The 71,589-nt window shown below is 49.1% G+C and overlaps 1 protein-coding gene across 3 annotated transcripts; it reads right to left on the bottom strand.

The window, feature by feature from the left end:
- Positions 1-29,359: 29,359 nt before the first annotated feature.
- si (sucrase-isomaltase) lies at positions 29,360-67,482 on the bottom strand. 3 transcript variants are annotated; one of them, XM_072701663.1, is made up of 48 exons: positions 67,464-67,482; positions 62,391-62,520; positions 61,751-61,833; positions 61,516-61,636; positions 61,101-61,210; positions 60,066-60,217; positions 59,024-59,195; positions 58,632-58,731; positions 58,270-58,382; positions 57,281-57,406; positions 56,495-56,626; positions 56,093-56,209; positions 52,670-52,783; positions 52,218-52,302; positions 52,010-52,127; positions 51,444-51,615; positions 50,739-50,855; positions 50,073-50,227; positions 49,888-49,972; positions 46,915-46,971; positions 45,649-45,773; positions 44,276-44,364; positions 43,451-43,500; positions 43,119-43,292; positions 42,847-42,993; positions 42,185-42,388; positions 41,882-42,036; positions 41,586-41,754; positions 40,683-40,779; positions 40,369-40,481; positions 39,935-40,060; positions 39,703-39,831; positions 39,350-39,457; positions 39,210-39,272; positions 38,998-39,114; positions 38,635-38,725; positions 37,927-38,065; positions 37,019-37,152; positions 36,778-36,812; positions 36,566-36,682; positions 34,020-34,168; positions 33,327-33,411; positions 33,125-33,181; positions 32,873-32,997; positions 32,104-32,192; positions 31,716-31,765; positions 31,147-31,323; positions 29,360-29,698 (listed from the first exon to the last, which is right to left on the bottom strand). In XM_072701663.1, the coding sequence occupies exons 2-48, from the start codon at positions 62,518-62,520 to the stop codon at positions 29,621-29,623; spliced, it is 5,451 nt and encodes a 1,816-aa protein (XP_072557764.1). In that variant the 5' UTR covers positions 67,464-67,482; the 3' UTR covers positions 29,360-29,620. The 3 variants fall into 3 exon arrangements, with proteins under 3 accessions (XP_072557764.1, XP_023648458.2, XP_023648457.2); XM_023792690.2 differs by lacking the exon at positions 67,464-67,482 and adding an exon at positions 67,085-67,385; XM_023792689.2 differs by lacking the exon at positions 67,464-67,482 and adding an exon at positions 63,947-64,073.
- Positions 67,483-71,589: the final 4,107 nt, after the last annotated feature.

Genomic DNA, 71,589 nt, shown 5'->3' with positions numbered 1-71,589 from the left:
CCGACACGTGGGGAGGGGGCAGCATGGAGGGAAATGGGGAAGCAGGGATCCTTCTCGCAGATCAGAACCCGAATGCCAGGAACCTCACCATTTCTGCTCCCGTAGGTGTATCTGAAGATGTTTGTGAAGCCTCAGCCCCTGAAGAGCTTCTTCTGCCTCACTCCTGCTGAGGAACATCCCCCCACCCCCAACCCCCTTCTCCGTCGCCATGGACATGAGATGTGGTCTGCTGTGGATCTGTTGCTAGGAGCACGACAGAAGGATAGATTTAAGGGGCTGTTTCAGAACTGACCTTACATTCCCTCATCCTGGCTGCTGCAATTCAGCTGTTGGCCAGCAGGGTGAAACATGCACCATGAAACGCTGTGGTGGTTAACTCAGGGGCTTTTTGGCTGAATCAGATCCAAAGTGACTCTGTCCTCATCATTAACTGCATATCTGCCCCCGGCGAGATGCCTCTCCCCTGACTAAAGTGAGAATAAAAAAAAGAATGAGAAAATGGCGAGTCTTGAAAAAGACCCACGACCTGAGCGGCTGAGGAGGGCAGGGGTGACGTTTTGACCTGAGAGCCCTCGTCCATTGCAGTGTTTAGCCTTCGCATGAAATTTCCCGCAATTCACTTCATATGAGTTTTTCCAGTTTAAGAGGGTAAATCGGGATGGGGGGAGGGGGGGGGGGCAAAGTAAGCAGTAAGCTGGAACATACCTCTATTATTACATAATTGTTTCTTTTAGAAAACTGTAACCTGAAATGTGAGAGACTAACGGAACGTTCACAGAAGTTCACACGGGGTAGGCGACCCATGGGCCAGCAAAACGCCGCGAGCAGAGATCAGTGCTCACACTGGGCCAGTCTGGGAGGGGTGCAGTCACGGGTTTGTCCCATCTGCAGCTCATTGTCATTAATCTAAGCAGCTGCTCTTTCCTGCTATGGGGGATAACAAAGAGAGGGACACGCACACACGCTAAGGACATGCATGTTGTCACTTCCACCACATCACAGTGAAGGCTCTGGCTCAGGAATTCCAGCCCCCCTCCAAGGAGCATCACCTAGGCTTGCCCCCCCCCCCCCCCTCCCCAAAGCAAACTGTGATGCCCAATTTCACTTTAACACAGATGCATACATGCCAACTTGCAGTGATACCAGGGGAGAATACTCCCTGGGAAACTGTATATCTTGTCCTTATCAGGATCCACGCCTGAGTCACCAAACTGGGCCATTGGTGGAATTACTGGTGGATGACTGGTCTGACCACATGATGGCGCTATAAGTGACCGGCCGCGGAGATGAAACCATAGCGACAGGGAGCAGCACACATAGGAATACTGAAGCTTAGAAATGAAACCGAAGCGACTGATGATCCCTCCTGTTTCTCCTCCCGTCCTCAAAGGAAGAGGCACCCCGGCCTTCATAAATCAGCCCTGCGCACAACGGCTGTCAGGACTCCCCGTTCACACCTGGGAAACAGCCTCCCTGCTTCGGCGACCCACTGCAGACAGGTTTCTGCCGCCAACATTAATTGCAAGATCTTTCCAGGCTGATTTCATGGACACGTCATACGTCTTACGGGCCACGACGTGTGAGCTTCCTGTGCACGGCGCTTTTGGACGCTGACGTGTAAGTCACTGATTCCACACAGTCTTGTGTGAGCTGCATGACCAGGAGCCCGTACAAACAGGCTTGCAGAAGCATCATCTGGGGCCAGATCTTTGCAGATTGGGCTTTGAAAGGTGATCCAGACCATCAGCCCTGGAACGGAATAGCAAGAGGAAGATCAGGGTGCATTTTCAGACTTTGCAGAATACGGACAGTACTGATTACACCCCAGGAGATGTCAGTTCATACACACAAAGAAGTTTATTCTTCAGTAACCAAGATGGAAGATAGATATTTGCTAAATAAAAACATAATGCATAATTTATGAAGAGTGGTAAGAGGCAGCAGTCCTGCATGTTGGGGAGTTTATTAGGTGACAGATTAGCGTGAGCATGCTCCTCCCAGAAGCTGCCTTCAGTAACACATGGGCACATTAAGGCTGTCAGCAGTGTCAAAGGAAATCAAATCAAGGTCGTCTCTTCTCCTGCAGGACTCAGACAAATGTAAACAGGGGGGCTGCTTTGCTGATTAATTAAACTCTCTGCATAGACTTACTGCATATTGACTCAACGAGGGTGTGGAAGAAAGACCCCACCCTCCCAGAGACAGACTGGAGACTCTCCCTGAATCCCAGTGGCATCAGCTGTTACCCTGTCCTTTCTGTTTGTGCTCACCGTCTTGGGTCATTTCGCCCTTACAGATGCTGTGATATTGGCCGTCCTGAGCCTCCCTGCCGATCCCCCCCCCCCCCCCATTGTCCCCCCATCTCTGAAAGACAAGCCACAAAGGGGGGACTCCAGTTGACAAACTGGCCCACCTCCTCTGGCAGATGGCACGACACCTGCCCGCATCTAGGAACAACAGGTACAATTACCCATACTGTCACCTGCCCCGCCCACGTTCCCACGCCCCCGCTGGGCGGTGCTGGGATCCAGGGTCCTGCTGTTCGGGGGAGGGGGTTGGCTAATTAGGCCCCCCATTACCGTTTCTGTTTGTAGTCCAGACGTGCCTTGCTGCTTATCCATAGGGCTAAGCTGCTCTCCATGTAAGACACTGTCTCTCTTTGAATAATTAAATAGAGCCGCAAGGACAGAGCCTGATGAAAGGTGAGCTCATTTCCAAATCCAAGATAAACATTCCCACATTAATTGTGTTGTAGCACATTAGATAATAATCTGTGTATGGGTCCAGACATGCTCCACGTGCGCGTGTGCGCGTGTGCGTGTGCGCGTGCGCGTGCGCGTGTGCGCGTGTCTGGTCAGCCCCGTCCTCGCAGAGATGCCGTAAGAAGTTGCTTACGGAGGATAAGATGGATGAAGGAAGTTTCCTGCTTTTCAGCACATCCTTGGGAAAAGGTCAGAGTGGATAATATTAAAAAAACGGAAGATCCTGCCTAACAGTGAGTCTGCAGAAAAGGGAGACGTTCCTTAGCTCTTTAAATACGAGCCCGTTTGCGGCATATACTGCCAGCAAATTACTGCTCCCAGAGGGACTCTCCCGATATATCGACTGTGAAGAAATGACGCCTCGTGGCAGACGGAATGGATGGTTCGGTGAGAATAAAGACATTCCGAATCACCAGCCATCAGTCAGTCCCGAAGCCGAGCCGGAACGTGGGCTGCGGAATGCGGGCGCGTGACAGAAGGCTCCGGAAGCAGAGAACACCCTTAAACATGCAGATGGACGGCACAGGAGAAGCCGACCGCGGCGCCTAGTAACGGGCAAACATTCCGTGGCGTTCCCATCACCATGGAAACAGTAATAAGGCAAGGAGGCTCGGAGAAAAACAAACCTTTTATATCCCTGAGCTGCAGATGGGGGGGATTTGGACTTGCAATGTAGGGCCAAACAGCATCGAGTGAAACTTACCATCATTCCCTAATTCACATCATTTTGTAGCAGGTTCTCCTGGAGGGAACTGCAAGGCAGAATTCTGTGGTGACCAGGGGTGGATGAGCTTCTCCGGGGACCCTCAGGCTGTCACTTGAGCTGTTTCTTTTGGAGCCAGGAGAGAAACAAGAGAGTATTTATAATGATACCATGTCGTGTTCACTGATCAGCGGTAAAATTTACCGAGCGAGGGAGGGCGGGGAGACTCCTGTTTCTTTGAATGGGGGCCCTAGTTTTGCCAGGGCCCTAGGCTGTAACCTGGAATGGTCTGTGCATTAATCCACTGCTGGCTTTCCATGACAGTGACCGTAACAGCCCCCTCATGCAGGCAGGGGGGCCGATGCGGGTCTCACTGGGCAGCGGCGACTCAGTCTGCCTGTCTCCCCGCAGCATCATTCCTGCTTCTTTATCTCCTCGCTAAATCGGCGACGTGCCTCTTTCTCCCTCAGACAGCACCCCCACTACCGGCCACACCCTGAAAGCGGCGCTTCCACACATGGGCCTCATTTTTTTTCCGCAGTTTGCTCACAGAGGTGAAACTTGGGGTGGGGGGTGTGGGGGGGGGGGGGTGGCAAAGATACCAGCAGGACTCTGACACATCAAACTCCCAGAAGATCCCAGCTGTGCCGACAGGCTCTAGCTGGGGGGAAAAACCAATTATCACCCCAAGTACATGGAAGAATTTTCTGTCTGCCCAACCAGTACACGTGAAGCGTGGATCATGGTGGTAGGGGGGGCGCACAAGCCAAAAGTGCCCCCCCCCCTTCCCCCATCTTCAGCAGTCGTAACAGTTGGTAGTTGTTTGCAGTTGAGCTGCTCTCATTTTCACGGCGGATCGACTGTGTGCATGGCAGCTGAGTACACAGGCACGGAGAGCCCCCTCTAGGCTCCACACGTGGGGCCTGCATGCTCCACCTTCCACAGAGCTCCAGGAAAGGCGTGGATGAAGTAGCTGAGATCAGGATCCTGGTGAGGAACAGGGCCAGCATTCACCTTCACCTTCAAAACAGCAAGAGTCCATCTTGGCATTAAGTCCTTAAATAAGTTTTGTGGGATATTAGTTAATTATATCCTCCTGAGACCCCACATATTCATTTATGTCCATTGTAGTGGACATTTTGTTTTTGCATCTATCTTTTCACTGATGTAAGGAAACATATTTATTCCTGTTGTACACTAAAGAGGACATGCTGTGAAATTAAAAACAAAAATAAATTTGAAAAAATCTAAATTGTAAGATGTCTTATTTCCTCCAAAGACAAAAAAACCTAAAATTCTTAAAAACACTTTCTTCCTTGGGTCTCAGGAGGATATAAAAAGGTTAAACCTATGTGGTCCGTGAGGGATGAAAGTGGTGGACATGTTCATATCTAGTGAAATCATTCCACAGTGTTTATAGACATTGCCATCTTGGAATATGGCACTCGTGCAGTGGCCGTGAATCCAAGTGGTTTCTGAATGACAACCTGCCACAGTTACAACCATCACAACATTCAGTGTTTGTTAAAAATGGATTAAGAAAGTGCTGATGGAGTCCTGTCATCATTTTTGAGGATTGACTGGATTGTTTTCCCACTTACTCAGTCCTTGTGACCACTGATCCTCTGCCGATTCACTTTGCCACATGCTGTTACGGTTTTTGAGACTGTTCACCTTGACACGTAAAATAATTCTGCATATTTTGTGACCTGTGCCTGAAACTCAGCTACTTGGCCGCTTTGTGTCTCTTCATCGTCCCGCAGGGCTGCTGGTCTGATCCCTTCCATAACTGACACGCATGCTGCTAACTGGCATTCAGACTCACCTCTGTAGCTGAGTTTATAATTATGATTGAGTCACTTCAAAGTTAAAGTCCTTTGTCATGTGATGTGTCTGTTATTCTGTCCACCTCCTGCCTCGCTTATTTATTACCATTACAGCCTAAATGAATGAAAACATGACGGATGTACACCGCATTTCAAGCGTAGCGCATTTTGCTTGCTAAAGGCAAGGTGATTTCCCTTTGTAAAGAGAATGAAAGGCATTTGTATTGTCATTGTGTTGCCCGTTCAGTTCAGTGCATGTTCTTTTTTTGCAGCAAATGTTCAGCAATACCAAATTCCAGTGTACATTTAAGGTGCTCAAATCATGACGATCCTCCATAAGATCTTCTTCTACATTGAACTGAAATGGAGCAGAAATCCATCCAAAATTTCCTAAGATGTGTGTCCAGTCGAAAACTCACAGAGGATGTCTTTGAATATTTTCTTAGTTGACAGCTTGCTTCCATATTGGTTTTGAAACCCAATTTTGTTCATCACTGGCTCCCAGGTACTCCCAGAATTCCCTGCTCTGTTTTGAAAGAGATGCACCATGGTCATGTGACCCCCAAGCTTTACTCATTTTCCCAATATGTTCCGTCTGGATCTTCTCATCCTTCACATCCCATAAAACTTGGTGCTGATATTACCCCCAGCCAAAGAGGCACAGAGACTGGTCTATAAAGGGACATATTTAAAGCGTGACATTTCATTTTAAGGCCTATTTCACATCCTACCTTCAGCCCTGTGGCCAAATATTGATTAGGACCGTTCACACAAACAGTTAGGCCTTCTCGCTGCTTGGCAGTGAATGCGCTGAAATCTTATCAGGTATCGACGCAGAACAGCTGTTAGTTATGAAACTGTCTCCTCAATTCAGGTTTGGCCTTCAATATATTTAATGTAAAAGGCATTTATCATATTGGTGTTTCGGCAGACCAAAGCACAGTCTGTGTTTCCTCACCCCCCCAGTCTGTGTCTGTGTTTCCTCACCCCCCCAGTCTGTGTCTCCTCATCCCCCCAGCCTGTGTCTGTGTTTCCTCACCCCCCCAGTCTGTGTCTCCTCATCCCCCTAGTCTGTGTCTGTGTTTCCTCACCCCCCCAGTCTGTGTCTGTGTTTCCTCACCCCCCCAGTCTGTGTCTCCTCATCCCCCCAGCCTGTGTCTGTGTTTCCTCACCCCCCCAGTCTGTGTCTCCTCATCCCCCCAGTCTGTGTCTGTGTTTCCTCACCCCCCCCAGTCTGTGTCTGTGTTTCCTCACCCCCCCAGTCTGTGTCTCCTCATCCCCCCAGCCTGTGTCTGTGTTTCCTCACCCCCCCAGTCTGTGTCTCCTCATCCCCCCAGTCTGTGTCTGTGTTTCCTCACCCCCCCCCAGTCTGTGTCTGTGTTTCCTCACCCCCCCAGTCTGTGTCTCCTCATCCCCCCAGCCTGTGTCTGTGTTTTCTTGAGTTACTGAAATTCTGTGCTGTTCAGTGACTTATTTGTGTATTAAATATTCTAAGTGCATTCTGTAAAGTCTCCATGTCTCGCGCTTAAAAAAGCTCACGCATTCATAATACTGCAAATGAAAAGGGAAAAAAACAGGCACAATCAGATTCCGCCACCTTATCAGCATAGGGCAATTGCTCCAGCTGATATAATGTCGATTATTATCATCATTATATCAATATTATTTATTGCTACTCAGGACTTGTAAAGGCTAATAATGTACTGAAAACCAATGAACATCCGGTCAGTTTGACAATCGTGGGTCTTGTTCTAGCGGGGCACAGCGGTTGGGAGCCTCTGATTATCCAGTCAATGTGGAAGTCGTGGGTCTTGTCAGTGCAGACGACAGGTTTGATGTTAAAGTCCCTACTTGTCGCTCTCTTTCATGCGGAGTGGGCACGGCTCTCAAAGCCCCTCACGGGCATTTTATCATGTTTCCAGCAGATCCCCCATGCAGTCCTGGCAGCAGGATACCCCCCCTGCCCCCAACCTTACAAACCACGCTGCCACTGGGAAGGAGGTGGCACGACCCTCCCCTTCATGGAAGTGTGGAAATATCCAGACTCTGGGAGCTTGTTGGGAGGAATGAGAGAATTAATTACTGCAGTTTTACATGGACGAGCAAACAACATTTCAGGGCTCTCTGTGGTCATCTTAGGGGGCAGGCGGGACCCCGTGGGTGGGGAGACAGAAAAGAGAGAAAATGGAGGGAGAGAGAGAGAAAGTAAGAGAGAGTGTGTGTGTGTGAGAGAGAGAGAGAGGGAGAAACAATTTTTTAGTTTGCCGTGTGTATCTGCAGCTTGAGTAGGACACGCCACAGCCCCTTGAACTGTCTTATTCCCCCGGGCGTTGGGGGGGGGGGGGGCAGCCAGCAGGTCATGCTGTTTACGGCCTGTCAGTTGAGCCAATGGCAGCACACCACTGCAGCCGCGTCCTGTGCGACCTGCCAAGGTACCTGCTGCCTCTGGTAGTTGCTGCCCTCTGCCTGCTGGGGCAGGAATTGATGTAAAGTTCGCACCTTGGCAGCTGACGAGGTCCCAGGTCGTCTTGGTCTAATCTGGTAGTCAAAAATAATACATTTTCGGGGGGGAACACTATGGATAGGTTCCTCCTTGAAGATTTTGCTGACCAAGGGACGGTGGGAGCTGATTTTGGAGGGTTCAACCCCCCCCCCCGTGCACAGCTGCCTCTACTTTAATATGTCCAGGTCTCACCTGGTCTACAGAATAAAAAGTTAGAAAAACAGTTACCTATTAAACAGTCTGTGTGGCTGACCTGTACCGAAATAACTGGTCTCCAGCTTGGTTATTGTGGTTAATCGTGGTAACTTGTAGCCCTCGGCCTGGTGTGGAATCACTCTAAACAGTGTCATTGAAAAGCCGATTTCATTAAAGCTCTTCCTTTATTGTTCCCATTCTTCAATGTCTTAGATTATCTGCACAGTGCTTAATGCTGCTGGCCGCTCGCTGTCCCTCACGGTGTGGTTAGCAGTTAGCGGTTAGCCATGCCTGTTCCACTGGCATGTGAGTAACCCCAGGCTGTCAGCGTGTGGCTTAATGCTGCTGGCCGCTCGCTGTCCCTCTCGGTGCGGTTAGCAGTTAGCGGTTAGCCCTGCCTGTTCCATTGGCGTGTGGGTAACCCCAGGCTGTCAGCATGTGGCTTAATGCTGCTGGCCGCTCGCTGTCCCTCACGGTGCGGTTAGCAGTTAGCGGTTAGCCCTGCCTGTTCCACTGGCGTGTGGGTAAGCCCAGGCTGTCAGCGTGTGGCTTAATGCTGCTGGCCGCTCGCTGTCCCTCTCGGTGCGGTTAGCAGTTAGCGGTTAGCCATGCTGTTCCATTGGCGTGTGGGTAACTCCAGGCTGTCAGCGTGTGGCTTAATGCTGCTGGCCGCTCGCTGTCCCTCACGGTGCGGTTAGCAGTTAGCGGTTAGCCATGCCTGTTCCATTGGCGTGTGGGTAACCCCAGGCTGTCAGCGTGTGGCTTAATGCTGCTGGCCGCTCGCTGTCCCTCACGGTGCGGTTAGCCATGCCTGTTCCATTGGCGTGTGGGTAACCCCAGGCTGTCAGCGTGTGGCTTAATGCTGCTGGCCGCTCGCTGTCCCTCACGGTGCGGTTAGCAGTTAGCGGTTAGCCCTGCCTGTTCCATTGGCGTGTGGGTAACCCCAGGCTGTCAGCGTGTGGCTTAATGCTGCTGGCCGCACGCTGTCCCTCACGGTGCGGTTAGCAGTTAGCGGTTAGCCATGCCTGTTCCATTAGCGTGTGGCTTAATGCTGCTGGCCGCTCGCTGTCCCTCACCGTGCGGTTAGCAGTTAGCGGTTAGCCCTGCCTGTTCCACTGGCATGTGGGTAACCCCAGGCTGTCAGCGTGTGGCTTAATGCTGCTGGCCGCTCGCTACCCCTCACGGTGCGGTTAGCAGTTAGCGGTTAGCCCTGCCTGTTCCACTGGCATGTGGGTAACCCCAGGCTGTCAGCGTGTGGCTTAATGCTGCTGGCCGCTCGCTACCCCTCACGGTGCGGTTAGCAGTTAGCGGTTAGCCCTGCCTGTTCCATTGGCGTGTGGGTAACCCCAGGCTGTCAGCGTGTGGCTTAATGCTGCTGGCCGCTCGCTGTCCCTCACGGTGCGGTTAGCAGTTAGCGGTTAGCCCTGCCTGTTCCACTGGCGTGTGGGTAACCCCAGGCTGTCAGCGTGTGGCTTAATGCTGCTGGCCGCTCGCTGTCCCTCACGGTGCGGTTAGCAGTTAGCGGTTAGCCATGCCTGTTCCATTGGCGTGTGGGTAACCCCAGGCTGTCTGCGTGTGGCTTAATGCTGCTGGCCGCTCGCTGTCCCTCACGGTGCGGTTAGCAGTTAGCGGTTAGCCATGCCTGTTCCATTGGCATGTGGGTAACCCCAGGCTGTCAGCGTGTGGCTTAATGCTGCTGGCCGCTCGCTGTCCCTCACGGTGCGGTTAGCAGTTAGCGGTTAGCCATGCCTGTTCCATTGGCGTGTGGGTAACCCCAGGCTGTCAGCGTGTGACTTTCTAAGCCATCATCCTTAAGTTTGTCATTTATAACTGCATGTCAGGTCAATGACGATGGGGGGAGTCGAGCCACTGTAAACAACCCCCTGGTGTGACTCCCTTCACCCTTCCTGATAGCCGCCCTGAGCAGTGCTCATATCCCAGTATGTTCCTGGTGGAGCCACATCCATTACCACACGTATCACTCCCAAGGGTGTCACAGCGCCTCCCCACCTCCGCACGGGCCGTCCTCTGCCATGTCCTCTGCTTCCTCTAAGATGGCTGACACTGCCCCTGCGCCGCCCCCCCCGCCCCCCACCGAAGGAACCCACCTATGGCTTATGGGGGGTATCAATGTCACGCACAAAGGCCAGTAAGTATGCAAATAAATAAACAATGGCGTGAAATTGACTATCTGGAAAATGCCTCTTCTGGCTCCGAGCACTCGGAGAGTTCTGGCTGCTCTTTCTCTTCGATTTTCCTCCCTTCTGTGAATCCGAATGAGCAACATATTAAAAGTCTTCACCTGGAACAGAAAAAATGGCAGTGGGGGGGGGGGGGGGGGGGGTAGAATTGTGCCCTTCTTACTATAAATTAGAAACAAAAGCTAAAATAGGCAGGTCTTCTCCTTCCTGTCTGGAGCTGGGGGACCTTCTGGGGGGCTGCTACACTTTTAATTAAGTGTGCTTGGCGTTTTACGTTACGGCTGCATAATGTGAGCGCTTAGAGAGGACAACGCACAGATTGTCCCTCCTGGCTACTCTGAACGAGTGACAGCAGCCTGCAGTCTTAGATTGTTGGCCCTTCGTGCCGTTCTGGGTTCGGGCGCGGTATTTCCGCCAAGGATCTCCTTCTGCGTTCCCCTCCGTGGCTAACTAGGCAACTGTGACCCACAGCCCCTGCACAAACATCACCATTTAACTAAGAGGCAGAGATTAAGGATCTTTACTTCAACACACCATAAAAATCCTTCCTGGTTAGATATAATCTCAGTCTTATGCCGATCCATGTCTCTGTACCTATGGCTGGAATGCTGCCGGTTCGAATCCTGGTCTCAGCAGTGGAGTCACATGACCGCTGGGCCCTTGACCAGGGCCCCTAACCTCTCCCAAAACATGCTGCAGGGCTGCTGGGTGGATGGCTGTCCCTGCGCTCAGACCCCAAGCTTCTCTCTCACCTCCATACGTTTGTGAGTCTGAAACAGGAGAGCATTATGGGAAATGTGAAAATTAGCACATGCCAATAGACCTGTTTTCATAATTGTGCAAATAAAGCTTCCTTTCATTTTGGAAGCTATATCGGATTCCATTAGCGATGCTGTTTCCATAGTGAATTAGCGTAGCGCGCGGGCACTGGTGATTAGGGAGGAGGCATGCGGGTATCGTGATGCCACTATCTTCCACGCAGCTGCTACCTGGGCCCATATGCCACCACAGGCACCGTTTGCCGGGCAGCTCCCTGCTTACAGATACATGCCCGTGAGCTTCGGGGTCAAGCAGCCAGAGGTGGGGACACCTCCACCCCCCTCATCGCATCGGCAGCCGTCGGTGATGGTGCACACCTGCTACGAACTTGTGGCCCAGGCTCACCGATTGCAAAATGGCTTCCAGGTACCCCCCAAGCACCCATTAACCCCCCTCCCTCCAACACGCAGCTGCCAGACTGCCACTCCCCCAGGGGGACCAGAGGAACAGCTGGCCCATGGTATGGACCTGGTTATATGCCAGATAGTCTGCAGCTTCTCAGGTCCCCATACACCCCTGTGTAGGGCCGAACGTCTGAGTGAACCTGCGCCCCCTGCTGGTAAGAGCCGTATGAGCGCCGCCTGTTGGCGAAGCGTTGAATAAAATGTCATGCGGTCCCATTCAGATCTGGCTGCTCCAATCAAGCCTGTGGCGCTGCCAAGTGCTACAAATGCATTCGCTATTCGAGGCTGACATTGACGCGCGATCGCCTGAGTTTTAAAAAATTTGTTATTAATCTGCACTACACTTCTACACACTTCAAGTTCAAGTTCATTCATTCATTTAGATGCTCTGGAAAGATCTCCCCTGTAGAAGGACCTCCCTGTATGTGTGTGTGTGTGTGTGTGTGTGTGATTGGTTGTTCCTGGCACCCCCCTTCCCCACACACACACACCCCCTTGGACCGATTCTTGAAGGATGGGCCGCCTGAATTAACGCTGACATGGACGGTAGGTCTGGTTATGAATTTATGAATTTCTATACCTGAAAAGGGCAGACAGAAGTCAGGGAGGGGGCCAGTTGTGGGCAGCCCCCCCCCACCCCCAGCATCGTAACCATTATAATGGGACAGGAGGATTCCACCTGTAAAGCATAAAAATGTTACACGTATAATTAAAGTGCTTTTGTCTGACTGTCAGGCAATCTGTTTGTGGAGTGTAATTGCTCTGCGTCACTTGCGGACTTGGTAGGTTCAGGTTTCTCCTGCTCCCGTGGGTCTGTGCGCCTTTCAGCCACTGTGCAGGGCACCCCGACTGATCTCATATGCTGTTATTTACTCCCTCGCCCCCACCCCCACCCCAGAGCTGGCCGGCATTTTATCTCTGTTGACTGATCATGGGTTATAAATGCTGTCCTTTAATTATCGCTGTCATTTGTTTTTGTCGTTTTTTCCATTCAGCTCGCTGGATCCTTATCTCGGTGCCTGTCGCCACACGGTTGCTGGATGAGGCCAGAGTTCCGGAGTGGGGGGGTGGGGGGTGGGGGATGTGTTGCTGAGGGCATGTGACGCCCAGCTCTGACACCACCCTCCTCGTGCACGAGCCCCCACCTTCCTCAGATCCTCTAGCCTTTAGTTATCTTGCCAACAGGTTGTTTTCATCCCGGGACCCGTGGGCTGTTTGGGCGTCTCCCACGGATGCCAGCGTCTTCCAGCACCATTTGCATACGGAGGGGGTCCAAGCGACAGAAGCCAAGGGAGGCGGCTGCCGAGACTGCAATGCCTCAGCCATCTGCTAAACCCCCAAACAGTCGCCGTTTCCCAGAATACATCTCTTCGGCATTTAGCTGCTTAGCTGCCATCTTTACCCAAAGTGACTTACAGTGTTTTTCTCTGTTTACACAGCCGATCGGGGACTACAGAAGGTACCCTCCTGAAACCTGAAGACCTGGGATTAGAAGCCCAAATCCTTAGCCACCGCACCACCGGCTGGCAAGCAGAAAAACAAACATTTTTTTTGGACATGCGGGCAGACCTCGTGCTTCTTCTCTTCCCCTGTCTGCACCCTTTCAGTACTGTCTGTTCTTGCAGGTATTCAGATGCACAATGTTGAGTTTCCGGTTGGTGGGGCTGAAACTGGCGAGCGTGAATCTCACCGCCTCCCATTCGTACTGCAGGCTGCTCCCGAACCCTTCACATCACTCCCCCCCCCGGACGTGGAAACTGTGAGGCGGGGGCCGCAGTTCATACGTTGCCACTCCCTGGGTTAATGGCATGTTCCCGATGCCGGGCCGCACAGTTCTACCGCGCCGTCCCTGGTTCCGATTGACGCGACTGAAAAGAACGAGGGTGGGACCGGGGATAAGCCACAGAGTGAACAGAGCTCCAGGTCACCGTGGCAACAGTAATCCATTTAAACCTCCTTTGGATCCTTTACCTTTACACGGATGTCGCCATCAAGCGTGAATGCAAATGCGATTAATGGATGGCGAGCAGGAGAAACTGATTTACATGAGTGAGGTTCTGGCCCTTATCTCCCGTATAAGTTTAATCTGCTAATATTTCATTCTGATTCCGGCTGCCAAATTAGCTTATGAATTTGAATGATACATTGAAGTATCGTGTTAAAATAACATTCTGAAGAGCCACGCAAACACCGGGGGAAAAAAAACGGGAATAACGGCCACATTAGTGGGGGTGTTTGAGCTTCCAGCCCCCGGAAGCAGAGCGGTGCAGTCAGTTTGATTCGCCGGCGATAATTAGGGGGCTCGCCGTAGAGATCACACTCCGCCGCGCGGCCCGGTGGCAGCCCCGGTGTAGCCAATGGGAAACGGGACACGGAACTTTACCATTTCTCATGCCGCGCTGCTGTTTCTCGCGCAAATAGCTGCTGCCGCCCAAACAGGAGCCAGAGAAATTGGATTCTGACTGAATCTTGCTGCTGTTTAATGACCAGAGTTTTAGGGGGGAGTCTGAATGCAATGTGGACATGACAGTATGCATCCTACCCCCCCCCCCCCCCACACACACACCGCGTTATCAGTCATCATGCTGCTTTTCAAGGGATCCGCCACTTGAAGTCCATTCCAGCCGAATCAATTTCCCCTCATTTCTTTTGGGCCCCCTGGGGGCATCAGCTCGTCACAAATCTGCATCCTTTATGTGACAGATCATGTTCCTGAAACCTCCGATTAAATCTCAGCGTTGCCAGGGAAACCGCCCATGGCTGAGAAGTGGATGCCCAGTCTGCTGGTAATAGAATCCACACTTAGAGGGGAGGGGCCACTCTGGCATCCCAGGGCTGTGGTTCTGGTGGCAAGGGGGTGAAGTTTTCCCTGGATTATGCAACACTAGGTAACCCAAAGACAGTATTTCTGGCTATAAGCAGAAAGAATGACTGAACGAAAACCCGATGGTGATTTGGCCTGGGCTGGAGGATCCGGCTGTTTGAGAGGTCGGAGTTCTGAGGAAGCAGGCGGCCGGACGCTCCTGTGGAAACGGTAACCGGGAGTGACTGAGAGGCTTGGCAGCAGAGCAGAGAGAGCTGGAATAGGAACACACGACGGGAGAAAGGGATGGGGGGAAAGGAGAAGGAGACAGAGCAGCGTGATTAAAAGTCCATGCACACACAAGAGGTCCAGAGAGATTCCGGCTAAGGTGTGTTCCCCCAGAAAACAGCCCCAGGAAGCTGAGGAGTCCTCAAGGATACATGCTTTCCATGAAGAGGCTGTGGTCGCCGGAGCGGCTTATGTGACGACAGGAAAAGGAAGCCCATCCACGGAGCAGCAGCTGTCGGCACGCGTCAGACCGTGTGTCCGTGCTGCCGGCCCTGGTGGCGTTCTCCGCTCCTGCGCTGTGCTTATTTGTCTGTGTCCTTTCCGCCGAGCCGACTGCCGAAGGGCAGCTGGCACCGCGTCTTACCAGGGCATTATGCTGATAGCGCTCGAGTGGTTACCCACGATGCACTGTGCCGCACCACTCATGTGGGTTAGGGTAGTGGCTGCAGGGCCCATACGGCCCGTAAGACAGCCGTGATTAGAATATTATTCTGGGTCCCCGAAGCAGTGCTTTGTTACAGAACTGGAGGAAGAGGCCTCTGCTGTCAGCATGTGTGCGTATCGACCCGGGACTCCCGTCCGCCTTGATCCGACTCTCCAGACCATCTTCCCACCTCGGCGGCGCTCCTGGAACTTGCATCGTCAGCATCTCTGTGTCTAAGAGCCCGTTCCATCCCGGGATGTCCCGTTACTGCCGGCAGGAAGATGCTTTCCTGGAATCAGAGCTGCATTTATTACCGACAGAGGCATGTGTGATTTACCATCTGGAAGACCGCAACGTCGGGCTAATGGCACATTAAGTGTATGGGAATGCAGTCCTGCGGAGGGCGCTCACTGCGTATAGGGCTCTGTGGAGATGAAGGGGCGCTGCCTCTTCCGCTCCATGTGTTCGGCGTTTGCCCAAAGAGTGCTATTTAGCTGTTGTGCTGAGCCTGAAACTGAGGGCGGAGCACAGCACGGCGGGCCATTAGCCAATCAGGATGTTCTGGCTTTGTGATTGGTGCTTCCCTGGAGCTCACACCTTCCCCAGAATCCCAATTATGCAGGGCATATGAAAGGCCCAATTAAAATGGCTAACAAAGCCAAATTAGCACTGCACCCTCCCCTCCCCCATCACTGTCCCACCCGAATCTGACCTGGCTGTTAAACAGGCTAGATTATCACCCTAGTGGCTCCTCCAACTATACACAGGTCTGGGCATGAGAGAGAACCCCCCCATACGGCCTGGGCCAAGCTGGTGTCCAAGCAGATGTTAAAGCAGATGGGAAGAGGGGTGGGAGAGGGGGAAAAGAAGGAAGAGAGAGGAGGGAAGAGGAGTAGAGAGATAGGAGGAGGCAGAAGGGGGGAAAGAAGGAGGGGGATAGAGAAGAGGAGAGGGTAGGGTGGGTGAGAGAGGAGGAGGGAGAGGAGGGGAGGGGGCAGAGAGGGAGGGAGGAGGAGGAGAAGGAGAGAGAGTGGGGAGGGGGCAGAAATGGAGGGAGGGGGGAGAGGGAGGGAGAGGGGGAGAAAGGGAAAGAGAGTGGGGAGGGGGCAGAGATGCAGAGAGAGGGGGAGAGAAGAAGGTAGTGGATGAGATGGACAAATATTAAGAGAGAGGAGGGGAGAGGAAGAAAGAAAGAGATGGAAGAAGAGGAACAGAGACACAATGTGTGTGTGTGTGGTCATGTATATATTACATTGTGGGGACCAAATGTTATGCTGGCATTGTGGGGATCATTTTTTGGTCCTCACAAGGGAAAACTCAATCTTAAAACGATCTGTGAATGCAATCAAGAAAATGTTAGAAGTCTTGTATTTTGTTTCTTTACATATGGTTAACGTTAGGGCTGGGTAGGGGGTAGGATTGTCATTGTTGGGATTAGGGTTGTACTCTAATGAATATAGAGTTCCCACAGAGATGTAGATACCTAATCCGTGTGTGTGTGTGTGTCTGTGTTTGTGTGTGTATGTGTGTGAGGTGTCCACACCACAGGATCTCTGAGTTCCTTCACCACGTGGTACTGCAGCTCGAGGGCAGCAGAAAATAAAGAACATCCTGTCCAGGAGAAGCTCCGAGCGGCAGGAGTGCTGAGGCAGGTCCGCAATCTACCCCTCCGCACATGCAACCAGGGCCCGGAGGACAGGGCGAGAGACGGCTGCTCTCCCCACCACAGGCACTGATCTCCACACCCCCCCAGCCCGCATCCCCCCGCTCTGCCGGACAGCCTGTCAGCCGGGTCTCCCGCGGATGGGTCCCAGCCAAAGAAATAAACTTCCACAAAGAGAAGCCAGAGGTTAATACGTGCCAAAAAAGGATGCTTCTACAAGAAAATATTACAAAGCAAAAAGTAGCAAGAGGAACTCGAGAAGAAAGAGTGAAGCAGTAGGAGACAAAAGGGGAAGGAAGGGAGAGGATAAATCGCGGGCAGGGAGCGGTCGGTGGTTTCTTCGGAATGGGGGGGCGCTTCGCCGGCCTTTACGGAGCTCCGGAAATAATCAAATAAATAACTGTGATGCGACTACTTCAATGTCCCTCTTTATGAGAGTCATAAAAGTTACATAAAGCGTCGACAATGAATTTTGTATAACTCCACGCTGTCATCATTAGACTTAATATTTTATTTAAGCCGGGAAGAAAGTCACACTTACGATCCACACGCCGCTCTAATTATCTTTGCTAATTACTTTGGGGACGGGGGGCCGAAAATAAAACGCGTCGGCTGGCGAGAGAGAGGCGACTCCTCCGCGCCCTGGAAATCCGGCCCTGAAGATTTACGTCTGCCGTGAAAACATCGGCGACCGTGTGCATGCCGTTCATAACCCGCCTCTGCACAGAGTCACCCCTCAGTGGGGCGGCCTCCTGTCGTTGCCTCTCAACTCCATCATCTGTACATGCATCCGTTATATTATTAATTCATCCGATGGCCGTACACGGATTACCCCGGAAATATATGGTCCCTTTGTCGCCCTAATAAAGGCTCTGTAATCTGAGGACGCGCCTGACTCTGGAACTTTCCAAGACTTGGCTTCCACTTTACAGCTAATTCATTTGAGGGGCTTTTAGTCAGACAGGTCTTACCCATGGACGTATTCAGGGGCGGGGTCACCGGGGCACTGGTCCTAGCAGAAGGCTGATTGGCCCCTGGAGTGCCCTCTCCCCTGTCACTCATCGATACAAAATAAATCATTGGATAATGATAATGTTGGTCCCTCTCATGCCCACCACCTTAAATTTCTAGAATTGACACTGGTCTTAGTCCACTTGTGCTTGTTTTGCTTTTGGTGATACGATATTTTATTGTATTTTAATTTTTCTTGCAGTCTGTTGGGTTTCTGTTCAGGAGTATTATCATGTTTTATTATTATTATAGTGCTGGGAGATTGCAGAGGGGGAGTAATGACACTGAGGCCCTATCGATCCCACCATGGTCCAGGCCTGATCTCATCGCTAATGCTTTTCCCTCAGTGCCGCTCACAGGACTGCCCCGCTATGTGCGTCCGGGATCCCGGCCAGTGATTTTTGGGTCCGTTATCTCACCCCCATTCCCAGCCAGACCGCCGACCCCCTCGTTCCGGCAGGAAAGACCATGTTGGGATCTGATCTGGCTCCTCCCTCAGAGACGGCTGCCACCCCAACAGGCAACTGGGAATAGCGGCTCCCGCCTCCAGACTCTCCCCACTACCCCCCCCCCCCTCCCCTACCCACATCGTCCGCATCTGATCTGGGAGGCGAGGCAGAGACAGGCCTGAGCCCACATGGGAATCGCAGGTGCTGTAAGCTCAGGGGTCCCATATCACCGTGACCCTTCACCCTCACTGCCGCAGGGACGCTGCGTGTCTCATGGACAGCCTGATAGGATCCGTTTGATGTAATTTCATGACAGTGATGCATTTAGTGCCTCTGTTCTGTGTTTTTATAACTGCTTATTGAGGGATATTTCCCCATATGACGGATACACAGTAACTGGCTCATGGGTCCAACTACAGCCCCCAGTCATGCATCTGCTGCTGTTTCCTGCCTCCTTTATAAGGAAGGTATTTTATAAATAGCAGCCGTTAGACTTGTCATCATCTGGGAAGGGATAGGCAGAGGATCATGAAGCAGATGAAACATGCGGGTCATTGACATGCGATTCATTCAGGCTGGGATCGGATCCATTAGCGGCTCGGTCCGCTATCTGGGCAGCCTCTGCATCGGCAGCCACTACTGCCTGGTCTGCGTCAGCATGCGGCCTTCTGCGGCAGCATCTGCACGGGCAGATGTAAGGACCATCATCACGACAGGGACTGTTTGGGAAGGGGGATGAGGGCATCATCACAGCGTAGTGGGTTCACGACATTTGGCTACTGCTGCGTTTTTAGTGGTTTAGAATCGCCCGGCCAGCAACTGTGACCGTGAAGTCACACGCTGCTTTCCGAAAGCTAAGGTGATTCTTTAAAGCGTCCTGACATTTGGAGACGCGCCCAGTTTATTTTGGCTAACGAGCAGGGCTTCACGCTCCATGTGTTTTTCGGAGAGAGGGGCCTCTTCCAAAGCCCTACCCAGCCTCCGTGCGATTGGCCAGGAGACGTGGCTCTGATCATCCAACCGGCCGTCAGCTTCCGGCTGAGAGTGGCCAGAGTCGGTAGTGTGACACGGCTCGTGTGTGGCCCTCGTTACCGCGGATACTTCCTCATCTCCAGGCGTAGCCAAGGAGACGTGGCCACGTATGTAAGCACACTGCAGAGAATGCAGGTAGCAATCAGAGTCACTGCCGCATTTCCTGCATAAATACAGCAGGTCTGAGGCACATGAGAGGCACTTTAAAAATACTTTATCGGGTGACATTACCTGTGCACCACAAATTCACCTGTCGGCGGTTTATGCCGCTCTTTCAACCAACCCCCCCCCCCCGCCCCCCACCCCCCAACCCCCCACTGGTAACCACAAACGTACAGCAGCCAGAAGTGGCAGCTCCTTGGAAATGCTTCAAGGTGCATTTTTCAGAATGGGGGAGGAGGGAGGATTCTCACTTCATAATTTAATTCTGTGGAGTCTGGCTGTAAGGAGATAGGGGATGGGGGGGGGGGGGGGCTTCCGGAAAGCTCCCATTCACAAACATGACGCTGATATGTCCCAGAGGAGTGACCTTCTGCAGCGATTGGGTCAGGAAGAAGGACAGAGACGTCAGCCACCCGGCCTTATTCTCCTATGCGGGTCTGTCGTTCCTACGCTGTTATATCATAGGAAAGTGACACAGGGGGGCTTTTACATTTATATAGTGTAGTTTTCAGATGCTTGGAGACACACAATTGTGAAAGCATGATCCGACAGTCTCCGGAATGCCTGCGGGTTACGGGGACCAGTGGTGACATCACTCAGCTGACCCTGGGATTTAAACCCATGACCTTTCAGTCACAGGTGCAACGCCCTATCCTGCTGCGGCGCACACTTCTGCCCCAGTGCGTTGCTGCATCTGTCTGAAACCCCGGGAGAGCATCGGTGTCGGAATAGCAATCGCCGGTAATGGCGTCGCGCTTAAACAGCTTAGCGTCTCCCAACTTGTGCGTTAATAACCCCCCAGAGCAGATGACTCAGACACCAGACCAAAGGAATGGCACGAGTTACGAAGCCACTCCCCCAGCAAAACCCCGCCCCCCTCCCCCAGAGCTGTGTGTAAGTGATAATGTGTATGCGAGAGAACGAGCCCTTAATGTCTCACAAGCGGAGGCGCCCTCTCCTCCGGAGCAATACCGCTAGTTTTCCCACGCTGTGTAAATAATTCATCTTGCTATACCATCTGTCTGTCACCGCCGTTCCTCCTTACTGGCATCCATAGAGGGCGCCACACGTTCCACTGCACCCTGGTGTACTGAACCCCTACTTTAGAGGCGAGTTACACACTGTGTACCTGCCCTCATTACACAACAGCTCGTAATGGCAACTCTGCGATTCAGGGGTGACATTTAGGGAGATCCGGTTCCGAAGAAAGAGGCATAAAGAAGCTCGTTAAAGCCGCCATGTTCCCAACGACACCTGTATTTTAATTATACACCTAATTTCTATCAAAAGACTGCAAATGAATGGCAATTAATGGAAAAAGATAAAGATGAATTTGAAAACGTGGCATTAAAAGCAAATGATAATTAAGACTCGGTAATTAAATGCACCCGATGCATAAAACGATGCAGCAATGGGCAGCCTGGCCGGCATTCTCTCACCTTTGTGGCTGTGGAGGCCTCTGTCAATCAAACCGACCTACCCCCCCCCCCCCCCCCCCCCGCAGTGAGAGGAGGTAGTGGAAGAGGAGGCGGGAGGTGGAGGAAGTTACAGAAAGGACATGGTGGACGCAACCTGGGTGCCCTGCCATGCAAGAATAAAACAAATCTCTGTTCTATAGGGGGTCATCCCCCCCCCGCCCCACACACACACACACACGCACACACACACGTGGTAGCCAATGGATTGAGTCTGGGAGAATCGCGGGTAATATCCTCTGCGATTTCTGGAGGACATTTCAGTGGCTGGTTTAGAGCGCAGCCCGGTGGACTATCTGCTTGTCTCCCGCCAGGCCCCAGACACTGGTGCCCTCTGCATAAATGCATAAGCGACTTACGGGGCCCAGGGACCCGTGCCGGTGCTCGGAAGCAGAGGTGCAGCATGCTGGACAGTTATTCGGAACAAGGAATACTTGTCAGGAGAGATAATGTTAAACCCCCTACTGGTTATGCCGAGGGACTTACTAGTGAGGTATTGCCCCCCTCCCCTAAAAAAAAATAAAATAAATTCAAACATCAAGCAGCTGGCATTGATTTCTAATTCTGTTATTCAGGACTGGATGTCAGATAGAATGCTTCCTGAATAATTCAGCAAGCTGGAGAAAGATGGCCGCTGCCTCGTCACGGCGATTTCCGCTCCCCCTCCCTCTCTTTCCTCTCCACGGCGTTAATTATGCTCCCAGTTCACTCCTTGGTGATTTCCCGTGCTGGTGTAATCGTGCGATCCGGAGCTTGTGCGGTCACAGGCGATTAAAGCCGCGTGTTAAGCATAAACACACATATACGTGTCAGCGATAACCTCGCAGCCCTGATTTATTTATGATCCCCGAGGAACGAACAAGATGAATTATTATTCAGCTGCTCTGGGGGTGAAATATCCCAGGCATGGTCCACCAGGCCAGCGGCAGGCTTCCTCGGGGTCACATAGGATTGGGCTGCGTGACACGAAAGTAACGCCCCTTTGTGTATTACTCATGACTCCTCTGTGGACCGACTGGCCAATCAGAGCCAGTGGAGGGGGGGCTGAGGGAGCTGTTTCACATTTTATTAAGAGTTTTGGGGAAAGTGATACTGAAACGTCACCAGCCAGCTCTGGTGAAGGTCCCACTTTATCTGTTTGGTGACCTGAGCGCAGGGACAATGTGAGGTTCTGGCCGCCCCAGTATCGTCACGCGCCGAACGTCAGCAATCAGAACTTCCAGATGATGACCTACAAATGTTCATGGTTGTGCTTCTTTATCACTTGAAGTCAATGTCAGTTTCCTGCCCCTCCCCCCCCTCGCCGCAAGAGGCACAAAAGTTTCCGACTGTTTTCGGAATACACCTGCCCTTTAATTACACGCCTTCCATTTATTGGTTGCCAGTGATTAAGCAGAATGATTGACAGCAGTGACTGACCAACCACCTTCTGACTGAAGAAGTTTTTGTCCTACTGTACTGTAATTTTCTCTTGAGGGACAAAACATTAGTTAGATTCACCCCCCGTTGGTTTCTGCTCCTTATTTGCATAGACCCTGCATAATTAAGGTATTTAATTCTTTGATGCGTGTTTGCTTAAGAGGGAATCGGGGGGGGAAGCCATACACATTGAATAATGCAATAAGCTTCTGGGACTTTGCCTCATTGCTCAAAGTACAGAAGTAAGATTCCAAGTTTTGACAGTTACTTTTAATTGGTTAACCTTTGACCCCTTAACGATAAAAATTGTTTTCATTACTTGCAGATGTGAGTTGACATTTTTTATCACAAAATTAGTTTTATAGCTGTAAAAAAAAAAAAAAAACTCTGCAAAACTGTAGTGAATCTAAAATTGCCACGTTTAAAAGAAGCATTGAGAGTAAAATGTTGCATTAATATGTTAAATGGAAATTAATCCCAGATGCTACTGGCGCTTAGCATTAACATATGGGGATAGCGGGGATGTCGATGGAGGCACATTAGCCGTGTTAGCAACTGCTGCGCAGAAGTCTCCACTCAAACTTGTCTCTTAAAGTCCATATTTTCCTCAGCATACCTGACCTGCTAATTTGCTGCTTGTGGAGGGTTGCGGAGAAGCTTGTGGCCCCTGTGTTCTGTTGAGGTCAGCCATGACTGAGACCTTTCAGAGGTGCCACCGTGGAAGTTTGAGAGGAACAGAAACAGCGTGAGGTAGGTGAGGGAGTTCAGTCAGTCACGACATCATTATCACTGAGACCAGTGCTGCCCCGGCCGCATGCCATCTTCTCACCTGGCCCCTGCCCCCTCTCAAGACTTTCAGATGTACTTCATGACCTGCTCAGCAGAGCTGGAACATGTAAGCTTCTCAAGAGGTTTTAAGGTGCTACAAGGCAGCCCAAACCCTGGTGATTGAGCAGACCCAGCCTGGTCTGGAGGGCAGCCCAGAGCCCCACGTCATCCCTTTCCGGCTTCTAGAACATTCCCCCACCTTCCTCTTACACCAGCGGCATCCAGTTGTGTTTTCCCGCGTAACTCCAGCCTCACTTCCATGAAGCACATCTCCGAAGCTTTGCAGTGCTTCCCGTTCCACCGTTTCTTCACTCTGGTGACACAGCAGGGTCTCACTCCCATGCGGCGGAGCAGAAGGGCACCAAAAACATGCCCGACCGACCCGGCCAAGAGCGGCCCCTCCAAAAGAGGGTCACCGCCCAGCTGCCGTGTGAATCACAGCCACCTCGGTGCGGGTGGGGGCCGCCAGCGGGTCGGTACAGAGGCGTGGCGGGTATGGGGCGCCGTGAAGATCATGATGTCAAGTTTTAAATTTGTCCTAAGGTGAGAAATCTATTTGCCTGGTCATTAGTGATCCAGAGAGGTAGCGCACTGTTTTCTCAGTACATGAAGTAATTTAAAAGTGAAGACTGACTTCATCTGTTTATATTAGATGCACTTGTAATTGTCATCAGCATTCAGGGCTGAACGTTTACTTGGATTCATTCTCTCATTCCACAGTAATTTGAGAGACAGGGAAGCACATTACCAACAAAAGTCACGTCTCTTTGCATCAAGTAATGACTAATTCAAATGTTCACTTATAATATTTGCTTCCTTGAATGCATGAACTGTGAAGCTCGAGCTGATTTTTTTTATTATTATTATCATAATTTAGGCTGTTTGTATGGAAAAGCAACATAAAGAGAGCAAGATATTATCTGACACCTAAGACAAGACTGAATATTATGTCAAAATACATTCTATTAACAATTAAATGAGAAAATTGCTGGAAAATGTTTGTGTTTAAACATCTAAAGATGCTCTGGGTCAGACTGGATCCAGCATAACATGCAGGCAGCCATACAAAAACAGGCCCTAATTTCTTGTAAAGGTCTTTCATGTTTTTAATAGTTGTTAAAATCCTTGTCATTTTATATACTGAATCAAATACCCACAATCCATGTTTAGTTTTTAAATTTAGATTACTTTTATTATTGTTTCTTTTCCTTACATATTTATTGTCCAGGTTTACTTGTGTTATCCTCTGCTGCATGTTTCCCTCCGTCACACCGGGAAAAGCCTCCCCCAGCATCAGTAAATTTCTGTCTTATCTTTGCTTTTTTTGACCAAACGTGTAATGGCTCAGAGACAAAACAGCGACTGCAGAAATCCGGAGAGCTGACATTGCACATCAACCTTTTCCATCGGGATGTGTAAAGTGCCCCATAAATAGAAACTGAATATGAATATTCAGACGTGCATTTATTCTAATAACGGGGCAAGAGCTGCTGCTGAATGACAGACTGTCTTAGAGACGTTTGTGCTTCAGTTCACAGAGAGTTCTTCTGGGAATTACTAACGAGGGCCGGCTCGTGGCAGTGAGTAATCACAGCGGCTGTGTATCAGTAGCCTGGGTGAGGCCGGCATGCCCGCAGCGCGGCACGCTTACATCCTGGAGGAGGGACTCAGGCACAGACGCGGGAGGGAGCGCAAATCCACTGAGCCGCGGTTTACCACGTCGTTAATAAATTGGTGATTGCTGCCACTGACCTGTAATACGTAACGGCGAGCAGGCGAGTCCTCTCTAGCATTTGACTGGAAACACTCCCACTGGAGCCGTGTATAAGCAAGTAAATGGAAAAAGGCAAATACTGTAAGACTTACACTTGTTTGCTTGGGATGTGGCTATTGTGCCTGACCAAACCCTGTTTAATTGGGAGAGGATTTCCAGTTAGTGCAATTTTAACTGTGCTGGTCCCCCTCCCTGCCAGTCTGTAGTATGGTTTGAAGCAGCCCTCTCCCGGTTCACCGTCAGTGCAGAAGGACCCCCCCCCCCGACAATCCCAACAATTACGTGGCCATTTCCCCGCAGAGATGACAAAGGCTGAGTGATTACGGTCAGCCTGTCCTGGTGGTGCCTAGATCCTCCACCCCAATCCGCCCCGAGAGCGTGGGATCGAGCGTCCAGCCCCGCCCGTGTCTCAGCGGTCAGCCTCCTTTGTGGACAGTCACACAAACACAGATTTGTAATTGTATCTTTGTGGGGACTCTCTATTCATTTCTATGGGGAAAACTCTAATCACAACATGACGACCTTAACCCCTACCCAGCCCTAACCTTAAACACAAGTAACCAAACAAAATACAAGCATTTTGGTATTCTTGGTTTTATGATTCCATTCAATGATCGTTGTGGGGACCTGAAAAATGGTCGCCACAACATCAAAATAACAGGTTTTTATTGCATTGTGGGGAACATTTGGTCCCCACAATATAATATAGGCCTAAACATAATCTACACACACACACACAGACACACCCTTAAGATCTGTGTTAAAGACAGCTACTGCAGGGTGGTCAGACTCTTCCTCCAGCCGATGTTATGCCTCTCCGCTGGACAGCTGTAATCTCCTTTCAAAAGTTTGCAAAACTTATAAAACAAAATAAAATTAAAATAAAAAAAAAATAAAAAAACACAGGGAAAACAGCATTTAAGAAGGAGCCAAAATGCCATATTTCCGTGCTTAATGTCCCGTAAAACACAATTCAGTACCATTTGACCGGCACCGTTATCTGCGTCGTTATCATCAGGGGGTGGAGAACCATTAGTCCTGGTTAGGAAATTAACCAGCACAGCCAAAAACTAGCAGCCCGTGTCTCTGCGCATGTATTTAAATAAAATCAATCACAGCCGGTTTAAATGGCCGGCGACGTGCAGAATTTACGGTTTTCATGGACATGTCACATATCCGACGAGGTCCGGCAGTGCCGACGGATTAAGCGGAGCCGCCCCAGTACCGACTTCTCCGGACGCCTGCCCTGGGAGACCCTGCGCCCCGCTCACACAGCCGCCATCGCGATCGTCCCCCTCAATCCTGCGTGAATTATACATGAAACGGATCTGAACCCAAACGCATAGCGAGCAATTAACGAGGCGGCGGCTGGAGGACACCCCCCTTGCCTCGCATCCGCTTTATTCTCTTAATGGAGCCGCGACTCTCACATAAAAAGAGGATCAGCAGATCGACTGACCCGAAAATCGACTTCCTCAATTGCTTATTTAAATACCGGTTTACATCGGCCAGTTTTTAATGGATCAGCCTCTAAGCCCACCACTATGCAAGCAGAAATGTGATATTTTGGGAAGCTGTCACGTCATACAGACCTCCACAGATGTACTGGGACAGGGTATACTGGGTTTAATGGGAGCTGGTCATCCACAGGATACTGGCGTGAAAAGGCAGAAGTATTGAAATCTGGGAGGAAAAAAAACATGAATAAAGTTCCTGTTTGTGTTATGTGAATGCTATAGAATATGTAATAACTGATGGAAATTAACACATGTAGTGGAGTTGAAATTTAAAGGAGATTTTTGTATAATTTAGAAACATCCCCTTGCTGCTAAATATTGTGGAAAGAATCAGGGCTGAATAACATGATTACTGGTAGAAGAAGAACATAAAGCAGTTTAATGTACGCAACACGTCTGGGTGAGAAACTTAAAGACTTTCATGCATCCTTGTTCAGGATGCACCTTAATTAAACCAATTAAAATACTCCAACTGTAGATCCAGCTGTATGACTGACTACCATACAGACACAGCCATCTGTTATCTAGCTAAAAAAATAATTCAACAAATACCAAATAACTGATTTCACCAAAAGGAAAAAAAATGCAACAAATCATATTAGCAGATAGATGCCTGTGAATGTGTGTGTGTCACACAAGAGGCGGATTCTTGGTGAACTGTCTGCCCCCCCCCCCCCCCCCACCTGCATGTCACAGGTCACAGGTGAGGTGGGGGTGAAGAGGCGGGGTACAGCCACCCCAGATCCACGTGACGCCTTTTATTGTGGATCGAAATGCTCCTGACGTGAATGCCATTGGAATAGCAGTGTTTTCCTGGATGTTTAAACTCCCCCTTCAACTTCTCTGTTTTCAGGCTGCTTAACCCCCACCCCCCATTCCGACAGCGTTTCCTCAGAGTCTCCATTCTGATCCCAGAATAACTCAGCTGGGTGGTGGTCTGCACACTGCTCAGGGCACAGCCGTGGTGTCTCTGCACACACACACACACACAGACACACACACACACACACACACGCACCTCAATAAAAAGTTCAGGTACAAGTTAAAGATCGACTCATTCAGCATCTGAGAGGAGTGTCAGGTTTCGTTTTAGTAAAACTGCTTCCTAGAGGCTGTAAAAACAAACTTCTCTGAGACAAACACAAATGAATAAAAGAAAAAAACAAAACAAAAAAAACCTATGACTGGCCCAGATGGGTCCTGAGGTGTGAAATGAACAGGGCGCACTGTCAAGATAGAAAAGTCAGATTCTTCCAGAATGTTCTGGGTGAAGCTGCGTTTGGGTGTGGCGCGTTATCATGGCCTCGTTTTTGCTGTGAAGGGCGTCGCGGGCGATAAGCGAATTGCACAGGTGAGACCCAAGGTAATGCGATGGAATGCGGAGGACTGCGAGAAAGGCGATTATTTGCCCTGCATTCCTGTTGACATCACCAGAGAACTTCATTACCCTACAGCTGTCTCTCTCTCTCTCTCTCTCTCGCTCTCTCTCTCCTGCTTGCTTTTCTTTCTCTCCCTGGTAAGCTGTCTCATGGCAGTGTAAGCCTGCTGTGGTTTGATGAACACTGCTGCACAGACATGAACGTGTGCATGACAGAACATGACAGAGGGGTCCCTGTAAACGTCACCGCAGACTATAGGAATGGGAGGACTGCAAGGCCCTACTGTGTTACCTGCCGTGTTCACACCCCCGGTAGGGTATATGCCTGTTACAGGGCTCAAAAGGTACATACTGCTGTTATAGGTAGCGCAATCAGTACTTTACTGATGAAGAGAGTAGTAATGAAACACTTCCATGAGTACTTTACTGATATAAAACGTACTGGAATAGGGCTGCCATGATTACGTTTCTGATAGAGACAGTACTAATTTTGGGCTCCCATGAGTACTTTATTGATGAAGGAAGTACTGGTGTAGAGCTGTCATGAGTACTTCCCTAACAGAAGATTCTGATGTACAGCTGCCATGAGTACTTTACAAAAGCAGAATGTACTGCTGAATGTATTGCTGAGTACTGCATATCCCTGCCAGTGACAGCTAATTTTTCAGTTAAACTACGTTTAGCCTGCTCTGTGAGTACATGGCAGTAACTACCCAAGTGTAACTCTTGCCCCCCCCCACTCCGCTCGCAGTTGTTTGCTGTTACAAGCTCTGTGTCAAAGGTTTATAGCAGCTGTAAATTAGTACACTGAGCAGTGGCATGTTTCTGGACAGTAACATCTTCGCAGTCATCCTTACTCTGCCACTTCAGCACCGGGCACAGCGCCAGGCCGCTGGCGGGATGGTGTCCCAGGCGCATCTGCTGCGGTGCCGTGGCGCGGAGCACCTCGGCTGACCGAAATCGCAGTGCTATCTCTTTCCACGGATACTTCCGGAAGGTAATATAGACACACACCGATGACATGTAGATTTTCCCCTGTATGCATGAACCTTTTGGGAAAAAGGCTTAGAGAGGGTCTGTATTTTGGGATTATACGCTGGGGTTTATCTTAAACGTATTTTTCTGAGCACTGTATCACACCCTTTCAGATGTGCTTGACCTTTTCACCTATAAATATGCCTTGTGAATGGAGCAGTGACCCTTTACCAGACCTTATGTGCAGGGCAGCGACCCTTGACTTTTGACCTTAGGGGGGCATGACCTGTCTGTGAAGCGCACATCAGCAAGCTGTCACTGCGCTCAGGTGGATGTGAGAGTTACGTGGCCGTCACTGGATCTGCTGATAAAAAACCATCTGGAAGGGGGGGAGGGGAAGTACGGTCGCCCCCCTGAGACGCCGCACCTGCATTGCTCTGGGTGGACAACATAACAGCCATTAGCAGGACGAGTAACAAGGGGCCAAACCGCTGGCACTGACTCCCAGAGACATCACCTGGGGGGCCCCGGATCCGCGTTCTCATTAGCGCCTCACTGCAGTGTTTTCCACCACTGGCTCATCCCCCAACCAATGCCAATTAGAGCGGAAATCAATTAAATTCCCTATTGCTATAGTCGCGCCATTATAGTTACACCTGTATGAATAATTGGCAATTGCATCATTATGTTGGCATCTAATGGGGCAGGAATCTCACCCTTTGGACAAAGTGACAGACAGGTATTCATGTCCGATTCCTTGTCGTGGGACTGGAAAACAATGGTCCTGGTTTATTGTTCATTAGTTTGGTATTAATATATCATTAAAACATGCAACAGATACAAATACTCCAACATAATGTTTTCATCAAACTGATCATATCACATATACAAAATATCGTCAGCAAAATGGCCGCCGTTCATTAATCTGTCATGGAGAACATCTCTGAGCACTTTCTGAACATTTTTTTCCTTCTGTATGATTCACGCGGCTCGCCTGCAGGAGTCCCAGTTAAATAGCAGTTCTCCATGTGATGGACATCTCTTCGTCCACAAAGAAGGATCTGTCTGTCACATCGATCACGAGTTCCTGGAAAACAAAACCGAAGGAAGACTGAGAATGGACAGCGGGCTGTGGCTTTCAGAGGTCACTCAGAGACTTGGCTTCTCCCGCTTCCATGGCTCCCTGCTACCGCTGGCGGGAAGCTTTGTACTTCAGGTCCTGTAAACCGGACCAAATCCTGGCACATCAGTAACTTGATGCACATACTGTATATGAGGACATTGTCGATGACTGATGCCTAGAATTAAACGGCATAAAACGCTGTCACAGACATCATTGATATGTCCAGCTGTATCTGTGTGTTCCATATGATATATCCATCCATCCTGCTCAGGCTCACGGAGGGGTAAGGGCAGCCAAGGGCACGGGATACACAAACCGCCATACATGATGAGAAGTTTACACATAAATTACCTCAATAACAGTGACAATAATAACTTGCCTTAAGTGTTTCTCAGCCCAGTCGTAGGGGACCCCGAGACAGTTCGCATTTTTATTTGCTCCCAGCTCCCAGCCAATCAAGAACATGAGACAGGTGTCTCAGGAGCTGGGAGGGAGCAAAAATGTGGACTGTCTGGGTGACCCGGGGCCCGGGTCGAGGATCACCTCCTTAACACTAGAAAGACTGACTGGGTCAATTGACCCAAATCAAACAAAATCACTGCTATTTCTCATTGAAGTTCTTGCTACAAAAATCTGAAAAAAGTTAGCTTCAGTTAGCTTTCGTTTGACAGCTCATGCATATTTTGGCCAAGCATTTGCCGCAAACAGGACGCTTGCACGTGTCACAGGTAGTGACAGTTTTGTTGCGTTTACAAGTGACCGTGACTTGACAGCTGACTCTTCTCTCAAGTTGCCCTGTCGGTGATGGTGTTATGACTATTATGTTATTGTTATTATGACTTGGTTATCTAATTCATTTGCATGACATTACGTCAATTGACCCAGTCAGTCTTTCTAGGTATATACTGCTGTAAAATACTAATTTCACCAGCAACTTCATTTGTGTTACCATGTTCTGTTCAAGAATGATAAAAAAATAAAAGTCAGATTTTTTCAGATTTTTGTAGCAAGAACTTCAATGAGAAATAGCATTTTGTTTGATTTGGGTCAATTGACCCAGTCAGTCTTTCTAGTGTTAACTTCATGTGTTTGGACTGTCAATATTACTGCTCGTTAAATACCACCCTAAAACCAATCAGACGTCCTACAGCCTGGGGGGGTGGGGGGTGGGGCACGGGTCATGCTCTGGGGAGTGCCATTGATGGCTTTCGCATCTGTTGCACGCAGACTGCAGGAAATCACGGCCACCTGATTCCTTCTCATTAATGCTTGGGATTTTGGGACTTAGCCCCTGGGACATAGACCCTCGGCCTTCTTTTAAGATGGCCCCGCTCTGGTGTCACGTGACAGGACTAGCTAAACTCCTGGGTACCGTGCACCCCCTGCAGAAAGATCCAAGATGGCCTCCTCACCTCTGTATCCTGGACATGGCTGAAGCTTGTGTTGGGCAGATCTATAGGTTGCTCCATGCCACGCTGGACGGTGACCCCCGTAACCAGCTTCCCGACTCCCCACACCCTCAGCTTTCCCAGATGCAGGCGGTCCACGTCAGCCAGGCCGTTGTGTACCACAGTGTTCTCCAGCGTTTTCTAAAACGAGCAGATCCGGGGGGGGAGGGGGCACATCAGCCTGCGGTTTGACAGCCGCCCCCCCGTCGTCTCACTGGTGCGGTGGATGCACATGCAGATATTCACGGGGGAGGGTCAAGATGGTGCAGCAGAGCCAGACATGGGTGCCATATGTTTATTCTAGAAGGAATCCATCCATTTGTCGAATAAATAAATTAAAAACTGACAAACCGCATCACTGTGCGACAAACAGAGGGAGACGTCCCACTGGCAGCAGACAGGGTCCTGATTAATACCCCCATCCCAGGGAACCCCCCCCCCCCCCAGATGTTGGAAAACAAATAAATGGAAATAAACAGCCTTTCTTATTTCTTGCTGTTTGTGGAAAGTGATGTCAGCATGATGTAACCTACCTGGCTGGCAGTGAAATTCGTCAGCAGGTAGTTTCCGTTTTCGTAGGTGTCTGTCAGAGAGTCAGTGAGAGAGAGAGAGAGAAAGGGAGAGAGGGAGAGAGAAAGAGGGAGGGAGGGAGGGACGGAGCCAAAGTGAGAGAGAGAGACAGAGAGAGAGAGAAATGTGGACACCGGGGACTGAGTGACAAGATTCTTTCCACACGAAAAATGTTCCTTAAACAGTCGCCTCCTATTAATTCAATTGCGACCGGTATAAATATCGTTTTCAGAGGGAAGCACTTCTCTGGAAGTGGCCTTTTGAACTTTTCCACCTTTTGATGGCCCACAACGCTTTGCACTTCAAATTACTGCCCCCACCCCCCCATGCGGGGTGAGCTGGATGACTCACCGATGCCCTCCCCGTCATCCCAGAAGAACGATCCCTCAGCGGATCCGTTGTCGTCCAGAGCTACGATGAGACCAAGGGGGTTTTTGCGGCTGCAAGGGGGGGTGTGTGTGTGGAGGGGGGGTGACGAAGCAGAAGAGACACGGCACTTAAACACAGTGGGCACGCTTCTTGGAGGATTTCTACCTGTATAACAGACGGTGGGGGGGGGGGGGGGGGAGGGGGCTGTCGACTGACACGCCGAAACGGAGATGGAGGCTGAGGGGACGGACATTAATATGCATGGCGGGAAACGGGCACCAGGTCAAGCCCGCACTTCGGGAGATGGGTGACACAAAAATGAACACCTACCGCTCAGGTGTCTACCCGCCGCCCCGATAATGACACACGTACAGGTGGGCGGGCGGCGGGCGAGATAATCACCCACCACCCCGGTCTGTCTGCCGCCCACTGCAGAGCCGCGGGATCTGGCTAATTTCACCGGCAGACTTATGACAATGAGACTATCGGACTGATGTGAGGCTTCGGAGTGGCGGCGATCGCGCGGTGTAGATGCTGCTGCCGGGATGCCGGCAGGGGAACTTCCAGAAGAGGGCGCCATGTGACGGGCAGGTAGTGTAATGGAGTCAGGAAGAGCAGGGGGGTGCAGAGTTACCTGAATTGGGTGGGGGGGGTGCAGAGTTACCTGAACTGGGTGGGGGGGTGCAGAGTTACCTGAACTGGGTGGGGGGGTGCAGAGTTACCTGAACTGGGTGGGGGGGTGCAGAGTTACCTGAACTGGGTGTTCTTCGCTGCATCCTGCCAGGGAAGGATGTAGCCGCCTCGGACATGGAGGTTGATGTGGCCATTTGGGGTTTGCAAGGTTACATTTTTGCCTCGGTCCTCGATGGGCTTCGCCTTGGGGTGGCAGGGGGGGACAAAAGTAAACCCATTGCACACATCTCACCGCAGGGCCACGCCCACCTTCAGAAGACATGGGACCTGTCCCATTGGAAAGATCACTGGAAAAATGCTGGTCGCTCACCAAGTAAAAGTCGTACCAACGTGCGTCCGGTATGTAGCCAAGGACTTCAGTGACACCCTGGGGAGGAGAGAGAAGGAAAAAGTTCTTGGTTATTTCCTCGACCGCCCTGGTGCATCATGAGCCTCATAAGAAGAGCAGAAAGTGGGAAAATTTTTGAATGGGAGAAAGCGTCCATCATGAGTGGTGACGGCGCGATCCATACCGGCTCCATGGCGGGGGTGATGAGCAGCGCGGGGCCCCACAGGAACTGTCTATCAATGCTCCAGGTAGTCCTGTCTCTCACAAACCTGGGTGGAAGGCAACCCCATTGTCAGTGGTACGCCCCTCAGTTAAAAAGCACACGGACAACAGCACCACACAAGGCATGAGAAGTGACAGATCGCGGGGGGGGGGGGGGATGGGCTGGAGAGAGAGAGCTCAAGGAAGAATAGAAAGGAGACGAAGTATAACGTGAGCAGAATAAACCTGAGCAAAAAACAGAACAGAAAAGAAACAAAACCAGATTAAGGACATATAAAAAAAGTAATCGAAAGGGCAAAAGTGAAGAAGGGATAGACAGAGGATTAGTCGGAAGAAAAAGAAAGGAAGGAGAAAGCCACGGTAAGGGAAACATCCCAGATGGGACCGCTTACGGTTAGCACCTGCTAACCCATCAGTAAGTTAGCCCCCATAAACCAACACAGGGTCAGTACAGGTGGAATTATCTTGCTTACTCCCCCAGGTCCTAGAGAACTCCAGTTAAATGCTGAAGTTAAGCAGAACCCAAAAAAAGCGGCAAATCCTGTGGGTCTCTGGACCAGAGCAGCCCATCAAAGTCGTACCCCAATGTCGTCCTAAATTTCTGCAGGTCTGAGATGTTATCTCGGTGTTGGGCTGTGGTTTTGCACATACTCACTCGTGCAGTAGGGGCCGGATGACCGTGTTGCCCTGCCTGTGAGCCTCGAACATAAGCGTGTACAGATAGGGCAGAAGCGTGTAGCGGATCGTCAGGATGCGATGTGAGGACTCGGAAAAACTGGCATTCCAAGCCACTGGGTCCTGCCTCTGTAAATGACACAGACAGGCTCGGCGTCACCGTCACTGGCATTCCGTCACATTCACAGCCCTCGGCAACAGCAGTGACAAACGGTAAACTACAGTGTTTCCTCTGCCTTCCCTCACTAAGTACTATCACCCAGGAAACGTTTCTGTTGGCCACTTTTTCCCACAGCGAGCTATGGTTCCCTCAAAATCAGGAACAGGGCTTCAGTAGACATGCCACAGAGTAGCCACGGGACCAGACAGAGCAGCAAGCGTGCAAACGACACACCAAGCGATTAAAACATCACCTTTGCACTGCAATAAACAGCTAATCACCAAGAGCTTAAGTACACTGGCATTGTTTGTTCTTTGATATCTCCTGTTCTGCTCTGTATATGCACCAAGTATTATTATTTAAGCTATATTACGACATATTTTCTGATTAGCATTATTATTACTCACACTGTATAAACTTTGACATATAAACGATTTCCTCACTTCTTTGTTAAAAATAAAAAGCAAAGTTGAAAATTGTGCTAAGATCTTTCTGAGGTTTTTGTTCTCCTTTTTTATGTGTCTTTTTTATTCTTCATGGGCTCCAGCAGAGAAATCCCTTTTCACGCTCTTTGACTGGAGTCACGGAGACCTTTGAAAGCCTCCATCTGCCTTCAGATATCAATACTGCGCTGAAATTAACAGCGGTCCCAGCGATCGATGCTGGCCAGCAGGAATGAGGAAGTGTGTCAAAGACGGGGTGTGTGTGTGTGTCTGTGCGCGCGTGTGTGTGTGTGTGTGTGCGTATGCCTGTTCCACTTAACGCACCGCACTTTTAAAAGATGGGGTGCGCTTTGGAAAACTTAAAACGCCCCCAGACGCTGAGTCTGCGACCTGAATACACATCTCCCCAAACAATAGTCTCGAAAATGGTTCCGGAACATTCCCCAAGTTCCGGAGGAATACAGCGTTTCTGGTTCCGTGGCAGTGACCTCATTGTGATACTATTCAAGATTCAAAGGTTATACTGTGATTGTGTACCACACAGCAAGATTATGTTGGCGATTTCCAAAGTAGATGCAATTCAAACATGAAGTAAATACTATACAAAAGACATAAACAACTTTTATAGAAATAAGTTATAAAGAGACAAACTCTGTAAAAATAACGCTAAAGATTTTGGGCCCCATGACAGCATATCATATTGGGCCCCCAACCCAGATCAATCCAATTATGTTCCAAATTTCTGTCCTTCAATCATCCTAGCCTCCCTCTCCTTTACAGCGCCCCTGCAGGGCTGACAATTATCACAAGTTATTGCAATTGTGCCGTATGCGCAGATCTCTTCCAGAGCACCAGGCCAACACACCGCAGCCTACGCGAGCCCAGCCTCTCCGCCCTGTCCCCCCATATCCTCTCCCACACCCACCACCTCACTCCCGATCCCCCTTCGGGTCGTTTGGACTCTCCATGTCCCCGTACTAAACCAATCGTTCAGAGGAGCGGCCGCATCAGAACGCGAGCATGGGTGAAATGGCGGAACTTTGGCTCAGGGTGCTGAGGGTAAACAGAAATCAAAGGGCCTCGTTAATGAGTGGACACTGTCCCGGCCTCCGGCTCTGACCTCTAGCTTGTTCCCTCTGGGCCCCTCCCCTCTCTCGTCGCTCCTGGGCTAGTCGAACATGTCAGAAATAAACAGCGAGCGAGCCATGTTTGTAAGTGACCCCGAACCGCTCTCCTTCAGCCTCGGGCAACACTGCCGCCGTCTTACGGCTAAACATTCGCTTCATTTTCCTGCAGTTTAAACATCTATTTGCAAGCCATTATGGTTTTATTGGAAGCGAAAGGGGGGAGAGGTGTGTGGGGGGGTAACCTTGAGAATTCAATTTTGCATGCACCTCCCTTCAGCAATGTGGTCATGTCGTATTTCAACGAGGAAATTTAGTAACGCTGCATCGATCCCCGCTGTTGTGCTTATTGGATTTTAGATGTGTCCCGACAATCCGCAAAGGTCAAATTTTAAACAAATACCTGGCAACCAACAGGAGTGGAGTAGCAAGATTACTCTGCTTAAACTTGCTATAATCTCTCTCCTTCTTACATTTTATGCGTTTAGCAGGGGATTTTTATCGAAAGTGATGTATATTCGTTTGAGAAAACAGGGTCAGTCAGTCTCTGGAGAGACTGGGGGTTAAGGGCTTAGTTTAAGGGCCCAACGGTCAAACTGCACCGCCAACCCTGGGATTTGAACCAGCGACCTTCTGATTCACAGCGTTCTAACCCACAGAGCCAGACACTGACCTCACGGTCTGACCCACAAGCCATTGCACAGGGTTGAGTCATACGGTAGAAATGAAGACAAAGGGTAGCTGTATGTACGGGACAAGATTCACATGCCACCGGGAAGGCAGGGCTGTTAAAACTCACTCGGTTGCCCTTGCCGTTGTGGTTGCGAGAGTATGGGTAGAAAGCACCCAGCTCCATCCAGCGGAGACACATCTCATACTCGGCTTCCTTGAAGAAGCCACAGATGTCTGCTCCAGTCTACAAGAGCAGCCGTTTCATTTTATTAGTCACATGATTCAATGATGCACTGCAATTGGTTGATTGTTGGAGACAGTAATTGAAACAGAGCTTACATATGAGATGCCAAACAAACTGAACTCCAGCATGCCTGGGTGGTGGAAAAAAGGAGAAAAGCATCATGGGTAGGGGTACATGGGTAGGGGTATGTCTGAAAAAATAATGACAGTGCTTCAACATTCTGATTGCGAAACATTCTCTTTTTAAGTCAGTGGTGTAGCATGACGAAAATGAACGTGAACGGAAAACAAAAACGACATGGTCGGTGAGATGTCCCCATGTCACATCTCCACCTACCAATGACCGACTTGTAGAGCTGGTCCCAGCTAGCGGTGTTGTCTCCTAACCAGTGGCCCACCCATTTCCCACTGGAGGGATACGTGGACCGGGAGATCACCACCCCTCTCTTTTTTGTGATGTTCAACAAGGCACTGATGAGAGAAGAAAAAGTAAGATTTGGTTGATTATAAGCAAAAAACAGTAGTGATGAGAATTGCTCTAAGTACTCAAAACACTCGGTAGCGACAATTCTATGAATTAACAACGCTTGGAAGCGATAGCAATATATCCATGTATTCATAGATCTTGGTAGCAGTATCTTTTCGTATTAACAACAGTTGGTAACAATAGCGATAGCTTTGCGTACTCATAGCACTGGGTAGTCATACAGACAGCTCTACATAGCACTGGGTAGTCATACAGACAGCTCTACATAGCACTGGGAAGTCATACAGACAGCTCTACATAGCACTGGGTAGTCATACAGACAGCTCTACATAGCACTGGGTAGTCATACAGACAGCTCTACATAGCACTGGGAAGTCATACAGACAGCCCTACATAGCACTGGGAAGTCATACAGACAGCTCTACATAGCACTGGGAAGTCATACAGACAGCTCTACATAGCACTGGGTAGTCATACAGACAGCTCTACATAGCACTGGGTAGTCATACAGACAGCTCTACATAGCACTGGGAAGTCATACAGACAGCTCTACATAGCACTGGGTAGTCATACAGACAGCTCTACATAGCACTGGGAAGTCATACAGACAGCCCTACATAGCACTGGGAAGTCATACAGACAGCGCTACATAGCACTGGGAAGTCATACAGACAGCTCTACATAGCACTGGGAAGTCATACAGACAGCTCTACGTAGCACTGGGTAGAAATAACACTGTGTAATCAGCCTATACTCACTCATAAGTGGGTTTTGCCTGGGACCATCCATAGAGACTGTGAACATCATAGTGTTTGACAGGTGTGCCATCAGGCAGATGCTGCTCACTGTTCATGCACAGGGTCTTGTGGTTGAGGCCCATGTGTTTCGACTCCAGGGCTGAGAGATATGGCATGGAAGCGTGTCCTAAATTAGTTGTATGCCAGTGGATCGTACAAGTTTAAGCTTTTTTTCAAGTTGTAGCTATGCCTTGCTAGTTTGATGTCTCCCCAATAAAAACCAAAATCACAGGATCTGGGTATCTCACAGAAGGCATGTTGGATCTAAAAAATACATCTCTGCAGGCTCTTACATTTGTCTCATTTTAGCCAAACTATGAACACCTCAGGACAAGATTGGTCTCAGTAGGTAGCCTATCCTATGCCTTCAGCTAGCCTGCAAATATTTGACAAATTCAAAGGCGGAATATAAATAATGAATATTTTTATTAAGGTACTTTTTTATGAAACGTGGTTTAAATTCTTCCCACTCATCCCCTCCACTTGCTCTGGTCAGCAATAATTTTATGAAGCCCCCATTGAAACAGAGGTATTTCATATTACTAAGATAAAAATGAAATTTCCACTCCCCAGGAGAAATAAAACATCTTTTTGAGGAGCAAAATTTCCCAGCGAGCTGCAGAAACAAACGGCTGAAGGTGCGACACGGGTCCGAAAGCGTGTCCTTACCTGGCATGTAGGGCGGATCGTCGTACATCACAGGTCCTGGACATTTTCCATCCACTGTCCCGTGGACGAAGCTCACTGGCTCATTCATGTCCTTCAAAGGAAATGAAAGGTTGCTCTGTAATTTTGCTGGAATGTCAGCTTGAAGCTCATCCTATGACCTGGCATACAGTATGTGCCACTATGTTGTTCCCATAATCTTGTTCGTTATAGGCCACTGCTAACAATGTAATGAATGCACTGAGCTATTTTTGTCATCTTTGACTTGGAATTGTGTGCGTAAATAGATATTTCATTATAATTAAAAACATCCTTATGCACACAAATGAGGTACGTAGGCCAGGAACGAGCCCGAGGAACACCTACGATCCATAAGCCGTCGAACTTCAAAGTATTGTTGTAGTACTCATCGATCTCTCTGTACCACCATTCGATTGTTTGGTTGCGGAAGAAGTCTGGGAAGGCGGTGTACGCCCTGTACAGCTGCGGAGACAAACCGGGGCAAGATGCTTCTATTTCAGAAGACTCTGAAGCGAAAGGTGGATATTATGTATGATGGTAGAAGTGAGACACTGTACCTCCACTTGAGTATCCCAATTCAAAGACTCATTGACTGTGACATTGGGGAGGTCAGGCCACACCTAGAATGTAGTTTCCCTGGTTATTATTATTATTTATCATTTTATAAGTATGTCAATCATTTCTCGGTTGAGTTTACCTTTCCCCACATGATCTCGTCACTGTCAGGCCATTTGATGAAAACGTTTTCCTTTACTCCACGGGTGAAGGAGGGGTAGATCGTCTCATTGCCCGCAATGGCAGGGTCCTAAAGAAAACAAGCCATTTACGGATCTGGGAAATGGTCCAGTGACATGTTCAGGCCATAGAGGGTAGAGGGTGCTGCGATTCTCAGTTAGATAAACAGAATGGCTTGTGAGCAAATGATGGAAAGCCTGCAGCTTAACTATGATACGCCGTGAAGGAAAATACAAATGTGCGGAGGTTGACTGCTGTAGTTTCTTCCAGGCAATGGAAAATATCAATGCGTTCAAGGTAAGTCTGGGCACCTACCAGGATAGGGATGAACTTCATGCCATCTTTTCTCATGCGGTCCACGAGAGCAGGTAGATCCTTGAAGTCTTCACTCAGAGTGAAGTCCATTTGCCTCTCCATGTAGTCAATATCTGCATACTGGACATCCTGAAGGAGACAGCGGCCAAAGATCACGGATTGGTGAGTATCAGTCCTGGATATCCATTTACATTTAGTACCCAGTTACAGACATAAAGTGCCAGGTGCTTACGTAGGGAATGCCAGCATCCTGCATCTCATTGTATAGGTTCTCAATCTCAGTGGTATTTTCGTATCCATAGCGACAGAGCTGGAATCCAAGTGACCAATAGGCTGGCAGAACTGGACGGCCAATCAACTGTTGAAAAATGGAAAAAGACAAATGAGTCAGCCTGTGAGTCCATAGATCCATCCAGTCCAATGCTATCCAGGCCAGGACCCCAGAGATCCAACTTGTTGTGGGACCGGTCTCAGAATGCTTTGGAAAGAGCCATGCCATTAGGGTTTGACAGAGCTGAATCTCATCCATGTTTTGTCCTCTCTATAAATACTACAAAATACTAGCGCTGCAAATGGAGTGTCAAGGCTCGTCTTAGCATGACCTGGTTGACAGATAGCTTCCACACATGCACAGGCACACACACAAAGGTGAAAGTGGGTGCTTACTGCTGTGTACTGCTGCACCACCATCTCTGGTGCAGGACCGAAGACCATGAAGAAGTCCAGGATGCCACCGATGGTGCGATACGTTAGCGCGGGCGTCGGCTGAAGGGTGACATCTGACGTGAAGATACATGTGGACGAAAGGAACGCCTGTCAGGGCTAATTCGCATCAGTACAGACGTCAGCGTCAAATACGGTGCAGCTATAACATCATTCAGAATGATATGAGCCATGGAGATAGAAACAGCTTGCTTGTAGAAGTGCTTCTACAACTGCTAGAATGGAAGGAGAGCGGGGGGGATGGGGCAGGGGCTCACCCATAGCATTGCTGTTGAGCAGGAGAACCCCATGTGCATCGCCTGTGTTCTCCAACCCCATGTAGAATGGGTGCACGCCATAGGAGTTCACCTTGTACTGTAAGTTTGGGGAGAAGAAAGAAGGGAAAAACCATGGGGGAGTTGTGAGTGTGAGTGCTGTAGGTCTTCTCCGTTTTCTCCTGAAAAATGGAAGTGTTAACACATGAATTATGGTGGGGGGGGGGGGGTCCTTCTGGGGTGAGGAGCAGGCAAAAGGTCTTTGGGTTGGAAGAAGATGGTCAGGAGCTTGTGTACTGATGGGAGGTGACATCTACTGACAGTACACTTTGGATGGCACTCTTCAGGGAGCTTCACACTCCACATGAGGAGAAGCAGACCTTCCCAGGAACACTGTGGTTCAGGGCAGTTTAAAGTTCAACCTCCTCACATATGCCCCATTTCATTTTTTAAACTTTTTAATTGGAGGTCTTTAGAATTGTTTCCTATTTAACCATGTGTGTGTTTCTTTAACATAAAAATAGTTCTGTAAATGAGCATGGTCACATGGCCTGGTGAGACGACAGAGCAGAACCGGATTTAAGGCTCTCGAGGAACTGGTGAGGTGGGAGTGTAATGGGAGGATTATGGAAAGCAGACATGGGATTATGCGAAGACACAACAGAAAACGCTATTTGAGCTGTATAGTGTGTGACGTGAAGGCCCAGAGGGGAAAATGGGAAGAGGAGGGGGTCATGGTGAATGCCTCAAGGGACACATTATTCTGGAGGAGGAATGAAAGAAGTACCAGAGAGCAAGGAGGGAAACAGGAAGAAGAAGACTTCGGAGACCTGAAGGAATGATTTGAAGGATATAGGGTTTGAATGGATAAGAAGGAGTCAAAATGTAGGGTGAATAGAAGCATACCCCAGGTGGCTGGTCTTTGGAGAACATGCCCCAAGTGTTCCAGTTGAGGTCATGAAGGTAGCTGGTGTGTTCGGTCTCTCCAAAGCCATAGATATATTGGGAGGGAAGGCGTGTGGAGATCTGAATGAAGAGGTCAGAGAAGGTGAATCCAGGGAGACTGGAGTCCCATCTGTGAATGGGAAAATGGGACAGCAGATTAACCCAACCTTCTCAGTCGTTGGAAGCTGCTGGCCACCTCGCTTATTCACTCTCACTTGCTAATAGACATTGTGACAACCTGGTGTGTCACAACTCACATCACAGTTCCCGTGTTCTTCCGGGTGACCTTGATCCCGAAGGGTTGCTGTGCTACGCTCACTTCGTACAGTCTCTTGTTGGCATCCATCTCAGGTGTGGGCGGTATGTCAAGCGGAACCGGCACCTCAAAGCGCTTCTTAACAGGGTCATAGATCTATAGATGGATGATAAGAAGAGCTGGTTTCCTGAAGTCTAATGCAGCCATGAAGTTAACTATTAGCAAGCGTGCCTTTGCAATCAGAACTGAGGCACTAAGATGGTGTCTTGTGTATGTTTACTAGAAAACTATAGAAATACAAAACCTTAAATTGCAGCATGGCACCACTCAGGTAGTTAATCTCCACTCTAAGTTTGTCAATGTCGGGGGAATCTGGTCGCCGGCTTTGTAGCTTGGGGTCACGTTGGATGTCCACCTTCCAGCCAATGGTGTTGTTCTCAACTTTGAGCACAGCATAACCATAGTCCGTGGGGTAGAAGCACCAAGGAACACGAGTAGTGTCGGTTGGCTAAATATAAAGAGGATGTACTTTTTAAGTAACGTTGAGTAACCCAATGTACCCCAACATGGTATGGTCTTTGAGTAACATTGAGTAACCCAACGTACCCCAACATGGTATGGTCTTTGAGTAACATTGAGTAACCCAATGTACCCCAACATTGTATAGTCTTTGAGTAACATCGTGTAACCCAATGTACCCCAACATGGTATGGTCTTTGAGTAACATTGTGTAACCCAATGTACCCCAACATGGTATGGTCTTTGAGTAACATTGAGAAACCCAATGTACCCCAACATGATATGGTCTTTGAGTAACATTGAGAAACCTGGTCCACCCCAATTTGATGAACTCTTTGAGTAACACTGAGTAGCTTAATTCAGTGCTTGGGTGAAAAGACAGGTGCCTATGGCAAGGGTGGGTTTCCATGGTGAAGGTGGGTTTCCATGCTTTGGGTTCCCACTCACCTCCCAGATGCAGCCCCTGGCCTTACAGTTTGCCTCACTGACGTTGTCACCAGGGAGGCAGTCAAACCTCTCCACCAGAGGGAGTGTGTTCCACTTCACTGTGTAGTTTTGTCCCAGCTCCAGAGTGAGGTTTTTCACGTACAGCACCTGTGTGTGTGGGTTCAGTGTGTTGGGTATGCGTTTGAGTGCGACGGCACAGAAACAGAAGCAGAGACATTAGATTTGAGGAACTGGGGAGTAATTTCTTGGGGAGCTTGGTGGCAGATGCTTACACTCTTGACAGCATCATAACGAACGTTCTCAGCTGGCACTTTGTTGGTCGTGTCCCCGTGGGTCACCTCCAGGGTGCCGGGACTTTTCGTCACCCCCAAGACAGTGATGTTCTCAAACTTCAAGTTGTTGGGATCAGTGTATCCATTCCGTAGGACCGTCATGGTCAACACATCCTGAAGGATAACTCAGCTGTCAGGACACAGGTGTGTGCACACACACACACACACGCGCGCACACACATACACAACAGAGGGAGAAATATGGTGACACCACATGACAGTAACAATTCAACATGCTCAGGTATTCCACTAACAATATGATATATACATACATTAGCCACTGAGAACTGATAGTGGATATATGCTCCAGATTCCACTGTATCTGCAAATCAAAGGATGAAAAAGAGTGGGGGAAATTTTTATTAGACACAGGAAGCCAAGGAGGAAAGGCTCAGTGGACTTCTGAGGCCGCAAGTCAGTGAAACTGAGCCTCATGCTGAAGTAAACAACCTAACAAAGACAGAAGCAAGCAAACTTTATTTCTCGTTTCGCTCTGAGCTAATATGGCGCATCACCTGCCTCTGAGGTCAGATGCCAAACTGCTGAGCTGTGGGAACATCACTAATCAGGAACTTTTATTCTTAATAAGGCAGATTAACTGCTCCTCACACTTGGAGTTATCACATCACTAATCTCAGCTGCAGTGCCCCACATCGGACCCTCCTGGAAGCATAATTGAAGGGCGGCAGCCTTTCACTCACGTTTTATATACAGCTGTATTTGACTCCCATTGTATTGTAATTAACCTTATAGGACCTTACAAGATTGTCCCACCAAAACAGCCAAACACAGCCACACTCACACCCACCCCCAGGAAAACACAGCACTCACAAAATGCAGACGAAACATTTGATAGAGCTGCACTGTTTGACATTTTATTTATAGCTATTTATTAATCGGATGCTTTTATCCCAAGCAACGTGCATTTTTTGTAGGGTCAGACAGTATCCCTGGGGCAATTGCTCTGCCGACTCTGCCGATTTGACCCAGCAACCTTCTGACCATTGGCACAGTGCCCCCCCCCCACCACATTACCCCCAGAAATGCACGTCACATAGAAAACAATGGACAGGTACACAAAAGAAGCTGCTGGTTACCTCTGGAGTCCCCGTCATCCCAGAAGAGTTGCCCTGAGGCGTGCATGCTGTCGTCCAGGGCGATGAGGAGACCCATGGGGTTCTGCCGACTGGGGAGACATGGGACCACACCCCACAACACACTCACAATAGGGCAATGTACGAGTATATATACACACAGCTCTGGAAGAGACCACTGGTTTAATCGTGTGAATATAAGCCTGGTTTAATATTGGTTCAGCTGGCAGAAGCTACACTGAGCAGCAGGATGCTTCCAGGCTCAAAGTTTCTAAGACAGCAGGACACAAGGACAAAGTAGAAGCAGGAGACACTGGGAATGACCAGAAACCAGCCAGGTAGAGGGCAGAAGCAACTTTCTAATGCCAGAGATGACCATCAACCTATTCAGTAGTGCCTCATAAATCGAAGAATGACCTTAAATGACCTTCAAAAAGAATGGGAAACCTTAAGTGGCGTGAAGTGCACTGCTAGGACAGTTCGTAACAGGCTCCTAGAAGCAGGACTGAAGACCCATAAAGCAAATAGGAAGCCCTTTATCAATGAGAATCAGGGAAGAGCCAGGCTGGAGTTTGCAAAAAAATGTACATTTTACACAGGCGCATATGCATAAACTGAGAAATGAGTGAAACTGAAAATTTTGCTGTGGTCTCTTCATTTGTGTATGTGTATATTTTTTGAGCAATCTGTCTCATGAATGTAGCTGAACCAACATGCATCAGAAATGTGCAAATAAAGTGAAACAATAAAAATAAAATAAAATAATAATGAAATGGAAAAAGTTGGGGTTTGACAGAGTAGAGATGCAGGCTTCATAAATTCACTAGCAGAAACTTCATGTGGAATCAATATGGCATTTACTGCACTGATATTTACTTGTCTGTGTTTTTTTCTAACATGGAGGTAACGTTAAAGAAGGGCGTGGAATTTACTCCCTGCTGTTAAACGTTAGTACAGCAGGTGGTGAAGTGGCTGTGATGACTTTCAGTTTAGGAGCTTCTTTTGCTGTGTGCTTAAGAAATGTTTTTAAACCTATACAGAACTATTCAGACATATAAGGTGTGGTTGCTTGGTATTAGCACTGATGTGGGGGCTACGCTCGTGCGAGCATTACTTACACAAAAATGTTCTGAGGGTAGTATTATGTTTGGTTCAGAGCGATAACCAATCAGATTGTAGAGGAGGTGGGTCCAAGAAACTAGAGGACAAAGACATCTGATTGGTTGGTCTCACCTCCTCTAGCTGCTTGGGCTCCCCTCCTCTACAATCTGATTGGTTATCTCCCTGACTCAATCATTTCCCATTTTTGTGTAAGTAAAATTGCCATGAGTGGGGGTTACAGTAAGAATGCTTTGGGGATGGGGGACGCCTCCTACCTGTAGACGGTGGTCACTGCAGGCCTCTGTGTTGGTAGAATGGCCCCCCCTCGAATATGCAGGCCCAGCTTATCCGCCGTGAGGTTCATGTTGATGTGCTGCTTGCGGAAGGGCAACCTCTCCTCCTGATTGGTGGAGAAAGAAGTTTGAGGGGACGCTGCATCATGTGACTGGGGAGGCATGCTGGATCAGAGTCATGGTCTGGGCCTCATTCCTATCCCAGCTGAACCTAAACCTAACCCTGAACTGGCCCTGGCTTGCGGGCAATAACCTAATACCCCGTTCTTGTTTAAAAAACATATGGAAAAATACTCAGAAGTGGTAAGAGTTACCAAAGCGACTCAGGGCAGCTTAAAGATAGCAAACCATACTCTCCATATGGAGTCCATAAAGCAGGGGTCTCAAACTCCAGTCCTGGGGGGCCGGAGCCCTGTGTAGCTTAGTTCTTTCCCTGTTCCACCACAAATGATCCAGCTCAAGAGCTGTGTGGTAATTAGCACAAGGAGTTGAAACATGTGTGTTAAATGAGGGGAAACCAAAAACTGTGCAGGGCTCCGGCCCCCCAGGACTGGAGTTTGAGACCCCTGGCATAAAAGGTCTTTAATTCAGGTGAAGAAACATATTGATAATAATACTAAAACCATGGGGCCATGTCAGTTACACCAGCCCCCCCACACTGCATGTGAGTCAGTGAAATTGGGGTTATCATCTTGCCTGGGTCTGCACAGGAATGCCCACTCTAAATAGCCTTCAGATGTTACTCAGCTAAAATATTTAGTCCGCAGCAATTAATTCTCCATCATTCCCCCAAAGGGGCTTAAAGTGAGCAGGACTCATTCATTATGAATGTTTTTCTCTCCTTTCGTGTTTCTTTTTCCACCCCGCGCTCCGCCTTCGTGGCGTCTCCAAGTTGGCGTGCTTGGGCCGCACCCTCCAAGGTCCCCCCCCCACCCCCAAAACCCTACTTCTGCCTCTGCTTCTTCCTACATACAAAAACAGGCCAGCATTCACTATCATCTACTAATGTTTTCAGGACAGTGCAAACTACCCAGAATGCACTGGAGCACAGGAACATCCCGGAGGCGTGTCGGTGCTTAACAAAACATGGTGGAGATGGATGGTCATTTTTGCTTATTCATGTGGAATTTCTCACCCAGTTCCCGAACTCTTCTTTTTTTGTAAGGGTGCATAACCATTTTTTCACGCATTTTTTAAACAATCCAGTTTCAGAGTGAGTGGTCATTAAAGCGCTAAGAGGCAGCTTACCGTATCATAGTCGTACCACACAGCATCTGGGATGTAGGCATTGATTGTTTCCACACCCTGAAAAAAGAGCAACATGGTCATACCCAGATCAAACCAAAGCTGAGCCCCGTCCAATGACAGCCAAATGCCAGCCTAGCTCTCCACACCCGCTTTGGGGGGTCAGTCACCTCCCTATTAACCTTGACCATCTTTCCGATGTCTCTTGATGTTATCAAGGCACTGCCCAATAAACAAACTAATTTCCACCCCCCACCCACAGACTCGAGCTTCTCTTAAGACACCTCTGAAGCTGTCAGGAGTTCTTCAGCATTTAATGTGTGTTACACACATCCATCATTGAGGAGCTGAGGGGACACAAGGCCTGGGCTCTTATGAATTATGCAAGGGCGTTTCAGTTCTTCACTGCAGCAGCGTGGACACGGGGGAAACCGTCTTTCAGAACACAGAAACGGAATAACTAGACAAGATCCTCTCATTAAAACAGCCGAATTCCACACCAGGCAAGCCACGGTTAAGATCTCCACTCAGATCCAAGCAAAATTATTTATATGGGATAAAAGCTACCGGCTCAGAATTTTGACGTTCCGCTCGGAAAGTCCTTCTGAGTAGAGTTTTTCCTGCTAATCACAGAAACAAAAAAAACACTCACTCGACGTCCGTGATGTAATATCGCCTAAGACACTGCAGATTGACATCTCACACGTGGGTTCGGCAACTAAGCCCAAGTGGACGACCAGAAACATGCACCAACAATGGGGCTGGAGCCCCGGGCCCAGAGTGACGCCTGAAAGTCAGGGAAAGTGATGGAGAGCTGTGGTCCTGATGCTGTGGCGTGGATCCCAGACACAGAACCAGAGTGGCTGGTGCTGTTACATGCTGTCAGTTTTTGCCCAGGCTAAGCTAATGGGAACCAATGATGTGACCAATGGGAAGCCAATCAAAGTAGTGAATAAGTGACCCTCAAGGACTTGTTTGGATAACTCACCCCTAAAATGACCTGTCTAACTGTCTGGAAAATCCAGGCCCTCTGGGGTCTCTCTCTCGCCAAGCCTAACTGAGGTGCTGCTCATGGACATCGAGGACTCACAAGTCCACCATCATGATCCATCGCAAGAAAAACACAACAGCTCTTATTTGTATCGATAGTGTCTATGATTTATATATGTATTTTAAATTTGTATACTGTTGGTTATTCAATGCACTGGCTGTGCCTGAAGAAATCAACCATTGTTGCACATGGTCAATAAAACATTCAGCAACTTGAATGTATGACTTACACAGAACAGACTATTTACAAGATCCACCTTTCAGTACAGACTGCAAGACGGCTTCCAAAAATATAACGGGGAGAATGAGGACGGTGCTACAGTACATTGCTGGCATTTCTATGTTTTCCTCAATAAGAGCCTTCAACTAAAAAACACTTCTAATTGGGAATCTGGAAGGTGAGTGAGGACAAGGCGACTCCACGTGCGAGATCGCGGCTGCCTTTGATGGCAACGAAAGCCCACTTTAGAAACTAATGAAGAGAATATGGATGAGGGCGGCTTTTGCCAGGACCCTGTTTGTAAACACCAGAAGGAGGAGGACACAGAAACAAAGGCGCCAGGCGTTTGCCCGTGTCCCTGGCCTGTCTTCTGTTAGAAGATCAAGGCTCTGCAGGCTTTTTTTCATGCCCTCAAGGTTTCAGTTTAGCTGCTGTAAGCTTTCACCATTCGGAGAGCTATGGAGTCACCAGAAGAGCCATGGAAAGTGTCACATGACTTTGGAGATCCTAAATATGTTGATATAATGAATCAAATACAAATTAGCGAACATCCAACGTGGGCGCTTCCGGAACGTTCCTTCTCTTGAGTTTTCCACTCACAGAAGGATCTCCCAGGGGTTCTCCTGTTGAATTACAAACTCAATAAACACTTTACTATAAATACATCTCTGCACATGATGCTCTGATGGTCTGCATGCAAATTATTCGCTTTTTTTCTAAACCATGCATGAAACCATGGTAAATTAGCAATTAATCACCCACTTTAATATGACTTCAGTTTTATCTTCTCTTATAATTCCTCCATAATGAGGTCACTGCTCCCATTAAAAAAAAAAAAGTTTTTTTTTTTAAAGAAAGAGGGAAATACTACCCATCTAACATATTTGTCCCAGCGGAGGCCAATCAAGTCTCAGCAGAGAAGCGAGAGCCAATAGGTAGAACAATCTGGTATTTTCTGATTGGCTGGGAACCACTGCTCTAGAGTCAACTGCATAAAGAGGCAGCTGCACAAGTTGTCTCTCTATTTAAAAATACAAGGTTATTCTTCCCATGAGACGATAGATTTATAAGTGTCTCCTTGCACCTGTATGTATGCGAGCATAAGAAATATCTGGAATGTGCAGATCTGGAGACAAATTGCAGCCATACGTCACATGACCTCGCCCGCGAATTGGCATGGTCGTTAGTTACTTGAGGGAACGATCTCCTTATGTCAGGAATCACAATTCTGACAATGGTGGCGGGTCGGCTGTAGACAGCAAATCCGAAACGTGCCCCTCTGCCCCAAGTCCTCAGGACACCAAGCATAATTATTGTACTTTTAAAAATATAAATGTCGTTACAAAGGTCACCATTCCCTGTCTATGTCTCCATCATACTTTATCCCATTTCTGAATAAACAACTACATTTTACTAAATTATCAGATGTGTTTATCCAAAGAGAGAAACACTTTTTTTTAAAGCAGGGTAAGAAAATCCCTGGAGCGATTTGGGGTTAAGGGCCTTGCTCAGGGGCCCAACAGTGACATCATTCACCAGACCATGGGATTTGAACTGACAACCTTCTGATCACAGACAAAGCATCCAAACACACACAGCAGTATGTTTGGGGTGATCAATCATACATGTTTCAAAGCCAAAAAGCCCCCCTTTCACCAGGTAGAAAGATGCCCCTGTCACGCAGGAATGTCACAGAGAAAACCTACAGGCTCCAAAACCGGCGTGATGAGCAAATCAGACCCCCACAGGAACTGCCGGTCCACAGTCCAGGTGACGTTATCTGAGTAGAACCTGGAGGGGGGAGGGAGGGAGGGAGGGAGGTAAAGACACAGTGGTTTGGGGGGGGTTCAGCTCGTCTGACTAGGGTGTCTAGCGAGAGAGGCCGACTCACTCATGCATCACTGGACGTATCACGGTGTCTCCGGTGACGTGGGCATGGTAGAAGAGCGTATAGAGATAAGGCAGCAGCGTGTAGCGGATGTTCAGGTAATGCTTGGAGCTGTTCACCAGCAGGGAGTCGGCACCAAACGAGGCCGGGTCCTGAGGCTGATGGACGAGAGACGAAAACAACAGACAAATTGGCTCAAAGATGAGGGGTGGTGTATGGTGGTGCAAGGCGGTGCATGGTGGTGCATGGTGGTGCAAGGCGGCGCATGGTGGTGAAAGGTGGCGCAAGGCGGTGCAAGGCGGCGCATGGTGGCGCATGGTGGCGGATGGTGGTGCAAGGCGGTGCATGGCGGCGCATGGTGGCGCAAGGTGGCGCATGGTGGCGCATGGTGGTGCAAGGCGGTGCAAGGTGGCACAGCTGAAAAATCTCATTGTCATCTGAAGCACTGTTATTGTTGGCTTGAAGAGCTGCTATTGTTAGCTGACTGTTCAGGGGTAGAGGGGCGAGGGGTCTGCCCCGGGCACCGGAATTAGGAATGCTGATTACTGCAAACAGCGGCTCAAGGGTGTTTGAGTGCAGGAGAAAAAAAAACACGTTATTGTTTAAACAGAAGAGTGTTTCAGCTCCCATCCTATTGAGAGACACACAGAGTCTAGAAGGGACACCCACACTGTAGTTCTCAGCGTTGTGGTTTCGGCTGAAGGTGTAGAACGCCCCCACCTGCATCCACCGACGACACAGCTCCTCTGTGGTATTGTCGAAGAAACCACAGATATCGGCACCAATCTGCGTGCAAACACATACATTACGTTGACCCTATGCCTTCTGTCAACTAGACTTTGAGCAGAGGGAAAGGATAAACTTCCTTAGTGTGGGTTTCCTGGGATTTGAACCCACAACCTCTGGTGTGTCAACACAGACCAATACATGTTGAGCTACAGCAGTCATGCACTCCAGCTCCAGCCGGGTGATCTTGGACCCCCACAGGTGTTTTTTCTCCCTACTTGGGAGTTTTTGCTTCCTCTCCTCCATTGTCTTCTGGCTTTCTTTATTCAATTTCTATCCTTCCTTTTCTCACTCTCTGTCTCTCTCTAATTATGTTTTATGTATCACAACACAACCATGTAAAGCATTTTGGGACAACTGTGTTGTGAAAGGCGCTATATAAGAATAAATTGAATTGAATTGAATTGAAGTTGTGCAAACCCCATACTTGTAATAATAAATGTAACAACTCAAGACCCTTGGTTTCTATGTCAATAATCATCACTTATTTTAACTTAATTAAGTATTTGGCACAAATTTCTTTTCTGGAAGAGGTTTTCCCACCAAGGAGGATATAATCCTGGACAGGGTATGCAGCAGGGAACTCACATAAGGTATTCCGAAGAGATTAAACTCCAGCATTCCGGTGATAGCCCACTTCAGGTCATTCCACGTGGCGGCGTTGTCTCCCAGCCAGTGTCCCGAGAACTTGCCCGTCCCAGGGAAAGAGGAGCGGGTGAACACCAGACTCCTGTTGTTCCTAAACACTTGCTTCATCGCCCTGAGGGGGTGGGCAATGGCCACCAAAGACAATAAAACAGAGAGGGGGTTGGAGCAGACAGACTGAGGAACAGAGTTTGCTGGAAACAGGCAGATTAATATGTCACAGAGCATCTTGCGGAGGCTGCCCGGCCCGCCGCGGAATTAAAGCAAGCGGGCAGACAACCTCCCCCCCCCAAAGTCTGATTTCGGTGCATTGTCATTGATTCCCCAACCCCACACGTCTTAGATTGATTTTCGGGACTCTATTCCAGATCCCAGATGTCACGCCGCTCAGAGACACCTGCTCATAATGGCCGGCAGACTGCTGATTACGCGTGTGGCTTTGCTCTGATTGGCTGCTCACTTATTTGGCCCAACCAATGAAAAAAGTGCTGAAGCCGAAGCGTACGTACTCATCAGTGGCGAGGACCATGGAGTATCCGTAAAGGCTGTGCACGTCATAGTGGCTGCCCCAGGTCTGTTGTGAGTCCATACATAGGGTCTTGCTGTACATGAGCTTATCCAGGATATCTTTTGGGGGGTTGGGGGGGAGGTGGGTTACTGGTTTTTACTGTGTGGGTGAAGAGTGGTCAGAAATGCTCAGAAATGCTAGATACTGACTTGGGGTGAAGGGTGGGTAGTTTAAGTCATTGACAGTGCATCCCTTGATGGAACCTTTCCGGAAGTTGGAAACCTCATTCATATCCTTAAAGACAGAAGGGGGATTCTCAGCAGTGACAAACACACCAACAGGGGGCGCTCTTTCGGACATCCGCTTAGACAGCCCAGTATGATTTAATTAATGCCTTATCAAATTAACAGAGAGAGGTCTTTATCATTGTGGAGATAAAAACAATTTCACACATGAAAACGCCTCGTGTTAGTTCTGTTAAAGGAGGTGATTTACGGCTGGCAATAGACAGCATGCTGAAGACCTTGAAGATGTCTTATGATTAATGTGATAGAGGGGCATCGTAAAATCCTGCGAGCTTCCTTGTTGCACGTATATGTGTGTGCGTGTTTATGTTTGCGCTTGTATGTGTCTGTGTGTGTGGTTAGTGTTCAGTCCTCACAATCCAGAGCGCATCATGCTTCACTTCTTCGTGGAACTTCCGTATCTCATCAGTCCACCATTCTTTGCAAGCCGGGTTCGTGTAGTCAGGGAAAACAGTTTGTCCCGGCCAGACCTGGAGAGGACAAAGGACCAGGGACAGAAGGAGAGAGAGAGAGAGAGAGAGAGAGAGAGAGAGAGAGGAAAAGAGAGAGAGAGAAAGTGAGAATGCAATTTCATACAGATCATGACGATGACTCACTAGAGGTGAAAGAAGAATAGAGAACAGAAATGAGGGGGAATTTGTAATCACACGTGTAATAAGTAATTATTAACCGTGAAACCGACAGGGGTGTCTGAGTAACCTCCAGTAAGAGAGCGATTTCAAGGTTCAAGATTTCAAGGTTAACCCCGCCCAGTCCACCATTTATATAATTTCAAAATCCTCTAGTTTTCTTCCTCACACACAAGCACACACACAAACACAGATTTGTAATCATATCTTTGTGGGGACTCCCCAATCATTTCTATGGGGAAAAGTCTAATCACCACACAACAACCTTAACCCCAACCTAGTCCTAACCTTAAGTAACCAAACAAAATATGTGACTTTTGGCATTTTTACTTTTGGTATTTTTGTTTTTTTGATTGCATTCACAGATCTTTGTCGGGACCTGAAAAATGGTCCCCACAATGTAATATAAACCTAATACACACTCACACACACACACACACACACACACACAATGTAAATCTGCCATTTGTCTGATGAGTAAATTTATAAGCTGAATCAGGAATGGCTTGTTGGCAGGAAAGCAATGCTTCCATTTTGGATTGCAAGGTCAGGGTTAATTGTCTAGTTTCCATTTAGTGCGTCTCACTCGTTCTCTCTCCCTCTGTCTCTCATTATGTCGGAATTGATCACCCGCTTCCTCCGAGGACGAGGTTAAATATCCTGAAATTACCTCCCTTCAAGTTCAAGTTCCAAGGACAGGGAAAATATGAATTATATATATCTATGTAGTGGGACGCCGGTCCTAACAGGACAGGAAGACAGATGTATCACTTTCCACACTTTGATATCGTAACATGTGTTACGAAACGTGATGTAATGCCACAGAATATGAGAAAAACCTTTGGAAATGAAATCCATTTGGCACCCATCTCGAACCTGGTGACCTTCAGATGAAGACCCCCCGCCCTGCTTGGTACCACCTCCCCGTATAAACACTGAAAAGTCACGTCTTCCTGCTTGGAAGACATGCTTAATATACCAATGGCTGGGTTTGTTGTTTTTGGGGCTCCACTTAAAAATTCACTTGGGGGCCCTCCTTGTGTAATGACTGTCAATGGCCAACAGGGGGCAGATTTTGGTGGCCACAGGCAAATGCATGGCTTGAGTGGTGGAAAACACCCCCTTCTAACGGTAACATTTCCCCAGCTTTGAGGAACGCCTAGCCCAGGAATAATCCGGGAAACGGCCCCCCTTTTTTTTGCTCCGAGAAAATGAGCCGCGGCAGAATTTCATAACACTTTGTTCCAGTTTGATGCCTTACATACGAAATCATCTCCTGCTCTGGTTTTAGAGTTTCCAGCTTTGCTGGTAAAAAAGGTGCACGCCGCTGTTCGGGGAATATTGATGAGCTTCTATTTTAGACCTACGGAACACAATTACTGCCAGCATTCGCGATGAATGGCCAAGGAATAGGCAGGGAGCCCCCCCACCCCCCCCACCACCAACCCCCGCCCGCTCACACGCGCCTGTAAAGTTTGGCTGTGCCAGTCAGCAAACTGCGTAACTCCCAGGCAGGTTTTGTGTGTGAGAAACACGACCATTCCAGGCTCATGAACCAATATAATAGCATAAGTATCAACTCCAAGCTACACCCCTGACTTCCATTTTGCTCTTAGGCTGTAAATCAGATAAAAATGCGAGATATTGCATTACTGACATTTTGAATTTTTTTGATAAAACACATAAAACGTTATTTATAACTCTCTGTAAACCATGACAGCTCTTCTTATCATGCTAGTATCATAAAGGCATTAAAATCACCAGCACCAGCTGGATACCTGGGAATAATGTGGGAACTGGGAATGGGAGGATACCTGGGAATAATTTGGGAGCTGGGAGTGGGGGGAAACCTGGGAATAATGCGGGAGCTGGGAATGGGGGGATACCTGGGAATAATTTGGGAGCTGGGAGTGGGGGGAAACCTGGGAATAATGTGGGAGCTGGGAATGGGGGGGGGGGAACCTGGGAATAATGTGGGAGCTGGGAGTGGGGGGAAACCTGGGAATAATGTGGGAGCTGGGAATGGGGGGGGGGCCTGGGAATAATGTGGGAGCTGGGAATGGGGGGATACCTGGGAATAATGTGGGAACTAGGAGTGGGGGGATACCTGGGAATAATGCGGGAGCTGGGAATGAGGGGATACCAGGGAATAATGTGGGAGCCAGGAATGGAGGGGATACCTGGGAATAATGTGGGAACTAGAAGTACCTGGGAATAATGTGGGAACTGGAAGTGGTGGGGATACCTGGGAATAATGTGGGAGCCGGGAATTGGGGGGATACCTGGGAATAATGTGGGAGCCGGGAATGGGGGGATACCTGGGAATAATGTGGGAACTGGAAGTGGGGGGGATACCTGGGAATAATGCGGGAGCTGGGAATGGGGGGGGATACCTGGGAATAATGTCGGAACTGGAAGTGGGGGGGATACCTGGGAATAATACGGGAGCCGGGAATTGGGGGGATACCTGGGAATAATGTGGGAACTGGAAGTGGGGGGGATACCTGGGAATAATGTGGGAGCTGGGAATGGGGGAGATACCTGGGAATAATTTGGGAACTGGGAATGGGGGGATACCTGGGAATAATGCGGGAGCCGGGAATTGGGGGGATACCTGGGAATAATGCGGGATCCGGGAATTGGGGGAATACCTGGGAATAATGTGGGAACTAGGAGTGGGGGGGGGGATACCTGGGAATAATTTGGGAACTAGGAGTGGGGGAGATACCTGGGAATAATTTGGGAACTGGGAGTGGGGGGAAACCTGGGAATAATGCGGGAGCTGGGAATGGGGGGATACCTGGGAATAATTTGGGAGCTGGGAGTGGGGGGAAACCTGGGAATAATGTGGGAGCTGGGAATGGGGGGGGGGGGACCTGGGAATAATGTGGGAGCTGGGAATGGGGGCATACCTGGGAATAATGTGGGAGCCGGGAATTGGGGGGATACCTGGGAATAATGCGGGAGCCGGGAATGGGGGGGATACTTGGAAATAATTTGGGAGCTGGGAATCATGTAGCTCACGCATAGCTTAGTATCACCTTGACCCATTCAATGTGTGATTGTCCCAGTTTGTAAGTTTACCTCCCCCGTCTTCCCCCTTGCCTGGTATTTATTTGGCCCTCTATCACGCCCCACCTTCCTGCATACCTCTCCCTCCAAGGGTGTTTCACCATCAGCCTCTGTCACCCAGACTTTCTTCTGATTCCCACGATCATAGGATGCGTATGGCCCGTTCACTCTGGGACTGATGGCTATGGCTGGGTCCTGAGGCACAGAATCAGGCATTATTGGCAGAACCAGGTATTACTGGCAGAATAAGACGTTACCTGCCGTCTAGTTCCCTCCACCTCTTATCACTCCGGGTGAAAAGGACATTTGTGTTCAGACAATGAGCAGAATTTTTTTAACTTCCTGTCATGAGTCTTAGGGGGACCTGAAACAGCCAAACGTCCTGGTTCGACTGAGTAAAGTTCTCAGTTCGAATCAGCTGAGTCAACACCATGACTTTGTCCCCAGCATTTAAGGATTGTGTTTTCCCCAGGGACCTACCAGGATCAGCACATATTTCTGACCGGCAGCGTGCATATAGTCAGCGAACTGCGGGAGGTCCTTAAATTTCACCAAGTCATACGTGAAGTCCTTCTTCTCCTCCATGTAGTCGATGTCTGTGAACTGGACGTCCTGAAATGTCGAGAGGCGAAAGCAAAGATGGAGATTAAAAAGTCATGTCAACACACGGCAGCTAATGCGCTCATTAAGTTATGGCCTTTCTCACGCGCGGCCCGTTCGGTTACCGCCACACGCCTCCGCCTCCGCACTCGCCAGATGGAAACGCATTTCTGCCAATTCCTAGCAAATGCTACTCGGTGCAGAATGCTCCGGCATTCGGTAATGATGCTCTCCCCCTCTCACACTGATTAGCATCCCCCCTCAGACTTGTGACTCAGAACTTCGTAAGCCGTGCAGCATAATAATAAACATGCCTCACATTTACGCCGAGGCTTTTGGCTCCGCTTCTGCGTTTATGTATTTTTAAGTTTGTTTTACGGTCCCTTTCACCTTCAGCTGTACTTCTGCTCCATGTTTAGGCGAAGCGGCCATCTTATTTACCGCTATAACTCTGCCTGGAAGGACACAGATGCACACATATGATAGCGCACAGGCAGAAAGGATCAAGACGGATTTTTATTTTTATAAGTGTTGTTTATTGAGCATTAGGTAGCGGTGTGACAGGCCCCTGAGCCAGGACCAGCACTCTGAACCGAGACCAGGGACCAGGACCACTGCCATGAACTGGGACCAAGACACCTAGAATCCAGACATCTCTGCACTTACATATGGCAGCCCAATCGCTCGGTTCCTCTCCACTGTCTGCTTGACCTCGTCCAGGCTGCTGTAGCCCCAGCGGGACAGCTGGAATCCCAGAGACCAGTAGGGTGGGATCATGGGCCGGCCGATGAGCTGGGAGAGAGACGGCGATCGCAGTCAGGCACCGTCAGATTGATCACAAAGCACCGGCTCCAGGTTTCAGCAGTGAAGCCCCCTTCTGGGACCTGAGATCACGAGACATGAATCTCTTCCTCAGCCTGCACTAATTAAACCCACCGCTGCTCTGACCCAGCACACCAGGACTAAACCAGATGCTAACTGAGCGGTAACTGGAACAGCTGCCGCCCCAGCAGACCGCTGGCATGTTCCTCGCTCCCCCGACAGCGTCCCTGCACGCTCCGCTGCTTTCCAGAGCTTTCCGCATGCCTCACATTTGGGCTTTGGATCGCCCCTACAGCTTTGCCAAGAGATGCCTTTACTTAACTGCCTTTTACTCTTTAAAAATAAATAAGCAAAGTGTCAGGACAAACAGCACCCCTACTCAGATACATCCTCACATCTTCTTCACATGTACAGAGAAATGCTCTTACACGCCTACTCTGATGGAACGACATGATCTAGTGGACTAATCAGTAATCACTAGCTTATTTTGAGCTAATTTACATTTCTGCTGGACCATCTTCCTTGAGATATGGTGGGGAGAGAAGCTTCGGGCAGCTGATGGTGCTGCTGAGTGAGTGAACCTCCATTAAGATGAATCCTTTGAGTGTACATACCTCTCCTTTCCAAAAACCCATGCTAATTCTTAGATCCAGGCTGCCAATATGCAAATATAACTTAATAAACTTCCAGACAATCATATATCATTTGCCCTGTATGAGGAGGGCCAAAGAGTGGACCTCATACTTTCATTTTAATTCTGCGTAGCGTTATTATTAAAATGATGGAGAGTATGTCATTGACTCTTTAAAAAATCCCCACCAGTATGTCCTCACCTCCAGGAACTCCTGGACCACTGCCTCAGGGCTGTTCCCGAGCAGGATGTAGAAGTCCAGGACACCTCCGATTGTCCGGTACGTGACGGCGGGGGCAGGCTGCAGGGTGATCTCTGTGTGAGTCAGAACCAGACCGTTAGGTGAGGGAGGAGGTCTGTAGAGGGGTACAGTCTGCTAAGGTGGAACGCCAACGGCATCGTATTTTAGAATACAAAAGAAGCTTCTCCCTCGTAACCAGGCTGCATCTGCTAAGATCTCCATGATCTGCAAACTGGAATTTCCCTCATGGAAAAACTCTAAGTACTTAAGCAGCTTGTGGGAGATGTTCACGCCTTCTTTCAGGAACAACTGGCCAGAAATACCCATCGCGTTGCTGTTCATGAGGAAAACCCCAAAGGACTGGCCGCTCTCGTCCTCCAGACACAGGAAGAAGGGATAATGTCCATACAGGTTGTGGGTCCCCTGTAGAAGCAAAACATGAAAATCCACATGAGGGCTTGGGGTTCTGGGTTGAACCTGCCTCCCAGTCACCTTTCAGACTGCTGGGTTTCATTTTATGATTTGCAGCTGGTCCAGCGGGATTGGACAGGATTGGACAGCAGATCCATTTTTTTTCTTTGTTCTTTAATGTTAGCAAGTACGTTCGGGGGGGTCAACCCATTGACCCGCAGAGGCAACATAAATAGAGATTGAGATGGGGTGGAGATCGAACCCCATGTGAAGATTGGTTTGGGGGTTCGAGTCAGGCACTCACCCCATTGGGGAAGGAGTCCCGGGTGAAAATGGGCCAGGTCCTCCAGTTGGTGTCGTGCTTGAAGCTCTGGTGGACGTGCTCCCCGAGCCCATAGATATTGTGCGAAGGAAGCCGGGCGGAGAGCTGGAGGTACTGGTCAGCAAACACCAGGGGGCCCATGGTGGTGTCGAACCTGCATAAGGGGACAAGAAGCCCAGCTCATCACATGGGGGGCAGTGTGTCCCAGAAATCCAAAGGGTTGCAAATGGATGACATCCACCCAAGTCAAAAAACAGCAAGTAAGGGAGGGAGAAGGCTTTCCACCCCCCCAAATATAAAAGCAGCCATTATTTATTAGTGACACATTGCGGTGCTGCCATAGAAATGCTTTATAAGAGGCAGTAAATTGCAGAACGAGAGACTGATTTGGACACGAGCCTCCATGAATCTAATCACGCTTATCACGTTCCCGTGACGACGCAATGATAGGTCACACGTACTCCCCGCAGTGAGCAAATTAACGTACGTGGCGAGCGTCTGTCAACCGGGGCGAGTTTACCGCTGCCTGACCCGGTAATCCCACCTAATCCGGGACCACTTTCAGCTGAGACCGAACACAAAGGGAGGAAAAAGAGAATTAATGAAGACTCATTATCTTTTTTCCCCCCGTTTTTATAATAATGGTTAATTGTGGAGGAGAGTGCATTCTTCACTCCGTTTGAGGACTAATTGATTTCTCTAATGACAGAGATCCACTGAGTTGTCCCTGGGAGACACAACCGTAATTATGTTGTCTCTCTCTGCCAGTGACAGACACAGAACAGGGAAATAAATGCCTTTCTTATACAGGGCGCATAGTAATGAGATTAATTAATTGTAAATAAAAGCTCTTGACGGTTGAACTAGTCGAACATGATATTAGTTTCAGCTATGAATCCTGGGCGTTTTTGTGGTGCGGTGTGGCATGCCGGGGACACCCCCACAGGGACAATGGCGGAGCGCGGCGGCCAGCTCCGTGACCCGACTGGTCGGTCGGACAGAGCGGCACCGGCGTGTGGCTCACAGGATTCTCTTGGTATCAGCCCGACGCAGCTTCAGGCCAAAGGGCTTCCTGAGCAGCTCCACCTCGTACTTCAGGGCGCCACCTGGTGGACTGGGGGGTGGCTTCACGTGCTCATGGGGCACCTCGAACCTTTGCTTCTTGCTATCGGTGATCTGGGGGGGAGGGAGGGAGAGAGAGACAGAGAGAGAGAGGCCATTATCCTACAAACAGAGACAGTTTAGCTGTAAAGGACCAACCTCACAGTAAAGAACCAACAGCTTGAGTTTAAACATCCAATTCACCACTAACACGCCACCCAGGTACCACAATAAGACCCATGCCCAGTTCCATGCCACCCAGGTAGCACAATAAGACCCATGCCCAATTCCATGCCACCCAGGTAGCACAATAAGACCCATGCCCAGTTGCATGCCACCCAGGTAGCACAATAAGACCCATGCCCAGTTCCATGCCACCCAGGTAGCACAATAAGACCCATGCCCAGTTGCATGCCACCCAGGTAGCACAATAAGACCCATGCCCAGTTGCATGCCACCCAGGTAGCACAATAAGACCCATGCCCAATTCCATGCCACCCAGGTAGCACAATAAGACCCATGCCCAGTTGCATGCCACCCAGGTAGCACAATAAGACCCATGCCCAGTTGCATGCCACCCAGGTAGCACAATAAGACCCATGCCCAGTTCCATGCCACCCAGGTAGCACAATAAGACCCATGCCCAGTTCCATGCCACCCAGGTAGCACAATAAGACCCATGCCCAGTTGCATGCCACCCAGGTAGCACAATAAGACCCATGCCCAGTTCCATGGACATGCCAGTGCTCCATGCATGGAAGCATAAGCATGCTGTTACACTGGCGCTTTTCTAGGTCAGCGCCCCCTCACATGATGGTGCCCTAGGCAGCTGCCTATGTCAACCGACACGGTTGACTGGCCCTGGTTACAGGGTCCTGGGCAGACTCCATTCTCCTGAAAGCCCTCTGCCACACGCCTCAGACAGAACATTTGTGTAGGCCCACCCAGACAAACGGACCTGGAACCTGAATCGGTTCGGCGTCTGCATCTCCTCGTGACAGACGAGCTCCTCGATGTGGCTCTGGAACATGGGCGGGGCCGCAAGTCTCTTCAGAACCGTGTCACGTTCTTAAAGGGAAAAGAAAAAGCACTGAGACGTCCCCAGAAGTCCCGTATCAGCAGCCAGCGCCCACCGGCGCTGACGGCTTTGTGACAATGACACGCTTCCCGTAATCCGCTAATGAATCCTCCGTGAGGCTCGGCCACATGGCCGGCCGCTGCTCATGAGAGCCACTCCACAGGTTATTGATGGTTATTGTTTCAAACGTGGATAATTCCCAACATTCTCCACCCCCCGAGGTCCCGCTCATCTGGAAACGGAGGGTGCGGCAAGTCCGCGTGGGCCGGGGGGGGGGAGGTGGCGTGATGCCTACTGTAGTCGGTGGGTTTCTCCTCGCTGGTCACCTCGTAGCCCTGGTTGGCTGGGAAGAAGCACCACGGCGCATTGCTATCGTCCAGAGGCTGCCAACAGCACCCCCGCTGCGCACACTTCAACTGCAGAGAATCAAAGGGGCATCAGCGCCATGTCAGGGCCCGTAGGGTCCAGGGGCCCCATTCCGCTCCTTCACCTTCTCACCCAGCATGTGAGGATGCGTCGCTTAAACTTACCATTGACGCTCCAGATTCTGGGAAACAGTCCACTCTCTCGCCCAGGTCGATATTGGGACATTCCGGTACGAAATTGGGCACCTCTTTAACAAATGGCACACAAACAACCAATCAAACAATGGCACATGGGGGGTGGGGGGGGCATTAACCTGGGATTTGTTTACCTAGTTGAGCAAATGACCTTTCTCCCCAAACACATCAACCAATTAGCAGTGGACTCATACATTTCTGTGGGGCTCTTATGTGACCAAAAAAATGTGTGATCAAAACAGAAACTGTAAGTTTGCCTTTAAGAGTTTCAAACAAGACTAACCCTGAACTGGGGTTTCATTCACTTTATGAACCTTTATGTCTCTCTGCCTTGTCCATTGAAATCTCTTGCCTCCATTTTCCAATTTTATAAGTGTTGTTTATTGAGAATTAGTTAGCAGTGTGACAGGTCTCTGAGCCAGGACCTGAACCAGGACCAGGATGGTAAGCTCAGACCCGGACTTGAACCAGGGCTAGGACTCTGAACCAAAACCAGGACCAGGTCCCTAAGCCGGGCCCAGGGTCCAGGACAATGTCCATTCAAGTCTCTGCCTCCCTGTTTCTCCATGTCGACCCCCCACTGGTCGGCCACCACACCGCAGACACTCACCATCCTCGCTGGTGATCACGGCTGGCTCTCCTGTCGCCAGCACCACCACCAGGGCGATTGCCACCACTGCGACCAGGAGGAACATCACGATCAGGGTCACCTCCAACCCTGAGAACTTCCTCTTCCCCATCTGTGGATGTTTTACACAAAGTCACGCTCAGACTCGCACACACACACACAATCAGCTCCAGCCATGAACCAAAGGACAGCGGACACATTCCAGAAGACACCATGGTTACTTAGATCCCACACGATCTATGCATAAAAACAATAAATTGCAAGCATCACGATTCATTTTCCTACTGTTCTCCCCCAATGAACAGTAGGAGGTGAAGCCCCTTCTCCTCCCGGCAGTCCTGAGAGTTGAATCTATCAGCATCCAGCTCCCGCTAAAAGGATCTACTTGCCTCAACACAATAATACCCGCTATTCCCCAGTCACACTGACTGAACTTAGCATTGAGGTCACATGGTCGACATTCAAATGATGTATGAGGAGGATCGAGTGAGAGAAGGTGCAGCAGGAACAGCCTGAACCCTCCGTGGCCTTGCAGCATTCCAGCATGGAGTCCAGGAGTAACGGGAAGGAAGCATAACCGTGTCAGACTTCCAAGCGGCACTGAAACCGCCAAAAAATATGGATTCTGCCGAGATGTTTGCTATCATGGGGAGAAGGTACAGTTTGTGACCTGAAACCTTCCGTTGAGTTCAGAAGGCTCTGTGGCCAGCTGCATGAACAAATGAATCCACAAGCAAAAGTGGAAGACAGAGAGATAAAACGGCGGCAGGGGGAACGAGGCTCACCGCTTACATATTAAAATGATGCATTATGATATTAAAGCGACCTGTCTGCCACCACAACGCACGCAGCCAAAGGCTTAATGTGGCGTGAAGATCAGAGGAGGATGCAGGCGAGGGGGCAGCCGGCAACCAGCGCCGACACGGCGGAATGCAGCCATCGCCGGCTTTCCCGCCGCCGTGGGAACAATCTAATTAAGCGGCTTTAGAGCAGCCAGACGTAATCGCCTTTGTGCGTCTGGTCTGAACCATCAGCCTGTTTACCTGTCAGCCAGACACAGTCAGCAGCATTACAGAGGGGGTCCCTGCATGATTCGAACCCACAACCTGGCTCCATATGCCGTGACAGGCATCCCGTACACCACCGTGACACTGGCTCCCAGTTTCCAGAGAACAAACTTACTGTTCTCTGAACTGGATGGAAACTTCCAGAGTTCCGGAAGGAATGGCTCCATCCATCGAGTAGATTGGCAGCGACTATCAATCCTCCCCCCCCCCCACCTCGTCTGCTATTTACACTCTTTCAGAAGGTGCATGACCCCAGTTTGTGCCGGTGTCTTGGCAGTAACTGACTGAATCTGAACACTGATCTCGGTCTCCAGCAGAGTCTCTGTAATTCACGAGCGTGACCAACAGGCAGTTCAAAATGTTGATAAAAACACATTTCAGACTGGCAAAGAATGGCTGAAATGACACCGCAGAACCAGAAGTGTCCAAACTGTGACACGGGAAAGTTAAAGGAGGACAGTGGCACCTCACCTTGCCTGATGTAGAGCGCGTCAGCATGCAGTGCGAGAAGACTGCCTCACTGCCGGGGCCTTAATAGCCTTTATACCACAGGGACAGTGCGGCAGTGTTTGCTTCTGTGCATGTGAGTGTCTTTATGGCCCAGCTGTAAAATTCTGCATTTATCAAACAGCATTTATGATAAAGCCCCCACCGTTTTGTCGCCTGATGACTACAATGTACCCTAGCTTGCGTAAGACAGAATAATTCACAGAACAAACACATATTATCGGTTAAGAGAAACTTCCCACTTCGTCCGCTCCATGACTGCAATCCTGCACGATTGCGGCTCTATCATAATTTATTGCCCAAATGTACAGCAAATAAAGGTCCAGATCGGGGGCAGGGCTGAAGCGGCGACGCCGTGGCGCGATACCCGGAGGGGTATCAGCCATTTGAGTGGCTCTGATTATCAACCACGATACAGAGATGCACAGCGTCATGAGTCCATCACTAAATGGTACTTTATAGCTGAGATTCTGACAGGGCATGTAAATAAACAGTCGTGGTCTATAGGCACTAAGTGTGGCTCCGGGGTAGTGGAGCTGGACATCAGCCCCGGACGATAGGAGGTCCGAAAGGAGGTCCGAAAGGAGTTTGAGCCTCGGCTAGGAGGAGAAGTGAAGGAAAGAAGAGACCACAGCATTGCGCTTTCTACTGCCACTGGAGATAAATCTCTGTAGCTGATATTACTCTGAGCCACTGAATAAAGTGACTTCCACGTTTGGACCTCAGCGATAACACGTAATTTATTCAAGTTTGATGGAAAAAAGTCACAAATGATTCCTTTAAAAGTATAACAGTAATAACAATGCCAATAATAATAATAATAATAATAATAATAATGTATTTCTATGCCATGATGTTTATTTCTTTTGAATTTTATTGCTCTTTTTGTTTTTATAGCTGATTTGACAGCATATTATTGAATCTCTGGATAGATTCGTTGAGGGTATGAGCGGTGGAGAAGGCATGATGTGATGGAAGGCCCACAGCGTGCTCCAAAGCTCTGATGGAATAAAGATCTTTGCTAAGGCTGCATTTGTTATGCCCGACTACCAATTTTGGGACAACTACAGAACTTTGGCATTGACCAGTGGTCCTGTTTGCATTTCCATGGGTGGGTTAGATGGGAGCCTCTTGCAATACATGAGACAGGTGGAGATGGGAACCTTGTCCAGGTGCTCCAGAGTTGAGGAGATCCAAAGTTACAGCTGCATTAAAAATAAAGCAAAGGTTGTTGAATTGATTGCTTCAAACTCTTGTACATCCAGGTCACTTAGTGAGGTTGTGATATGTCTGTTAGAAGATCAGGTAGACAGAAGCTGGATTCCGAAAGTGCTGCTCATGGTCGTGCGCAAACATAGATGTCATGTTCTAGCAAGCCCTGTACAACACTAAGCAATTCAGTGCTCTTAAACTCCGCAAGAAGACTATTGAGTAAGGCAGCATTTCTTGGACTCCAGGCAGAATGTTTGTGAAAGTCTGGGAAATGTCAAACCAAGGACTTCTTTCTCAGGGCTGAGAATGAGAATCATCTGGAAAGGGCAGAGTAAATCCCTTAGCACAGACATGGTGAAGGTGAGCAACAAGCAGAGATTCTCCTGTGGAGAAGCCTGATAGGCCACAAGGCGTATGACACGCCCACTGTGGTACTGTCACCTGGGGTCACACCAGGAAGTAGAACAATTTACAGACACGTTTTTCTTCCTGCACTGTTCCACGTCACCACAACATTCAATGCAAGCTCCACTTTCTGCTGTCTCACCAAGTACCAAATCCTGGTGAAATTTACGGCATAATGATGATCTCCTGACAAGCTCACAGCATGTGGATGGTCTGCAAAACCAGCGAAGGGTACAGGATGTTGATAATTATATTATGTGTATTTAGCAGAAGCTTTAATCCAAGGCAACATACTCTTGAGAATGGAGTACTTGGACAAATGGTGGAATCAATCAGTCAGCCACTGGACTTGAATGGGGACCTTCTGATCAAAGGAACAGCATCCTACCCCCCCCCCCCCTGATATTTAGCCACACAACTAAATATTCTTCTGAATCAGAGAAACTCACAGTATTTTGATGATCTACTAAACGGAGGGCACAGAGCATATTGATGGTGCTCATTTCCTGTGCCGGCCATTAAACCCAGTGAAGAGGAACTGCACAGACCTTTGCACACTCCAGATCTGCACAGAGCAGGCGGGGTCCAGAGTCTCGTGTCTCAGATGAAGGCGGAGCTTTCGTTTTACAGAGCGGGACGCAATTACGCTGGCCTGTGTGTGCAATGAAAGGATGCCAGTATAGAATGAGGGTGGGCGTGAAATGACGGAGAGGAACAGAATCTGTTAGAATCCATCAGGAGGGTCACATGATGCGGAGGGGCGGGGCCAGAGAACAGTGGGCGTGGACACTGGATCAGGCTTTATGGCACCTGTATGAGACTAAAGAAAACGTGAATGGCTGTTTACAGCATTTCGGGGGAAGGGGTGGGTGGAACATGTTATTACAGATACACAAAGTGCGATACTGAATACAGGTCACCTTCTCTGTAAAAGTATTTTCAGTACCAAAATCCACTGCATAGCACCATATACTGAAGAAAGACTCAAATTGCCCAGGTCATATGTGAGTTTGTAAGTATTTCAGAATAAGTTATATAGACTGAAGAGCAGCACCAACCTCAGGGCGTCGGGATGCCCGCACCAGCTCACAGAACATGGAAAAAACACCACATTTGTGCCAAGTGCAGATGGAGGTTCAGCATAGCCTTCAGTGAAAGCAGCCATAAAGACAAACCCTCATAAATTTATGGACTTTCTTCCTATGACTCATTTGCGAGTCTCACGTGGTGAAAGACATATCGCTGCTATATTGTACTTTAACTAATAATTAAACTGGTTGTTATTCCTGGCCTTGGTCAGCTGTGGATCCATAAAAGAGAAATTAATATGGCCAATGTTTATTGCTCACTGTAAGTTCTCCACAAACGACTAGGTTGCAACCTGAGTAATTAATGCCCGGCATTACCGAAGAACAGAAACAAAACTGAAGGTGAGAAGGGAGTAAAAGAGAGAAAACAGCTGTAAAAAGCCACATCTCACCTTACCTTTTGTTAATGATACTGGGGTGATGTGTCCAGTCCCTGATTGTGTACCAAAATGGAGCTTAGTCCCCAAAGAAACTGCAAAACCCTTCACTAATGTTTCACAAACATCCACGGTGAAAATTGCTCAGCCGAACAACAACTCCAGCCAATTCGTGTGGCTGTTTTGTGACCAAACCAGCCTAATGTAGTCACAACCACTTACCAGACCAACACCCCTAACACCCAGAACAGAAGCAGGGGGTCAGGGCAAAATACAGAAGAGGAACACTCTTTCGGGGATGGGAGGGGTGCCCCCCCCCCCCAAGCTCTGTCTCAGGCTCCACCAGTAATAAAGATGATGAATGCAACAACATAACAATGTCCTTTTTAGACAAATTACCTAAGCTTGAAAACCTCCAGCAATTTGTGCAACTATTTCAGTTTTGTCGGACTAGGCATAACACTGCAATGTTGAATTTGTTAGCTATTAAATTTCAACTCAGCATTCGACACTGACATGTGATCTGCTGTGCGTTTATTTTCCATTAACTTGTAAATAGCTTGTAAATGATTGTGTGTGTGTGTGTGTGTGAGAGAGAGAGAGAGAGAGAGAGAGAGTGAGGGGATGAGAGAAAGAGAGAGAGAGTATGTGTGTGTGTGTGTGTGTGTGTGTGTGTGTGCGTGTGTGAGAAAGAGAGAGAGAGAGTGAGGGGATGAGAGAGAGAGAAAGAGAGAGAGAGAGAGACTACACATGGTGCCTAGTTAAGCCTGGCTAAAACCCAGAAGGGTGAAGTGTGGAGTGTACTTTCAGACACTATCTCTTCTCTGAAATTTTCCACTGGACTATGCCACTGAGGTTTGGTAATCTCTCAAAGCACTCGAGGATGCCGATAGCCTTTGTCCACTGTAATGAGGGGCTCCCTCGTCCTGCCACTGCGTCGTACATCTGGGTCCCCCTAAGCAGCGGGACACTGGGAGACCGGAGCACAGGGTCACGTGCAGCTGCGGAGTCGTGGGAAACGATCCAAACGTCCGAGACGAGGGAGCTGAAGGTAGAAATCCCATCAGCCCCTGGCCGACCGTCCTCCCCTGGATGGCGGAACTGAAATACACAGTGCTGCCTTACAATGAAAGCCATAGAAATTCATGGGTCGTCCCTAAACACAACTTGCACTTTCTCAGCTGAGACAAATAAAGACGAGGTTTTTAGAGAACATCCATGAAGGACTGCAGAGGTGGCTGGATTAGAAGGACACATGCTTTTTGTGAGATGCATGGCTCACAGTTGGGGCTTTGGAGAGGATTTCAGGAGTCTGAGGTCCTGAGTCTTCTACGCCCCCCCACCACCGCCGTACATTTAGGCAGAAAAATGTTTGCCATCTTTACCACGGAATTATTAAGTTCAACAAGTGAACATGCAATCAGACAAACAGAAATTGTGATGGGAGTTTATTTTAGACAACTAATCATTTTTTTTCCTTCACAGAAATATCCGTCAGTCACTAAATGGCAATAGAGATTTTCACCCTCTGGCTGAGAATACAACACAGCCTACACAAAAATAGGAGTGCACTCATCTCTTTGCTCCACTCTGTCTGTTCTTCTGTATGTACTCACGATCGCAGATATTCATCCAAATGTACTCATCCATATGTACTCATTTGTGTGTACTTTTTGTTCATCTGTATGTACTCATCTCTGTGTGTACTCATCTCTGTATGTACTCATCTCTGTGTGTACTCATCTCTGTGTGTACTCATCTCTGTGTGTACTCATCTCTGTATGTACTAATCTCTTTATGTACTCATCTCTGTGTGTACTCATCTCTGTATATACTCATCTCTGTGTGTACTCATCTCTGTGTGTACTCATCTCTGTGTGTACTCATCTCTGTATGTACTCATCTCTGTATGTACTCATCTCTGTGTGTACTCATCTCTGTATGTACTAATCTCTTTATGTACTCATCTCTGTGTGTACTCATCTCTGTATATACTCATCTCTGTGTGTACTCATCTCTGTATGTACTCATCTCTGTGTGTACTCATCTCTGTATGTACTCATCTCTGTATGTACTCATCTCTGTGTACTCATGTGTCCCCACAGAACACAAGTACATGATTCCACTTGTTGATTAATTAGCCAGACAAACGGGAACACGAGTCCCCCTTCGGCATGCTCTCCGTGTGCAGGTGGCTCATCGAGTCCGGCCCACACGGGGGGTGGGGGTTTACACTGACCCGTGGCCTGTCACGGCCAGCCGTCTCGCTTCAGAGGTGGGGGGAGTGGGGGGGTCAGGATGGCGCTCCGGGGTCCATGACGTGAGCCACACTGGCAAGGCATGAGGTGCAGGCTACATGTCAGCTGAACGTTGCCATGGCGCACAGAGGGGTCGCTTATGGGCTGGCATACCAATCCCAGGGTTGCCATGGAAACATGGGGCTCGGCAGAATGGAACCTCTCCCGGGTACTGGGCCAGACTCCCCACACCAAAAACTGTGACAGTGTGTCGAGCCAGCGGGCTGCTGTGACAGTCCTGCATAACCTCAGAGCATGTACTGACTGTGCGAAGGTGTGTACCGAGTGTGCGTAGGTGTGTACTCACTGTGTGTAGGTGTGTACCGACTGTGTGGAGGTGTGTACCGACTGTGTGTAGGTGTGTACTGACTGTGCGAAGGTGTGTACTGAGTGTGCGTAGGTGTGTACCGACTGTGTGTAGGTGTGTACTGACTGTGCGTAGGTGTGTACTGACTGTGTGTAGGTGTGTACCGACTGTGTGGAGGTGTGTACCGACTGTGTGTAGGTGTGTACTGACTGTGCAAAGGTGTGTACCGAGTGTGCGTAGGTGTGTACTCACTGTGTGTAGGTGTGTACCGACTGTGTGGAGGTGTGTACCGACTGTGTGTAGGTGTGTACTGACTGTGCGAAGGTGTGTACTGAGTGTGCGTAGGTGTGTACTGACTGTGTGTAGGTGTGTACTGACTGTGCGTAGGTGTGTACTGACTGTGTGTAGGTGTGTACTGACTGTGCGAAGGTGTGTACTGACTGTGTGTAGGTGTGTACTGACTGTGTGTAGGTGTGGACCGAGTGTGCGTAGGTGTGTATGTGTGTACTGACTGTGCGTAGGTGTGTACTGACTGTGCGTAGGTGTGTACTGACTGTGTGTAGGTGTGTACTGACTGTGTGTAGGTGTGTATGTGTGTACTGACTGTGTGTAGGTGTGTACTGACTGTGTGTAGGTGTGAACCAAGTGTGCGTAGGTGTGTACTGACTGTGTGTAGGTGCGTACCGAGTGTGTGTAGGTGTGTATGTGTGTACTGACTGTGCGTAGGTGTGTACTGACTGTGCGTAGGTGTGTACTGACTGTGTGTAGGTGTGTACTGACTGTGTGTAGGTGTGGACCGAGTGTGCGTAGGTGTGTATGTGTGTACTGACTGTGCGTAGGTGTGTACTGACTGTGCGTAGGTGTGTACTGACTGTGTGTAGGTGTGTACTGACTGTGTGTAGGTGTGTATGTGTGTACTGACTGTGTGTAGGTGTGTACTGACTGTGTGTAGGTGTGAACCAAGTGTGCGTAGGTGTGTACTGACTGTGTGTAGGTGTGGACCGAGTGTGCGTAGGTGTGTATGTGTGTACTGACTGTGCGTAGGTGTGTACTGACTGTGCGTAGGTGTGTACTGACTGTGTGTAGGTGTGTACTGACTGTGTGTAGGTGTGTATGTGTGTACTGACTGTGTGTAGGTGTGTACTGACTGTGTGTAGGTGTGAACCAAGTGTGCGTAGGTGTGTACTGACTGTGTGTAGGTGCGTACCGAGTGTGTGTAGGTGTGTACTGACTGTGTGTAGGTGTGTATGTGTGTACTGACTGTGTGTAGGTGTGTACTGACTGTGTGTAGGTGTGTATGTGTGTACTGACTGTGTGTAGGTGTGTACTGACTGTGTGTAGGTGTGTATGTGTGTACTGACTGTGTGTAGGTGTGTACTGACTGTGTGTAGGTGTGAACCAAGTGTGCGTAGGTGTGTACTGACTGTGTGTAGGTGCGTACCGAGTGTGTGTAGGTGTGTATGTGTGTACTGACTGTGCGTAGGTGTGTACTGACTGTGTGTAGGTGCGTACCGAGTGTGTGTAGGTGTGTACTGACTGTGTGTAAGTGTATACCGAGTGTGTGTAGGTGTGTACTGACTGTGTGTAGGTGTGAACCAAGTGTGTGTAGGTGTGTACTGACTGTGTGTAAGTGTATACCGAGTGTGTGTAGGTGTGTACAGGCAGTCCCCAGTGAACAAATGTTTTTAACGTCTTTAAGTTGAATTTGTATGTAAGTTGGCAAAATAATAATACAGAACATAATAATAATAATAATGACAATAATAATAATAGTTATTATTATTATTACTATATGGCAATAATAAAGTTAACTACATGCGGTACTGTACTCTACCTCGCGCTGACGCACCGCTGAGCCACACAATGCTTTCACGATTGTATTTAACCTGAATTCTTAATATAATAGGCTTTATGGCAGCCC

Source organism: Paramormyrops kingsleyae, chromosome 17, assembly GCF_048594095.1.
Source record: "Paramormyrops kingsleyae isolate MSU_618 chromosome 17, PKINGS_0.4, whole genome shotgun sequence".
Taxonomy (NCBI): domain Eukaryota; kingdom Metazoa; phylum Chordata; class Actinopteri; order Osteoglossiformes; family Mormyridae; genus Paramormyrops; species Paramormyrops kingsleyae.
This window is presented reverse-complemented; position numbering and strand designations above follow the sequence as displayed.

Bases quoted from the DNA above. Each gene is read 5' to 3' on its own strand.
- si (XM_023792689.2), bottom strand. From the start codon at position 63,973: ATGCTGACGCGCTCTACATCAGGCAAG. The intron at 61,834-62,390 runs GTGAGTGTCTGC...CATTTGTTAAAG, and splicing joins CGTGATCACCAGCGAGGATG to AGGTGCCCAATTTCGTACCG. The intron at 39,832-39,934 runs GTAAGCACCTGG...TGTCTCCTTCAG, and splicing joins AGGATGCTGGCATTCCCTAC to GATGTCCAGTATGCAGATAT.